We start from the raw sequence: 72,089 nt of genomic DNA on the forward strand, positions 1-72,089 counted from the left end.
ACTTCAAAACACATCATTCCTACACCCACAAGAAGATCAGTATAAAACACCTGCAAAATCAGTTCATCAAGAACAACCAACAACTGATATAAGCAAAACAGAAGAAATAATCACAAAGATGGTACGACCAGATCGAGAGAAAAATGTTCCTGAAGTATTTTGTTCACCATATTATCTAAGACAAGTAGCAATGAAGGAATCAAGAACAGCACACGAAAACAACATATCGGGATATGCGTTCCATGCAAAAGGAGAAATGATGTAAAAATTCATTTATATACACTAAAACAAAAAAACAAAAATCAAAATATTATAATTTAATTATTATTATTATATTTTTTTGCAGGGATATTCTCTTTGAAATTAAAGAACATGCATTTCTATATAGATATGCTGCTGAAACAATGAGGCCAGGATTGGAAATCACCGGAGAAGTAATCAATTGTTGGTCTTATATTTTGAATGAAGAAGAAAAAAGAAGATCAAAAGACAACAAATCTCCACGATTTTTCTGTACTATTCGAATGCTGGTATGATATTTAAAACGCAATTTTTCTTATTCGTATAATGAAGAATTTTGAAGTTTGATTGAATTATGTTTTATAAAACGCAATAGAATTTTTATTTCTTTAATAAAACGCAATGATTTCTTTGTTTGAATGATGTTTTATAAAACGCAGCTGTATGTTTTATTAACTTCATAAAACGCAGCTCTATGTTTATTTACCTTCATAAAACGCAATAATATGTTAATTTGTTCTATTTTATACAGGCTTTACCAAATTGTGACAAGGAAGAATCTGAAAATAAAGGAAAGATGATAAAAGCATTCACAATGAACATAGAAAAAATTCTTAAAGGTGCAAAGCTAAAAAGCATAAAGGATTTTAAAATTATCCTTGTCCCGATTCTCCATATACAGCATTTCTTTGTTATATCTTTCAATCTTGAAGAGAAACAAATATTCATCATTGACAACAGTGCGAAAGAAGAAACAAATGAATCTAAATATGGAAATGTCCCTGAAAATACAGTAAGTATTCTTAATTATCCTTTTAAAACACAAATATAAACCACCTAATCTTTTTGTTTTGTTTTTTGTTTTTTTTTTCTATAGAGGGATGCTTTGGCAGCTTACCTTAAATCTGTTGGACATGAAAAAGCAGATGATATAAAGGGAATAATCCCTGTTAGAATGCAGATGAAATGGAGGACACAACATAATGGCATTGATTGTGGTATATTCACAATGCGTCATATGGAATGTTATAAAGGAGAACCGGTCGAAAAATGGGATTGTGGGTTTAACGTGGAATATGAAGTACCTGCAAATATCAAGAAGGTTAAAAACAAAAAACCAGTCAACAAGCAGACCGCACAACTTGAAGATTTAAGAAGAAAGTTCATCGCAAAGATATTATTGCACGAAATCAACGAACAAAGAGATTATGTTATTGAAGACTCAAAGACGTTTCGAGACCTCAGTGCGAAACTTAAAAAACAATCTTATGAAACTAGTTTAGATAGGATTAAAGACAGGCTTGCTCTTGCTGGTTTACTTTGATTTTGAAATGATACTTATTATAAAACGCAATGTTTTTTCATTTATCTTGGTTTTTATATAAATCATTATTTTCTTGATCATGCTAGTTACTTTGAGTTAAAAATGCTACTTACTATAAAACGCAATGTTTTTTATTTTAAAATATCAGTTATTTTTTTGTTATCTTAAAACGCAATATGTATCATTTAAAAATATTAAATCATTATTTTGTAAACAATTTATACAATTATATAAAATTTATAAAACGCAACATTTTAATATATGCTATTGTCTTTTTAAATTATTACAATGTATTAAAATGCTAAAAACTATAAAACGCAATATTTTTTCTAATTATTCTTTTCCAAACATATAACGCAATATATTTATAACGCATTGATTTTTTTTTTTAAATTTATAAAATACAAAAAACAAATAAAATAAACTGATATCTTAATGACAAGAAATGATTAGACCAAAAGCCTTAAAAAGCCTTTTAGATTCCTGATATAAATACTGTATATATGATGGAAATATCAATTAAAAGAAAAAAATAAAAAATAATCATTATTATTATTAAGACAAATTGATTCAAATTCCTCTACCAGTAGATTATATAAGAACAGAAACCCTAAACTATTTTCACATTTCTCTCATCATACACCAAAAAACACCAAAATACCCAACACACACAAACCCTAAAATGGATAATCAACAACTATCAGTTTGGTGGGTTAAAAGAGGCAATTTCTTTCTTCAATTCCTTGATGGAAAAAAAATAAAATACCATTCCGTTGCTTCTGTCCTTCAAAACTGCAATGAAAATGTTTTGAAAAGGATGAACGAAATAGGTATACCACCTTCTTGTTACATAGATCAAACAGCCGCACTGTTCAGAATTCTACACAAAAGATATGGTAATCCGAATCAAACAGAAACTGAAGATGCCCAGGTTACATCTTGGGAGTTCATTGAAGAAACTTTCAAAGTTTCAGTGACTTGGGACGATGGTGAGGTGGAGATGTATGACCCAAAGGACATATCTACCAGTGAGGATATAAGTTTTTTGAAGCAGTTATCCGAAATACCAATCATCAACAACTCTGCTAGCAAATTTGCAGAGAAGCTTCAAAACGCAGTACTCTCACAGGTTGAACTTTGGGTTGAATCTGAAAGTGATGAAGAAATCCCTGATGGAAGCTTAGGGTTTTCATCCGATGAAGAAACAAACTTTGATCCATGAAGCTGATCATGCTAGTTATTTTTGTTATTTTTGTTGCTTGAAAAAATCATCTTTGTTTAGAACTATCATTATCTATATAACGCAATGTTTATTATATCTACTTGAATTTCTTGTTTAATTTTATGTTTAATATGTGTTACAATAAAACGCAATAATAAAAAAAAACATATTAAAGTATATTGTTCTATCTATAAAACGGAATAACAATATACTGTTATCATAAAACGCAACTTTCCAAAAAAAGCTGTCATGTGATTTTGAAATCCCTTTTGGAATCTTAGTGTTGTCATCATTTCGTGTTTAATTTGTTCTATGATCTATGTTACAATAAAACGCATTAATCAAAAAATACAATTTAAATTATATTGTTCATGTATAAAACGCAATTACAATATATTGTTGGTATGATAAAACGCAATTAACCAAAACATACTGATAAATATGATGGATATTATAAAACTCAGTAATAAAATGAGATGAAACATATACATCATAAAACGCAATGACAAATTTTTTTTTACTTATTGATATCTGATTTTGTCAGAATTTCTATACATAATTACATTGCATTGCTAGAACCTATAGCATTAGAAGAAACCTTATCTTTACATGTGCGACTGTTATGTCCTTTTTCACCACATACACGGCACGATTTCTGGATCTTTGATGATTTCTGAATTGCAATCTCACGATTTGACTTGATCCTTTTTTGTACACCGCATCCTTTGGTCCTTGTTTTGATCGGCACACGAATAATAGAATCTGATTTTTCTATGTTCCCTCCAATTTCAGCAAATCTTTCTTTGCGACTAGGAGGCGGCGCAGCAACCATAACCTCATCCGCTTTATCAATATAACTTTTAATATGATCCCTGTAACGACACAACTCATCTATATCGCCAACCAGCCTATTAACCACATACTCATTTGCAACAACGATTTCTCTATAAACTTTATCAATTTCACTATTCCTACCAATTTCATCAAACCGAATATTTGAATGATTTGATCCAACAGAAACAACATCTCTCATCCATCTTCTATGAACATATCTTCTAGGAAACTCATTTATATCATCATACCGTAAAACGTAAAATATATGTCGGCATAATATACCAAATTGTTCAAACCGTTTGCAAGAACAACTTATTGTTAATCCATCTTCTTGTTTGCTGTATTGCACCTGTAAATAAGATTAAAAAGCTATATAAAATTAGTGAAATTAAATATAAAACGCAATGAATCTTAATTATAATACAGATAAAACTATATTTTCATATAATGATAAAACGCAATGAATGATGGAATAATAAAACGCAATAGATATTTAAAAATATATAAATTTAAAAAATACCTTCAAAAAAGATGTGCATGGCTGTCTGAAATCCTTTATTTCAAAATATTGAACATCACCCACAATATCAAGAGACTTTGACATACACTTTGTAATGGCAGCATCAATTTCAATCTGAATATCCTTAAAAATTGTTTTGGTGTATATTTCTGATGCTTGTTTCTCCAATACAAAGTCACTCCAGGGCTTAGACTCAATATACCTTGTATCATGATCATTCCTCCTATGCTCATGCCTTTGAATATCCATTGCAGTCTCAAAATGAGTGAAAAATTCAACAAGTGTACATCTTGGATTGCAAATCTGACCAAAGAAGTAATTCTCGCTTTCACATCTCGAAGTAGTACGCATAAGACCAGCCAAATCCTCTCCATGGTAATAAGCAGGAATCCAGTCAAATCGAAGATCGTACATATCTTTTAACCACTCATGATTTTCCAATCCAAAAGTAGACATTATTGAATGCCACTCAGTTTCAAAATCTTCTGGACTAATAGTATCATTCCAAACAACATGAGTCATTCTTGTATTAAAATCAGTGTTTGCAGACAAAACAGGACCAACCTGAATAAAAAAGTAATAATATTATAAAACATAAAACGCAATAATTTAAAAACAATATATTGAAAATGATAAACATAATGAATTGATGGTAAAACGCAATTGTTTTGTAATTCTATTGATAAAAATATTTGGTGATCTTATTGTATAATACATAAAACGCAATAATAAAACAATTAAAATTTCAGTTTGTTATATCATAAAACGCAGTTAATACCTTTGTCTTCAATTTCTCCCATATGTGCCACATACATAACCTATGCCTACTTCTTGAAAGTACATCCTTAATAGCTCTCTTCATTGCAGCATCTTGATCAGTAACAACAACTTTAGGCTCACTTCCAAAAGCATTAACAAAACACCTTAAAAGCCATCTATAAGAATCTGCAGTCTCCGAACCAAGTAATGCACCACCAAATGTGACATTCCTATAATGATTATCAATACCAGTAAATGGAACAAAAACCAAATCATACCTGCATAAAAAACAAATTAAAAAAGCATTAGAAATTAGAACAGAATGTATAACGCAATAGAATATATAACGCAATAAATGAAAAAAAACTTACTTGTTTGATTTATAAGTAGCATCAAAACCAAATATGTCACCAAAAACTGTATAATTTTTTTTTGATTGCTCATCAGCCCAGAAAAGCCCTTTCAATCTTCTATCTTCACCAATAACATAATCACATGTGAAACCCGGACAGCATTCTTTCTTCCTAATAAGACGCCTAACTACCATTTCTGCATCATACTCTCCGATATAAAGATTCAAATCCCTTCTATAATTCTTACAATCAACTTTACTAGCACCAACTTCACCAAAACCACCATACATTGTTTTCATAATATTGAATGCTTTAACAGGTCCAATATTGATTGCTGACAATCCAGATATAAAACTTTCTTTCACATAATCGATACTTCGTGCAGCCGGCAAGAAATGAATATCTTCATCTTCCACAAAGATATGATTATGTTCTTCTTCAAAGTAGTAGATTTTATACATATTATTGTTCTCTAATATTAATTTCACATGAGCATTGCATCCAACTCTTTTTGAACCTCTATTACGTCTAACAATCTTTTTACTATTCTCAACTGAACCAGAATCTATTTCTTTGCTAACATGAAATCCTTCTTTTGAACAGACAATATATCTTATTTTCACTAAACCATCACCATTTTTCCATAGGGTATTTTTTCTTGCAGAAAAACCTGCAGCAAGTGCATATCTCTGATAAAACGCAAAAGCCTCATCAAATGACTTAAAAAACATTCCAACAGCAGGTGTAATGGATCCACTGACTTTAGGTTTGAAAAACTTTCTTCCACTGTTTATGCATACACGTTCCTCCCACTTGGAAATGTTATCTGAAACAATTAAAAAAAACTTTAAAACGCAATTCATCTTACATAATAATGTTTTTATTGATAAACCAAAAAATATATTAATAAAAATTTAAAATTCAAACATTTAAAGTTTATATATAGACTAATATGGATAAAAAGCATAAAAAGCAACAGCTTCAGTAAAACGCATCATATGATCTGAAACACTTAACAAATAATCATAAAACGCAATACATCCTATATAATAATGTGTTTAATATTAAATCATAAAAATAAGTTAAAAATAATATATGAAATACAAACCTTTAAGGTTTGTATATGAACTATTATCTAAAAAATCATAAAACGCAATACATTCAGTAAAACGCATAAAATGATGAATAAACAAAACATTGTACAACAATAACAGTTATAGACAGTTAAAGCTTTATATAACATAAAAATAAAAGTTTTATATTCATACAATTTAATTAATATCATAAAACGCAACTCTTCACTAAAACGCAATAAATGATGAAGAAAAAAAACAAACAAATTATGTTTAATTATACAACAATAACTATTAAACTTATGAAAAATCAAATATTACTTACAGAACCACGAATTATAAAACGTAAAACAAAGAAATTCAGAAAAAATAACAAAATTTTACTCCGAATTGAAGCTAAACATACCAGCAGAGTTTGAAGAAGACATTGAAGTTATCGAATTGACGAACGATACAAGATTAATGTTTGAAAAGAGATGAATTTGCAATCGACGGTGATTTAGGGTTACAGAACCTTCAATTATGTTATGAGAGTGATGAACTAAGAAAAGAAGTAACAGAATCTGTAATTGAATTAGAACGAAGATATGATAATGTAAAAAGACGAAAATGCCACCGCGTACAAAAATTTAAAAAAATATGATGAACGGCTAAGATTACTTCCTATACTTCCTAGCCAAAATAAACTTCCTATTTGATCTTTACCCTAGAGACTCTATGGCAACATGTCTTATTTTGTTAGTGTATAAGACTTTGTTTGTACATTAATGGATATTTAGGGGCTGATTATTTCAGCCCTGGATGAGCTTTTAATAATCTCTATCGGACGTATCCTCATTCAACTCATAAGTTTTACATCATTCGACTCGTATTCTCGTTCTGATCAAAAGCCCTAAACGTCAGTTTGTAAATCGGAAAAAAAAAACTTAACGTAACTCAGGACCAGTGGAGGAAAAATAGTTGAAAGGTGGGACTGTCAGTGGGAATAAAAAAAAGATGGGACTGCCAATGGCCAATGACATTTAGTGGAGATTATTAGAGACCAATATCCCTTAGGCTGGAGGGTGTGGTTGGAGCCTCCTAGGGGCTTTATCAGGCCACGTCAGCGCTACCTAGGATTCATCTCAGCCATGGAGCCCCTTTTAATTTGCATGGTGTAGATGGAGCCTCTATTAAACAAAATAAAAAAAAAAGATTTCATTGGTTTTTAGCAAGTGGGCCCCACCTGAATATCTCCATCTTGGCGCTACCATGGTGGCGGACAACTCCATGGCGCCCCGCTTTAACAGCCACGGTGTGGGTGATGGCGTCGGTGGGGCGCTAATGGTGATGACGTGGGCGAGTGGCGCCCCCACACCCTCTAGTCTTATATCAACTATATATACTTTGTCAAGAAATAGATAAATTATATGTATATTATGCTTGTAGCCAATATCCGTTGGTATGAAAACTATAAATATATATTTTTTGTCATTTTAGACTTATACTCATGATCAAAATCAATAAATATACGTTTAGACTAGATCATTATTTGCTGATATTCTTAATCAATCTTGAAATATATTTATTTATTTTAACAAATGTAATATATTTTTATTGTATCAAACTTGAAGATGTTATACATTTGTTTTTAGAGAAAAATATATAAAATATCTCTTTAGTCGAGATCACACAGCTTCGTCATATTTTTACTATTATATATAAATACGAATTGTATTATTTGTACTTATATATTTTAGTCATTTAAATCGTTTTATCATTTAAACAAGAAATCCCTAGATTATGTGAACCTAGAAATCATCATCTCATCATATTCGTTTATTCATTCGTTTGGTATCTTGTTTATTGCTATTTTTTAGGGTGATTGTGGTTTTAGATATTATTTATTTCTTTTCGTGCGGTAATTCTCTTGGATCATTTCTTCGCAACCAGTGAGTAGATCTATTTCTCTCCCCTTTTCAGTCATTAAATATTTTTGGGGTGTATCATGTGTGTTGTTTTTCTAATGTTTTCTGTTTGATTAAATAACATGCAAAGTCAATGTGTCACTATGTGTATCGCGTTCATTGTTTCTATTATTCTTAGTATCTATCGTTGCCATGGGCAATCATGCAAAGTCAATGTGTCACTATAAGTTTAAATAACATGCAAAGTCAATGTGTCACTATAAGTTTAAATATTTAAACTTATAATTGTGTCATAAGCTATGGGCAATCATCATGCCCCGTACCATTCCGTTGCGGGTCGGGGTGTGACAGGGCAGGTTTGGGACGGGTTTAGATAATCCCAACCCCAAACTCAATTAGCTAAGCTTGTCCTAAACCCGTCCCAAACCCACCGGGTTTCGCCCGGGTATCAGACTATCAGGTATACCGGCGGGTTTCGGGTAAACCCGCTACATTAAAAATAATTACCCGTTTGGTATAACTGAAGAAACACGGAACTAATTATGAGGCTAATCAGTTGGGTTTATGTTTCTGATGCGTGTTAGTGTGTATATAATTTTAGATATATATTTAAGCCCTTTTTACACTTTTAGCCAAGTTTTAAATTTATAAAACACGATATTTACTAACACTAAACACACATATGGGCAAGTGCACCCATCGTGGACGTAGTATAGTGTTGGTAAGATACCGAGGTCGTCCAAGGACACAAGAGCTTTTAATACCGGTTTATCCTCAACGTCTAATCAAATCAAAAAAGTTAGAAAAATGTTTTAAACTAAGAAAAATAAAAACTAACTAAATGCTGAAAAATAAAATAAAATAAAAAACAGATAGACAAGATGAATCACTTGGATCCGACACGTGTATTAGTATAACCTTTGATTATTTTCGCACTTTTGCACTTGTTTAAGAGATTATCTTAGTTATTGTAGTAGGCCCCTTTTTCGGAGGTGACGTTACCCTCAACCCAGTAGTTTGAGTCAGCAAGGATACAATCCTAAAGGGTTGGATTATTGAAAGATAATGAATTAAGTTATTAATGCAAATTATGGTAGGCCCCGCTTTTGGCGGTGACGTTACCCTCGGCTAAGTAGTCTGAGTCAGCAGGGATACAGTCCTAAATAGCCGGGTTATAGTATTAATAGTAGTTAGCTTATGAGGGGGTCAAAGAGTTTGGATCCCCGCCATCCAATACCTATGGGCATTGAAGGAGATCCTACTAAATTTGACCCAGGTCCCAAGCAGGACCTCTAAACGCTGAACAAGGGCAAGACCTTTACCAAACCGTTCCCTTAACCCCCGACCAGGTAGCCAACATACCTCCATATAGACCGTGGAGATATGAATGATGAAAATCTTTTATTTTATATAGACAGTAAAATAACGCCAAGACACCACGGACAAACGATAAGGAAAGATCACCTTCAACATAAGTAACTAGTTATTAAAGTCATTAATACAAAACCAAATAAAAAGTGCAAAAGATTAAAAATAAAAGGTATTATACTAAACACTTGTCTTCACCAAGTGATGTAAGAGACTTAGGCAAACATGGCCTTGATTGTCAAGAACTCTTACGATCAATCTTGGATCCCGAGACGACTCACACACTCTATGATGGACAATGGATGATGGTGGTGGATGATGGTGTTATGGTGGTGGTGGGTGGTGGATGAAGTGTGAGAGAGGTGGTGTGCCAAGGGATGAGAGAGAATGAAGCCAAGCTCCTCTATTTATAGGCTGAACAGAACGCTGGACACGGCCCCGTGTTCGCTGAACACGGCCCCGTGCCCGTCTGACATTCTCTCTCTTCATTAATTGTAATTGCGAATTACAATTAATGCGCCTGCTGTACTTTCAACACGCCCCCGTGTCCGCTGGGCACGGCCCCGTGGTGAGCAATGGAAGCTTCTACTGGTTTGTCTTTTCTGCTGCTTCCTGGGCACGCCCCCGTGTTCACTGGACACGGGGCGTGTTCAGACTCTGTTTCTCTTCTCTTTGTCTTGGGAGGTGCCGTTGAGGGTCCGGGCAGTTCACTTTTGTTCCTTTTCTTGTATTTATGGTAGATTTAGTAATCTTTTTGCTTCTTTTGTGATTTTGAGCTCATTTCATCCTGAAAATACAAAAGGAAGACAAAAACACTCTTTTTCCAACATTAGTACTTAAAAAGGGTTAGTTTTATGCCTTAAATGATGTGTTTTATATGTTGCATTTTACACACATCAAATACCCCCACACTTGAACTTTTGCTTGTCCTCAAGCAAAACTCTTTTAATGTGGCTTACACTCCCAAATGGAATAGGTAGAAGAGAAGTTTTTTTTTTTTTTTTTTTTTTTTTTTTTTTTTTTTTTTTTTAACTTGTCCTAGATAAACTACTTAATTTGGCATAGCATGCCTTATTAAAATTCCATTTATATACAAGTTCACATACCTCACGGGAGATCACTCAATCACTCGGCCGAAGGTGTATATTTAAGTGAATCGCTCGAGAGCGGCACGGATTTACATTTTCCATATGCTTGCCAAGCGATCAATCCTCCTCCTTTTTAACTTTTTACCTTTGTAAATATCAAGAGGTCTTTTGGGGTGAAGGCTTGGGTTTAAAGGTGGGTGGTTGGTTAGTGGTTAGTAAAAAGGGCGAAAATCGTAACAAGTGTCGGTTTTCGTAAAATACCTTATTTTTGGTGATATTTATTTTTGAAGTATTTCTCCAAACAAGCTTTTTGTAGCTTATGTTTGTTTTTGACTTCAACATTTTTTTTTTTTTTTTTTTTTTTTTGATCACGTAAAGGTATGTTTATGAAAAACCGAGTTTGTCACTAAAATAAAGGTGAAAAAAAATGAAAAAGGTTTTTTTTTTTTTTTTTTTTTTTTTTTGGTGGGTAGAAAATTGTTTTGGGGGTAATGAAATGAAAGGTTTAGGCTCAAAGGGGTTTTCTAGGGGGATTTTGGGTAGGTAAAAAAAAATGAAAAATAATGGTTTTGAAAGAAAAAATAGTTAGTCCTAATGCCTCCGTCATTTACTTACTTGGGTTTAAGTTGGTAAGGACCGGGAATGTATCGTCGTGGCAAGTTCTAGATTTGTAAAGACCGAGCGGCTATTCACACAAGAAACGAAAAATGAGCATTTAATCTAAGTATGTGTATTTTTATGCTCAATATAGGCTCAAAACTCACTTTTTGTGGGAATGGGTTTTTAATGTGAACAAGCATATATAATCGAATTTTAGCTAGACTTGTTATACCGTTTCATAATTTTCTTATGTTAGTTCTTTTTATCACGACGCTATCGGTTGTAAGTTTGTAAAAATATAACCTTTTTATAACTTGTTATTCCCAACTTAAACTAAGACAAGTAAATAAATAAAAAAAATGAAAAAGTTTTTGAAAAAAATTTGGGGTGTTTAGCGGTTCCAATAGAGTTTTGTGTAAGGCTTGTTTTAGGATTTTGCAAAAATTTCAAGGTTTTAGCATCCCCCCCACACTTAAATTACACATTGTCCTCAATGTGTCCAAAAATAGAGTTTTTGGTTGATTAGAATATGTAAAAGTGTGTTTAAAAACAAAGATTTGTGTTACTGGCACTCTGGACACGGCCCCGTGTTGACCGGGCACGGCCCCGTGGTCAAGTGCCAGTAACAAAAATTATAGAATTGAAACAGAAGCCTGGACACGGGGGCGTGTTCGCTGAACACGGCCCGTGTCCAGTTACCTGAACTGGGTGATTTCTTGCAGGGGGCTCAGCACGGGGCCGTGTTGGTTGGGCACGGCCCGTGTGGAGCCTTCTGTTATGGAGATTTTTGTCGGTTTGTTCTGTTCTTCTGCATGGTTCCATTTTTTTCTCGTTCCCTTTTTCATCCATTACCACCATGAGTCCATAAATCATAAAAACCATCATAACATTGCTAATAGAGAGATTACATAATATAGTTAATTAACTAAGGGGGTTCATAAGGTTATCATAAAGGTTCTACTTATTTAGGAAAATTTCGGAAATAGCTTCCCGATGCAGAAACATTCTTCAGCCCATGGCTCCTAGGTTCTCACTCAAAGCCATTCTTCTATCTCCCTTGGGAGGTAGAAGGTAGCTTCATTCTCGTCGGTATCTTGAGGAGGAGCGCTTACCGGGACTCCTTGCACTACCCTTGGTTGCGATACTTGGTGCAAGGTGTGCCATTCTGCTGGAATGATAACCTCGGGTACCACATTCCACGCCCTGTGTGTAATCACCGGAACCAAAGGCGGGGAAGCAAGAAGGTTTATCCTTTGGTGCAGAAGGTTTACTTCTTGCAGGCAGCCCTCCAAACTTATCGTCAGATGATTAACGCGATCCACCAAAGCTTCTTCTACACTTGTCAATTCGTCCACGGCTTCCCTTAAAGCGTAAACGTAGTTTACTAGGGAATCCTCTGCGGTGGATGATCTCCTTCCATTTCGGTTATTCCTTGAAGATGCTCCGCTGTTCCGGCTGGCCATTTTCTGCGAAATAAGCCGAAGAACTAAATTTTTACAAAACAGTACCTCGAACACGGCCCCGTGCTCAGTGAGCACGGCCCCGTGTTCACTGTCTGCAGGAATTTTTTGTCTATTGGTTCTAGGTTTTTAAATTATTTCTATATACTTTCGTCGTGTTATGAGCTTAGATAATTTAAAAACACAGTTATGGAACTAACTTAGACAAGAATCCATAGCGAAAATTCCTACAAACCTTGCATAGAAGGTTGGAATCATGGGTTTCCAAGCTTCCATGGAGGTAGGGTTTGAAAAATTTTTGGAAGAAGAGGAAATGAACAAAAGTGGAAAAGATAAGATGGTCCTTAGGAACCTTCTTTTGGTACTTACCTAGGATGGTATATGTGAAGATTCCAGGGATCTCTGCTTGGTGGAGTGGTAAAAAATGAGCAGGATTCAGGCTGCATTTAAAGAAAACGACAGCACACTGAACACGGCCCCGTGTCCGCCGGACACGGCCCCGTGTGCAGAGAAAATCCTGACACATTTTGTCCGTATTCTGACAGAATCAGCAGAAAATCTTCTGAGCGAACACGGGGTCGTGGTGACCGGACACGGCCCCGTGTCGGAGGGCTGTCTCGTGGAGTTTTGTCTTTTCTAAGGCGCTTACTTATATCGGGTGGCTCCTGACTTGTTGGAACAACCCCAAAGTGCCTAAGATACCTTAATTGTCCTATACTAAGGCGAGAACGCAAGAGGTTGTCGGTGAGGGTAATTCCTATTTTCATTCTAGGTGGACAAGTCCAACCCTTTCCCGGACTCTCGTTAAAGAAGGTGTATGCCGAATCGCTCAGGTCTATGTATGCACCGAACGAGGTCGATGGGGAGTCCTTCACGGCACAATCGGCACAGGGACGACTATCGTCCATGTCTTGTCTAGGAAGAAAGGTATTTTCGGGAGCAACGAGGTTGTCAGAATGCGGTTCCAACATTTCCTCATGGTCATCGTCTAGGGATGGATCTAAGAAATCCTTCCTAAGTTCTTTTGACCAATTTAGAAGTAGTTTTTCTAGTTGAAATAGCTCGTCAAGGAGCATATCTCCTAGAATATCCGGTTGGGCGCATTCGAGGGAGAAATAGTGTTTATTTTTACTTTCGCCCCTCTTAAGGCTACAAGGAATCGGTGGGTCTATATAGTGTGGCCTATAAGTGAGGAAGAAACATTTTAATTCCTCGTGTTCGCCTCCACATATTTGACACCACAAACCATAAGAGTGCCGAAAGTAAAAAGAATCACTATTACTCATGTTTGTATCAGAAGTTACCAACCGCCGGGATCAAACGGTTCTGTTTTCAGCAACTGAATCTTGGGCACGGGGGCGTGTTGAGTGGACACGGCCCCGTGTTCAGCCTACTGTCTGATATAAAACAGGATTGCCAGTTCCAATGATTGGGCACGGGGGCGTGTTCAGCGGGCACGGCCCCGTGCTGAGCTCTGCAGAAGCTGAAAAATCTAAAAAAAATCCTAAAAATTAAAGAAAAATAAAAAGATGATTAGGCCGTTGATTCCTAACTTTCTTAAAATCCTTGTGTCCCCGGCAACGGCGCCAAAAACTTGATGCGTGTTAGTGTGTATATAATTTTAGATATATATTTAAGCCCTTTTTACACTTTTAGCCAAGTTTTAAATTTATAAAACACGATATTTACTAACACTAAACACACATATGGGCAAGTGCACCCATCGTGGACGTAGTATAGTGTTGGTAAGATACCGAGGTCGTCCAAGGACACAAGAGCTTTTAATACCGGTTTATCCTCAACGTCTAATCAAATCAAAAAAGTTAGAAAAATGTTTTAAACTAAGAAAAATAAAAACTAACTAAATGCTGAAAAATAAAATAAAATAAAAAACAGATAGACAAGATGAATCACTTGGATCCGACACGTGTATTAGTATAACCTTTGATTATTTTCGCACTTTTGCACTTGTTTAAGAGATTATCTTAGTTATTGTAGTAGGCCCCTTTTTCGGAGGTGACGTTACCCTCAACCCAGTAGTTTGAGTCAGCAAGGATACAATCCTAAAGGGTTGGATTATTGAAAGATAATGAATTAAGTTATTAATGCAAATTATGGTAGGCCCCGCTTTTGGCGGTGACGTTACCCTCGGCTAAGTAGTCTGAGTCAGCAGGGATACAGTCCTAAATAGCCGGGTTATAGTATTAATAGTAGTTAGCTTATGAGGGGGTCAAAGAGTTTGGATCCCCGCCATCCAATACCTATGGGCATTGAAGGAGATCCTACTAAATTTGACCCAGGTCCCAAGCAGGACCTCTAAACGCTGAACAAGGGCAAGACCTTTACCAAACCGTTCCCTTAACCCCCGACCAGGTAGCCAACATACCTCCATATAGACCGTGGAGATATGAATGATGAAAATCTTTTATTTTATATAGACAGTAAAATAACGCCAAGACACCACGGACAAACGATAAGGAAAGATCACCTTCAACATAAGTAACTAGTTATTAAAGTCATTAATACAAAACCAAATAAAAAGTGCAAAAGATTAAAAATAAAAAGTATTATACTAAACACTTGTCTTCACCAAGTGATGTAAGAGACTTAGGCAAACATGGCCTTGATTGTCAAGAACTCTTACGATCAATCTTGGATCCCGAGACGACTCACACACTCTATGATGGACAATGGATGATGGTGGTGGATGATGGTGTTATGGTGGTGGTGGGTGGTGGATGAAGTGTGAGAGAGGTGGTGTGCCAAGGGATGAGAGAGAATGAAGCCAAGCTCCTCTATTTATAGGCTGAACAGAACGCTGGACACGGCCCCGTGTTCGCTGAACACGGCCCCGTGCCCGTCTGACATTCTCTCTCTTCATTAATTGTAATTGCGAATTACAATTAATGCGCCTGCTGTACTTTCAACACGCCCCCGTGTCCGCTGGGCACGGCCCCGTGGTGAGCAATGGAAGCTTCTACTGGTTTGTCTTTTCTGCTGCTTCCTGGGCACGCCCCCGTGTTCACTGGACACGGGGCGTGTTCAGACTCTGTTTCTCTTCTCTTTGTCTTGGGAGGTGCCGTTGAGGGTCCGGGCAGTTCACTTTTGTTCCTTTTCTTGTATTTATGGTAGATTTAGTAGTCTTTTTGCTTCTTTTGTGATTTTGAGCTCATTTCATCCTGAAAATACAAAAGGAAGACAAAAACACTCTTTTTCCAACATTAGTACTTAAAAAGGGTTAGTTTTATGCCTTAAATGATGTGTTTTATATGTTGCATTTTACACACATCAGTTTCTACCATGAGGGTTAATCTTCTAATGATTATCTAAGCTTCGTCTTGAACGTCTAATCCTGCAAAACAGAACACCGTTACTCGTTAAGAGGGGAATATGGGGGTTTCCCTCTTAACCGGGCTCTGGCGTGAGAATAAGCAACCGCTTTGGGGAAGGTAATTAAGTATTAAGAGTGAGAGTAGAGGGAATGGAATGTTTCACCTGTGAAGTGAGGTCTCTATTTATAGCCGGAGAGGTGTAAGAGGATGTGGGCTGATGGGCCTTGGGCCGGAAGGCGACAACATAGCGGATCTGCTCCTTGTCTCACTGGTGTCGACCGTTAGTGGCTTCTAGAAGTTCTCCGGCGTTGGCGCGCCTTGATTGGAGCCACGTGTCACTGTTGTCGGCCTTGTTGTCCTTCTGCCATCAGCAGACAAGTGGAGATCGTGGGACAGATGTCTCTGTCCCCTGATTGGTGCCACGTAGGCGTCCTTATGTACTTTGTGTCTTCTGCACGTCAGACGATCGTGGCGCATGATTGAACAGAGCCTGCAAGATGTTCATTGGCTCCTCTTTCCTGCCACTTGTACCTTTTTGTACCTTCCTACTCTGGACTTGCGCTTCAACCTTCATGTGATTCTTGCTGGGTATGAAACCAGGTTGCGCAGTTTTACAGGTAGTGAAGACTCTTATCAGATTGCTAAGTGTCGAAATTGTAGTTCTCTTCTGGCTGGGCCTTGCGCCTCTTCGTGGGATGTGGTTTTACCCGCGCTAGGTTGCCAGTAAAAGAATTATTGAATAAGGAGTATGGCCCTGCGCGCAGCCTTGATGAAGGCTTGCGCGGCTTTTTTGGGGCCATACCCCTTCAAGTCCCCCCAGTCCAGTGCTGCACCATGCGCAAGGCAAGTGGTTGGAGCTCTGGACTTAGGAAAAGAAAGTTTCAGAGATTGCTCGCTTTTTGATCTGTTAGCTGATGTTTTGCCTTTTAGAGCTGATAGCGCGCGAATATCCTGGGTACCAGGTATACTGCGCGCCCCTTGGTAACTTCTTTGTTAAGTGTTAGGGAATTTGGGCGGGAAATTCCTCGAAATTTGAATTATGACGGTTTGGTGAGATCGTCTCTGATTTTGACGTTTGAGTTGACTCCTGGCACGGATGTCATCATGCTGGCTCTGACGGTTCCACTTTCCGTCAGGAGAGTGAGGCCCACGCGCGCGTGGTAACCATCACTCCGGGTTTTACGCCTTACGTGGCATCGTCTCGTTGGCCATGTGTGCGGCAAATGCAGCACGTTTACCCATCGCAATAAATGCGATGGGTATATATATTCGACGAGATAAGGAGGACTTACTCGTCTTATACTCTTTCCACCCTTTTCTCTCTAATCATCTTCATCTAGTCTTCAAATCTTCAAACTTTTATAGCAGTTCTTCAAGTTCTCCTTCATATCTTCAAGTTTGTTCTTGAATATTCAAAGTTTATCCAAGAACACCGATGGCTGAAGAACATGCTGAAGAAAATACCGGAGAGGAGGGGCCTGTCCCGGTTCTCCGGTGGGATTTAGGGTTGTTTGAGCAGATCGTACGGAGCTTCCGGTTTCCACCGGAATGGGATGCTAGGTATCCTGGCCAGAACCAGACGGCCGCCGATGCGCCGCCGGGCTATATTACTTTGTTCGAAGATTTCTTCCACCAGGGTAATTTTTGCTTGCCGGCAACCAACTTCATGGCTCATGTGTTGCAGTTTTATGGCTTTCATATTTCCCAGATGAGCCCTCCTGGGATGGTTAGGGTTCGACACTTCGAGTTCTTGTGTCGAGCCCATGGTGTTGAACCTACTGTGGAAAGGTTCCGTGCCTTTTATCAGCTTATCAGGAATGTGGGCTTCTTCTCATTTGCTAGCCGTGGAGCTGCTAAGAAGATATTGCTAAATCCTCCTAAGAGTTTCCACGACTGGAAACCGAAATTTTTCTATATTCGCGAAGAAGTGATCCCGATTGCTATGACCTTCCGCGCTTGGTCCGAGCCGATATTGAAAGAAGATCTGCCAATTCCCAAGCATGAAAGGTGGTATCAACAGCTTACTCCCACCCCTAACCGAGTATTTGGGGAGAATGTTCTTGTTGCCGCGTGCATGAGTGATCAATGGTTGCCCGACAGCCAAGAAGTCCCGATTTTGATGATCGACGATAGAGGTTAGTAATTTCCTTAGTTTCCTGAATTTCTTCCTTCGTAACTTTGTGTTTATTCATGCAATTCGACGTGTAGAGGCGCACTTGTATCAAGCTGCCTTCTCTACTTTTAGTGGTTCTATGGGCGTGCGCCCACTCCAGGCTGGAGAAGAATACTAGTATGCCCAGATTAAGGGTAATTTCATGTACCCAGTTGCTGATGCCTTCGCCGATCCGCCTACCGCAACTGAAGGTGCGCATATGCCTAACCCTCGACCCTTGCGCTCCGTGACTTCTGCTGGGAAAGAGATTGTCTATCTTTCCAGCGAGGAGTCTGTGGGATCGTCAAATGGAGAGGTAAGCCCGTGGTCTCAAATCTTTGCAGGTGTGTTGCGCGACTTGGGGATAGACCCTGAAGACAAGAAGAAAAAGCCTGTGAAAAGGAAGAAAGTTATCACCTTGGATCCTGAGGTGACCAGCAAGGGAGCTGGGAGTAGTCGCGCAACCGCTCCTGCTGCTGACAAAGGTACTCTCCGCCTTCGTCAAAGTAACTTAGAGGATTATGTTCTTATAAGTGACTCACTTGAGGGTTTGGCGCGCATAGGCGAGAAAAAGGCTGGAGCTGGAGGTTCCAAGAGCTCAGGGAGCACTAGTTCTCGCAACCCGGATGCTGGGACTACTTCGTCCTCTGCTGCGCAGGAAGAATGTGATGAAGAGGAAGTGCTGGAAGAGCCTGTAGTGAAGCTGATAAGGAAAAGGAGCCGGGAGGCTGCGCTTGGAGCCACCGTGTTGTCGAAACCGGGTGGTGCTCCTTTGATTGGAAAGAAAAGCAACTTGCGCTCGCTTTACAAATTCTCTCCTGGTTAGTATTTTGTTTTCTTGTACTTGTTGTTATTCTCCTTTCTAATATTCTCTTTGCAGAGGCTGAGAAGAAGAAACCTGAGAAGGGCGTCACAATCACAGAGCCCTTGGAGCCGACGCTGAAAAGGCCCAAGGCTACCAAGGTCACTATTAAACTGTTCACTGCTCCTCAATCTGCTGAGAAGGGGAAACAAAAGGGTCCTGAGAAACCTGTGCGGGAAAAAGAGGTTGAGAGAAAGGAAGCTGCTGACAAGCCTCCTACTGGGCCTAAGGAGCCCGAGATTACCGCCCCCATTCCCACTGAGACGGCGCAAGGTTCGGGGCAAACTCCTATCACTGGGCTTGACCAGCCCACTGTTGAGAAGGGAAAAGGCGTGGAGGTGGAAAGACCTGTTGAGCCCTCGCCTACCGACGCCCCTGTTCAAACTGCGCAGGTAACTTCTGCTGGAGAAACTGGTCCAGCGACTAAGGAGCAGACTGCTGCTGCTGGTTTTGCTGCTGGTCAAACTGGCGCATGGAGGTCCGGTGCGACGTCTCACTCTCCTATAGGTCCTATGGACACTTTAGGAGACATTTATTACAAGTCCTATACTGAGGAAAGTCGAGGGGAAGCGCTGCATCAACCGCCATGGGGCCTGAAACAGAAGGATACTTTCCTGGAGTTCGCTCCCTGCCGTGATTGGCTTCTTAACTCCATTCCTCCTGGTGAGGTGAACCGTCAAAGGGAGCGAACCCACAGCGCGCTCTATCATGCTTATGTGGTTGGTGAAGCCAACACTCGCGCTGCTAACCATCAGATTGTTCGCGAGTGGCGGACTATGGTTAGGGAAAGGGAAGAGTGGGAGAAGTACCGTGAGCGGTTGCTGAAGCAAATGAAAACTTTTGAGAGATCGAAGGCCGCCTTTGACGAGGAGAAAGCGAAGTTTGAAACAGATAAAAAGGCTGAGGAGTGGGGCCGTGAAGGCCTTAAAGGTAAACTCCGTGCTGCTGAAGAACTCCTCTCAAAGGAACGTGCCGATTGGAAGGCTATTTGTGCAAAGGATAACGAGCGCATGTATGCGGCTCGCTCCAAGATCGCCGAACTTGAAGGTCAAGTTGCGGACCTGAAGAAGAAGGTGGGGGATGCGCAAGCTGTGAAGGAACAGGCTGAGGTATGTTAACTGTCCCTTCTTGCTTATGCTTCAGCTTGTAAAAAATTCTCTAAGTCTTGTTTACTATAGGCTGAGCTTAAGGCGCAAATTTCTGGCAAGGATAGAGATCTGTCTGCCAAGGACGTTGAAATCGCTGAATTGAAGCGTCGTCTGCACGAGCAGATTGAGAGGAGCGAGTCCTTGGAGATTGATCTTGAAGCTGAGAAGTCAAAAGCTGCCACTGCCGAGGAAGCCAAGCATAAGGCCGAGGAGGCGCGAGACATTAGTACAACAGCTCTCAATGTGGCGCAGAACAACTATTCTGAGGCTCAAGGTATTGTTGATACTTTGGTCTCTGAAGCTGAGTGGCTGCGCAGCCGAGGAATAGCTCTGGTATGATTTCTCCTGACTTGGGTCAATTTATTAAAACTTGTTGTCTTATATGTTGCGTTTGTTGTAGATGGCCAACTCCGTCTTGAATGCTGGGGAGCTAGATAAAGCTGTTGCTACTTTAATAGATGCTTCGCGCGCAGCTGGTCATCGGGGTGGTTACTTGGAGTGCGCGCAACATGCGTCAGAGATGTTTGGTCAAGAATTTGACACTAGTCACTGCTCAGTGACTGATCAAGCTAAGGCCGAGCTGACTCGCGCTGAACATGGTTATGATAACTTGTCTCTACCGGTGATGGATTTGGTTACTGAAGCGCTGAAGCATGACGACTGGTGTCATCGGTTAAAGACCATCCTTGATCCACCACAGATGGTTGAAGTATCTGATGAGGAGGAGCTGGCAGGCGACGACGGAGAAGGTGATGATGACGACGGAGATGGTGATCAACCTGAATAGGAATTGAAGGCTTTGTGCCTTGTTTTGCTTAGTTTTTTGAATGTACAGTGTTGCGTGGTCGCGCTTCACCTAGATCGAATGGATGTTAGGTTTATGTAACCATTGCGCGTTTGCGCTTGTTTGAATATGACGTTTATGTTCATTTTTATTGTCCTGTTACAATTATTGCACTGTTGTTTGAAACTTTGGTTAAGTTAGCTCGAATAAATGTAAGTGTAGCTCAAGAGCTAATAATTCACTGAAGTGTTTTTGTGCTAATCAAAGGTTTAACATGCATTTGTAACTCGTGAAGTAATATGGTAGTAGGAAAACATATCGTATGCTTTCATTAACTTGGAAACAGGCGCTTAGGCCAATCGTACATTGTGGATAAATAACATATAAGGCGCTTAGCCGACATAGGAAAACAAGTAGATGCGCGCCCCTCATCAGAGGAATAGCTCATGGCCTAAAGCAGTTACATATAGCATTTGCGCAGTTGTTGCGCGTTCCATGTGCGCGGGACGATATGGCCATCCAATGTTCGCAATTTGAATGCCCCTTTTCCTAGCACTTCATAGACCAAGTATGGGCCTTCCCATTTGGGTGCTAATTTTCCAGGGCGCTCGGCGTTCGAAGCTTCGTTGTCACGGAAAACGTATTCTCCTGGAGTGAAGGTACAAACGCGGACTCTCGCATTGTAGTACCTTTCCAGTTATGTCTTGTATTTCGCCTCCTTAATACGCACAATCTCGCGTCGTTCTTCCAAGAGGTCCAGATCGAGACGGCGCTCTGCTTCATTATCAACCGTGTTGACTGCTGTCAAGCGCGGCGAGGGGAGACCAACTTCCGCCGGGATGACTGCTTCCGAGCCGTATACTAGGCTGAAAGGAGTTTCGCCGGTGCTTGTCTTCGGCATGGTTCGATGAGCCCATAGGATACTTGGGAGCTCATCTACCCAGTCTCTTTGCTTTGTGCCCAGCCGGGCTTTTATCCCCTCTACGATGCTTTTTTTACGCTTTCCACTTGACCGTTACCTTGAGGATGCGCAACGGACGAGAAGGTATGTTCGATCTTCATTTCCTTCATCCAGTTTTGAAGATCCTCTGAAGCAAAATTGGTGCCGTTGTCTGTGACGATTTTGTGTGGAAGACCAAATCTGCAGATGATGTGCTCCCAGATAAACTTGCGCACCATCATCCCAGTGGTTGATGCGAGGGCTTTGGCTTCCACCCACTTGGTGAAATAATCAACAGCCACGATTATAAACTTTACGGCTCTCGGGGCATCTGGGAAATGTCCCACCATATCAATCCCCCACTGTTGGAAAGGCCAAGCAGTGGACACTGGGATAAGATCATTTTTGGGGCACAGGGTCTTTGGAGAATGCCGCTGACAAGAGTCGCATTTGCGCAGCTCCTTCAGGGCGTCGACATGCATCCCTGGCCAATAATATCCGGCGTTCATGATCTTCGCAACGACCATGCGTGGTCCTGCATGGATACCACAGATCCCTTCGTGGATTTCTCTGATTAAGTAAGTCGCGTCTTGGGGGTCCACGCAGCGCAATAAGGGCCCCAAGAAGGACTTCCGATATAAAATACCATCATTCATTTCATAATGCATGGCTTTGTGTTGGATTTTCCTTGCCTCTGCTTTGTTTTCGGGGAGTATACCTTCCTGCAGACACTGGATTATAGGGGTCATCCAGGATGGCTGCCCTATTTCGATCACATTCACCTGGCGCAACAGGACTGATGGGTTTTTGAGTACTTCAATCCTTACCTCTTTCGCGAGATGCTGAAAGGAAGTGGACGCAAGCTTGCTTAGAGCGTCTGCTTGTTTGTTTTCAGAGCGATTGATGTGTATCACCCTGTATGACGTGAATTTCTGAAGCAGCTCTTTCGCTTGATCCAGATATAAGGCCATAACGTCGCCTTTTGCATCATAGAACTCGTTGACTTGACTGGCGATCAAGAGTGAATCAACGTGCGCTTGTAGATTTTTAGCTCCCATTTTAATGGCGAGGCGCAAACCTGCCAGAAATGCCTCGTACTCTGCCTCATTGTTGGTATTTTTAAAATCCAACCTGATAGCGTATGTAAATTCATGCTTTTCAGGGCTCACTAGGCACAATCCGGCTCCTGAGCCGTCCTCGTTTGAGGCCCCATCTGTGTATAGGAACCATAACCCATCTGATGTATCTTTTGTGGGAGCTTCGACGATTTCACAATCTTTTACCTTTTCCGCTGGGACTTCTGTGATAAAGTCTGAAAGGACTTGACCCTTGATGGCTGGGCGCGGCCTATACAGAATGTTGTGGCCCCCCAGCTCGATCGCCCACTTCGCTAATCGCCTGGATGTCTCCGGTTTTTGTAATATCGTCCCAATCTGGAAATTGGTCAATACGGTGATGAGGTGGCCTGTGAAGTATCGACGCAGCCTTCTAGAGGCATGTAGCAGCGCTAGTACCAGTTTCTCCATCGTTGAATATCTTGTTTCTGGATCTGTGAGCATTCTACTGACATAGTAGATTGGAGTCTGAACCCAGTTTCTTTCTACAAGTAATACCGAACCCACTGCCTTGTCTGACGATGACAAGTACAAGATGAGCGGCTCCTTTTCGAACGGTGCAGTCAACGTTGGGAGTTCGATCAAACACTCCTTCATTTGCTGAAAAGCGATTTCTGCTTCAGGCGTCCATCTGAACTCTTGCTTCTTTACACAGTTGTGCAAGGTACTTATGAAAGGGTACGACTTTGCGGCGTGATTTGACAGGAAGCGGTTAAGCGCGGCTAGGCGGCCAGCTAACCTTTGCATCTCTTTGATTGTTTTGGGTGATGGCATGTGCTCAGTTGCTTGGACCTTTTCTGGATTCACCTTAAATCCGCCATTGGTGACTATGAAGCCCAAGAATTTCCCTTCCTCCATGCCAAAGGAACATTTGGGTGGATTTAATTTCATGTTCACGCTTCTCAGTGAGTTAAAGGTTTTCTCGATGTCCTTCAACATTTGGTCCTCTTTAGGACTTTTTACTACCAAGTCATCGATGTAAACTTCAATGTGCTTCCCAATATCCCCAGCGAAGGTCTTGTCCATCAGGCGCTGGTACGTGGCGCCAACATTTTTTAGACCGAATGGCATCTTTGTATAACAGAAGATCCCGAGATCGGTTCTGAAAGCTGTCTTGTCTTCGTCTTCGAGCTTCATCTGAACCTGATGGTACCCCTTGTAACAATCCAAGAAGCACTTCCATCTGTATGGCACGAGGGAGTCTATTTTTTTGTCGATCTCCGGCAAAGAATAACAATCTTTAGGGCATGCCTTGTTGATATCAGTATAATCAACGCACATTCGCCATCCTCCGCTCGACTTTTCCACCATTACTGGGTTCGCGACCCAACTTTGATAACGTACTTCTCGCAAGATTCCAGCTTTGAGTAGTTCACATACTTACTCATTCATTGCTTTTGTTTTGTCTGGCCCTAAGCTGCGCCTTCTTTGGACCTTAGGTTCAACAGAGGGGTAGGTGTTTAAGCAATGCTCGGTAATGTCACGCGGGACACCGGTCATGTCTGCCGGGGTCCAGGCGAAGATATCCATATTCCTGAACAGCAGTTGCTTCAGATGCGTTCTGATATCTGACGAAGTGGCGTGACCTATTGTTACCGCTTGCTCTGGGTACTTACGGTTTAACACCCACTTCTCTGGCTCGGTTGTTGAAACTTTCGCCACTTTTGTTGGACGCAACTCTTCTGTTGACATTACTTATTTTTTGGCATAGATGATCGCCACCCCCGTCTTGGTTGGAAACCCTATCGCTGAGTGGGGGGTGGAAGTTACCATGTTTAGCTCGCCCTGGGTTTCTCTCCCAATCAACACATCATGCCTCGATTTGACAGGCATCACCATGAAGTTTACGTTTGTTGTTCTTGAATGCTTCCCGTCAGAGAGCATGACGGGGAAGCTGATTTGGCCTAATGGGAAAACCATTTCATTGCAAAATCCAGACAACGGATAATCGACTGGCTCGAGTCTTGCTTTGTCATCTTCGTCAAACTGGTTAAAACACTGTTCATAGATGATATCAGCTGTACTTCCTGGGTCAATGAAGACATACTCCGTTTCGTAATGGCCGATAATAGCGTTAATGACGACGGGTCGAGTGGCGCGAGGGCCGCCGAGCACTACCGGAAAATGACCTGTTGCTCTTGCCATAAAGGTTCGTGAGGGCGCTTGCTTTTCTCTTTTGCACTGTATCTTGGTCCGTTGACCATATGGGTTTCTAGGCGCCGGACTTTCTTGTGATTTCCTTCATCCTGGCGTTGAAGCTGTCGAGTTTCTTTTCGCACATTCTTCACCAGGTGACTTAGCTTCCCGCTTTTTAGCGCTTTCTCAATCTCTTGACATAGACTATAGCAATCGTCTGTCAGGTGCCCTGTATCTTTGTGGAAGTCACAGTACAGGTTGGGGTCCTGCCCCTTCTTGTTTGTCATAGGCCTTGGAGCCTTGAAATCATGATTCTCCGTCATCAACAACTCTTTTGGTGTTTTTATGAGCGGAGTCCAGTGCTTCTCTCTGTTATCATCCCTGACTGCTTTTCGGTAACCGATTCTATCAATTGTGTCACGCGCATCTTCTCTATAGCGCGACCTCTCGTCATGGCCCCTTGATCTTCCAGATTTCCAATCATTACCTTTGTACTTGTTGCGCTTGTTGTGATCGCGCGCGTTCCCTTTGGAAAATCGGTCTTCAGAATAATAATTCTTGTTTCCAGCGAGTGATTCTTCAGTTTGCGCAACTATCTTTGCGGCTTCCATGAGTTTATCCCATTCTTTGGGCATTCCGTCTTTGTCAGTGATAGTTCTGATGAGACTATCACAGCGAATGGCTTTCTTGAAATGGCAGCACATGAGTTGTTCACTTACGCCACTGATTTCCAGACACTCCTTGTTAAAGCGAGTGATGAAATCTTCCAAACCCTCACCATCTCTTCGCCAGATGTCTTCTACCTCAGCTGTGTCGCGCTGGTAGCGTCGTTGTTGGTTGAAGTAACTCAAGAACTGCTTCTTGAAATCTACCCATGACTTAATCTTTCCCGGAGGAAGGCTGTCGAACCAGGCGCGAGCAGCCTCGGTAAGAGTTTGAATAAACAGATGGGACCACATAGGCATATTCCATCCTCCCATGCAACCTACGCTTGTGAAAATTCTGACGTGATCATCAGGATCAGTCAATCCGTTAAACTTTCCAACCGTCGGAGGTAACTTCTCTCTTGAAAGTGGCGCAAGCGCAATTTTTGGGATGAACTTTGAATGTTCCGCAGCTTCAGCTGGTCGATAGGCGAGTCGAAAGTCTCTTTCCGCTTCCTCAGTGTACCCGACGTGTTGTCTTGGTTTATAGTACTCATGATTTTTCTGCAAGCGATTGAAGACTGACGAGCCCTCGTCATCTTCCCAAGTTGGATCGTTCGGGTCAGTCTCCTCCCATTCATTGTTCATGTTGCGCGACGTGAGCCGGCTATGAACAGGACCTCTTTGAAGGTGTGATGGATGGTTATGTGTGACAAATTTAATTTGGTGACTTTAAATATTTAAACTTATAATTGTGTCATAAGCTATGGGCAATCATCATGCCCCGTACCATTCCGTTACGGGTCGGGGTGTGACAGGGCAGGTTTGGGACGGGTTTAGATAATCCCAACCCCAAACTCAATTAGCTAAGCTTGTCTTAAACCCGTCCCAAACCCACCGGGTTTCTACCGGGTATCAGACTATCAGGTATACCGGCGGGTTTCGGGTAAACCCGCTACATTAAAAATAATTACCCGTTTGGTATAACTGAAGAAACACGGAACTAATTATGAGGCTAATCAGTTGGGTTTATGTTTCTACCATGAGGGTTAATCTTCTAATGATTATCTAAGCTTCGTCTTGAACGTCTAATCCTGCAAAACAGAACACCGTTACTCGTTAAGAGGGGAATATGGGGGTTTCCCTCTTAACCGGGCTCCGGCGTGAGAATAAGCAACCGCTTTGGGGAAGGTAATTAAGTATTAAGAGTGAGAGTAGAGGGAATGGAATGTTTCACCTGTGAAGTGAGGTCTCTATTTATAGCCGGAGAGGTGTAAAAGGATGTGGGCTGATGGGCCTTGGGCCGAGAAGGCGACAACATAGCGGATCTGCTCCTTGTCTCACTGGTGTCGACCGTTAGTGGTTTCTAGAAGTTCTCCGGCGTTGGCGCGCCTTGATTGGAGCCACGTGTCACTGTTGTCGGCCTTGTTGTCCTTCTGCCATCTGCAGTTATGTTTGTGGTTTAATTTCGAAACTGGGTCTTGAATGTGGGCCTTTTTTCCTAAACAGTTATATGTGTAACTTTATTAAAAAAACATGGTTTAGTTTTGTTTTTTATTTGAGCCTGATACATATACAATATATAAAACTTTACTAAAAATTGGAGGCCCTTGATTTTTGATGGTCCTAGGCCCGTGCCTAGATTGGTAAGCCTAACGGGCCAGCCCTGGTTAGTGGTTAAGTAAACAAGCTAAACAGGTTAACCAGAACACGGTTGTTTAATTAAACAAATCAAAACACAACCCTTTTAATTAAACAAGTCAACCCAAACATGGCATGTCTAATTAAACATGAAAACTTAAATGTGACCCATTTATTAAATCGGTTAGATATAACAACCTAAAACCTGATTATTTTTATATCGTGTAAGATTTTTTTTAATAACTATAAAATATATTAGAAACACACACAAAGGCTAAGATCAAACGTAGTGGGGCGGTATGGATGGGCATAGCGCCCCATCGCGCTGCCGAACACCACCACAAGGGGCAGTATGAAGGAGAAAATGGGGTGAGGCGCGACCTCCATAGCGGCGCCATTTGTTTGATTTTTTATTTTATTTTCTGGTTTTCCCCTCCATTGCTCTGTTTCTCTTTTGTTGCAGGTATAGAAGAATAAAGAAGGAAGAACCTTGGAAACGGCTGGAAAAAAAATAGATTTTCAGTTTGTATTGGGCTGGGCTCAAAAGGTTTTATGGTTTTATTGGGCTGGGCTCAAAAGGTTTTATGGTTTTTTATTTTACTGTAATGTTTTTTTTTTAATTTAATGAAATGGTTTTTAATTTTATAAAGTTAGAAATTAATTAAAAAACAAAAATTAATTAATTGAGTATTGATGAGGTAGGGGCTTTATGACTACGGGTTATAGTAACATAACGCCCCATAAAGCCTCTGTATAACGTGGCACGACACGTGTCGCATAACGCCCACAAGTGGCTTTATATATAAAAAAACTTCTGTATATCGTGTCAGAAACTATCATTCCTAGTTTATACCAACATTGATTACACCTTTCTCCCACAAGCACATATATTAACAACATGCAAAATGTCAGATAATTTATCAATGAAACGCACATCCATAAGCATTTAATATTCATGGAGCAGTTTCATTAACTTTTGTATTAAAACAGTTATTAATTGTCTTTTGACATATATCAAGTTTTAGATTGTGGGGTGTGGGGTGTGAGTTGGAGCGACGGTTTGGGTTTAATGTCGGCTGCTCCCCTTCAGGCAAGCGTTGGGTATGACATTGCCTCTTTGGCGTGGAGATTGAGCCTGGCGTGGGACCGGGGTGGGGAGTGGGGAGGGGCTGGGTGACATGTCTGACTTTGGTTGGCTGGTTCGATCTAGTCATTGGGGGGTAGCTGTTGCCACACAAAAAACAAAAAAAAACCACATGGCTGGTCACGCCAAGCTAAGCCACGCCACGCCACGCCACGCCACACCACACCCCTAGTTTTTGAGTATTGATTTGTGGATCCCACTCTCGCCACGTGTCGAGCAATGCCCCCAACCCAAGCCCCTCCACACCCCATAGTCTTAGGTTCTATCACTTGTCTAACTATCTTTTTTTTTAAATAAACTTTACTAAAATACATCCTCGACCTAAATGGGTAAAAGGCCATAATACATGCCAACGACCCAAACGGTCAATTGACCAACAATTACAACATGTACTGATGTACACATGATATTTACACCAATCTTTCCAACGTATGGACTTAAATAAAGACCTAGTTTTTAACCAGACGAAACCTCTGGACTTGACTTCTCCCAAAACCTCTTGTGGACTACATTTTTTTTGTTTTGAAAAATAAACTCATTCCTTTCTTTCCAAATACACCACTTTGTCTAACTATCTAAACAAATTTTGTTGTGTACATCCTCACTCTAATATTGGTTCATCTTCTCTATCTAGCCTTTTCTTAATCGTAATGTTCTTGATGATATTTACACCAATCTTTCCAACGTATGGACTTAAATAAAGACCATTTTTTAACCAGATGAAACCTCTGAACTTGACTTCTCCCAAAACCTCTTGCGAACTACATTTTTTGTTTTGAAAAATAAACTCATTCCTCTCTTTCCAAATGCACCATTTGTTTAACTATCTAAACAAATTTTGTTGTGTACATCCTCACTCTAATATCGAGTCATCTTCTCTATCTAGCCTTTTATTAATCTTAATGTTCATGATGATGGTGGTGGTGGTTGTTACATGAGACAAAGAAGAACCGGAATCACGAGCTTGCGCTGTTGAAGAAATAAACGAATGTAGACCGCTCGCCAACCCCAAAATGTGTGACGAGTTAAAACAAAACATAGATTGTTTTGGTGATAGTCGTCAAGTTTTTCCTAACTTAGGTTATGTTTATGCAGCTTGTTATATATAACTTTAATTAAATTTGTCTAGAAGACATATAAACCGAAAATATTAGCTATCTTCTTAGTTAATATATTCAAGTGTTATGATATGCTATAACCATCCTCTATATTAAGTTGAACATGTTATAGATTTTAATATAATTTTAACGTGTAGTCGAGTTGATTTTAGGATGGAGCATTTGAGAAATGACATGGATTTATCAAACAGTTTTCAAGTTTGGCTGGACCATAATCTGTCTTAGTGGGCTGCTCGATGAGCTCATTTTACCTTTCATGTTATGGGCTTCAGACGGTTTGGTGTGGGCCGGTGAATTCAACCTTTTGAGATGATTTTAATTTAATTTTTACTATGTATCTTTTTTATAATTTCTAAAAGAGAAAAATGTCTCGATAGTCTTGTGGTTTGCTTTATTTTTATCTATAGTTTCTATATTTCTAAAATTACAGCTATAGTCTCTAACTTTTGCACATTCATACTCGAATAATCCCTAGCATGGATGAGGGTTAGTTTTTATTGTTAAGTGAGTGTGAAATAACCTAAATATCCTTATTGTTAAATTAATAACTAAAATGTTAAAAAGAAAATAATTAATAATTAATATTTAAATATTTATATGGGTCTCACCACCCACCCCATCTTACCCACTCTTCACCACCATGCCACCACCATATTCCCACTCAAATAGAGCATCGGCTTTCTACAACACACATCTCAACCCTCTCTCGTCTCTCTCTCTGTTTCTTTTGTAAACTTTCCGACAAGTAACGATAATTCAACTACCTATCATTTTTCTTTTATTTTTTTTAAAATAAATCACAAATATGATAGATGATTGGGTAGGTGAATTTTGAGGGCATACTTCCATATCTCTCTCCCCTCTTCCTCCAACGGTGACTACTACCCTCAATTCACTACTCTCTATGGGCACCCTATGAACCGCAACACTCGCAAACCACTACCCCCTTACCTAAGAGCACTGAAGCAGAAGGTTTACTATTTTGACTAAGTAACTTTTTTCCATGTTTAATGTCATGTTTTTCTAGTAGGGCCCGCCATGAATCACAAATAACATGTGATGATACCATAACTAACCAAACCAATATCAACTGAATTCCCGTCACACCAGGGGCGGACCTAGTGTTAAATGAGGCGTAGCCCGGGCTACGGCTCAACTTTTAACCGGTAGTGTAAAAAAAAAAAAATTCCCGATTTTTATACTAAGGATACCCCTCAACAACTACTATGACACCCCTAAAAAAAAAAAAATTATAAACTGGTATTAAGCCCAAGTAATTCTGATTATATTGGCCCAAATAACCAAATGATAGCCCAATATTAGTTAGCCCAAATAACCAAAATAATAAGTTAATAACCCAATAGTGTTATGGTGCGGCAGATTGAATTCAAGGAATATCAAAGGTCGATCGAACAGAAATCACAGAACAGGTCCAACCGGAGGTTTTGTTTCAGTTCGAACTTCGGAGGTTTGTGGCTGTGCGGGCGTGCGGCATTCACAGAATCACAGAACAGAAGGTTTGATACTATGGAATTCATTAGTTTTATGAATATTTATTAGTTGGTTTAATTGTTGTTTTACGAACAGGAGAGGTTTGATACTTTGATTGTTGTTTTTACTTATTGTTTTACACTTTTACGAACAGGAGGTTTGTTACTTGTTTCACTTTGATAAGTTTTTTTTTATTGTTTCAGTTTGAATGTTTGATATTATATTATTATTAGTTAGTTTAGTTGTTGTTGTTACTTATTTTTAATGACAGTTGATTAGTTGTTAGTTTGATATAATTGATTGTTTGATTCTTTGAAGTTATGACGAAACCAAAATTTAAAAAACAAGCTAGCTTTGCTTTTACCGGAGGCAACCGCAACCTTTGAAAGATGTTTTCGAAATTGAAGCTTGTGAAGACGGATTTACGCAATCGGATCGGCCCGGAATTCTTGAACAATGCTATGGTTTGTGCGGTCGAAAAGGATTTTTTAAGTGAAGCAAAAGACGGCGATGTGATGGAACGATTTAAAGCTATGAAAAAAAGAAGAGGACAAATCTATTAGGTATTTGTTTTACTTTATTTATGTATTGTTTTTTTTAATATTGTATGATTGCACGGTAAAAAATTTTTTTTAGGGATACCCCTGAATTAATGTTCTAGTTCCGTCACTGCGTCACACTCTCAAAACAACAAACAAGTTTTATCTCTTTTTTTCTTTTAGAAACTAATAGTGCTTTAAAATATGTTTATTGTAGCAAATGATTCACTTTCCCATAGGATATTTTTCTAGATTTATTTATATATCTACTCGTGGGACCCCTTTAAGCCTTATCCAAAGGCCTTCCTTGATGGGAGAGAGAGAGAATCATCAAACTCCAAACCTCCACGTTTCTTTCATCTGCCGGTTCGATCACTCATACTCCTCCACCTATACATACACCTTCACACATATACATACACGCTTTACCTTCTCAAACCTTCCTTCTTCTTCACAAACCCTATCTATTCAATCGTCGTCATGATCGCCATCACTTTCTCTCACCTTATTACTTAAAATTCTATATTCAATCGTCTCCGTTTCATCTTCTGCAGGTTCGATCATCATTTCTCTCTTCAATTTCATTTTCAATTTCTGTTTCCGTTATTGTTTATTGTTTTCGATGATCGATTTAGGTTTTATATTATTCATGATCGTGTTATGATGTTTGATGATTGATTGTTATCATGATCGTGTTATTATGATGATTGTTGTGGTTGAGTGATTATGTAACTGGTGTTAATTGTTTGTGTTTTGATGATTGTTTTGTGAAATTAGGGTTTCGTTGTTTGTTGTGGTTGATTGGTGAGTGATAGTGAAGGTGAGTGAGTGGTGAATGTTATTGGATGATTGATGAATTATTATTTTGATGTTTAGAAGTTTGAATTGTTTGGAAAATGAGTTATTATGTATACATATGTGTTTATATATATAATAGATATAAATTATCATACAGTTGTTGATAGCTTGATATGGTTATTTGATCACAGATAGTTATATTTATGTTGTATACATATGAATTATCATACAGTTGTTATTAAGGGTGTGCACGGTTCGGTTGTTAGCATTATCCGTAACCGTAACCGAAGTCATCGGTTAATCGGTTCGGTTAATTCGGTTAATTTGTCGGTTTTCGGTTCGGTTAATTTTCGGTTAATAACCAATTCAAACAACGGCAAATTTTTTTGCTTAGAAACAAATCAAATGTAATGGAGGTATAAATACATGAAATAGATGTATAAATACATGAAATGGATATATAAATAAATGAAATAGAGGTATAAATGCATGAATAGATGTTTAAATAAATGAAATGAAGGTATAAATAATGAATAGATGTTTAAATAAATGAAATGAAGGTATAAATAAATGAAATGAAGGCATAAATAAATGAAATAGAGGTATTATTACATGAAATGAAAGTATAAAACATGAAATACATGAAATAGAGGTATAAAAGCCAGAAATATATAAAGAAATAAATGATTCGGTTCGGTTAATTTCGGTTAACCGATGGTAAAAAATATCCGTTAACCAACTTTCAGTTAATTCGGTTTTGGTTAATTTCGGTTCGGTTTTGTCGGTTTTCCGTTCGGTTTTGGTTAACGGTTCGGTTATTGCACACCCCTAGTAGTTACTTGTTAATATGGTTATTTGATCACAGTTTGTTATATTTATGTCACAGTGATCACTTTGCACTCTGTGGTTTTGAAAATTTTCATTGGACACTTTGGAAACTTTTTGGAAAGAGTAAAATGTCATTTTCGTCCATGAGGTTTTGTCACTTTTGCAACTTTCGTCCCTGAGGTGCCATTTTCATCAAAAAAAAGTTTGAAATCTTGCCATTTTCATTCGTGAGGGTCATTTTTCGAGGGATGAAAGTTGCAGCAAATTGCCAAGCTCAAGGATGAAAATGGCAAGAAAGCCAAAGGTGAAGGACTGCAATGCACGAAAAAGTCGTTTTGGATGAAACAAGCAAATATGCCCAAACCTCGGGGACAATTTTGGCAATTTACTCTTTTAGAGACTTTTAAGAAGTTTGTTTAGTTGCATTACAATGTTTACATGTTAAAAATCATTTGAACTTACAGGTTAAGGACATGAACCTCGAAAGCTGAGTAAATTACTTAATTTTTAGCACCTTTTAAGGTTAAATTCCCATGGGAGGAGCTTGTTCTAGGAAGCGGGACCCACAATCCGACGAGGAGAATGCACACAGAGTAATTACTAGAAGGTATTCGAAGAGCGGAAGCTCGAAATGGCTGGGGACGTCATTCTCTCGAGCAAGTGTAGATAATAAAGAAGGACTCGCGTTATGCCCGTCTCTCATGGAATTATGTATCCATAAAATATCTGAAGTATGTTAGTTTTCGGTATATTAATCCTATAATCAGCTGTAATAAAGATTAAAGAATGTATTCTTTATGGTCTCTTAACAGGAAATTGATCAGTATGGGACCTTTTCAACGCTTCCAAGAGATATTAGTCAGCAAATTTTTAACGAATTAGTTGATTCTCAACGCCTTACTGAAGCATATCTTGAAGCTTTTCATGACTGTGATCTGCAGGTATCTTTTCTAATAAGGAAAAAAGTAGCTGATCTGTTGTCCACATCGTCAAAATAAGTTGATGACGTGAGTGTGGATGCCACGTCATCAATGTTACGCGAATTGGATGCTATGTCAGCTATTTTAACATAATTGGTATCAGGGACGGCTCAACCATTTTGGTGGCCTAAAGCGAATTAAAAACTCGAGGCCTCTTTTATACAAAAAGAAAAAAAAACACTATTTGAGAAAAACCCTCCTTTACCCGGCTTGGGACCTGCAAAATAAACTTGAAGGTTTATTATTGGCAAAGTTAATTTGAATTTTTTGTATTTTTATATATTTTTTATATGTATGAAGAAAAGTTCAGCCAAATTCAAATATCATATATAATTTTTTTTAGTTAGAGGCCCTGTTGATTTGGAGGCCTAAAGCCCAAGCCTCAAAATACTTGGGCTTGGGCCGGCCCTGACTGGCATGCTATATCATCCTATGTAGCATGATGGTATAGGGCTGCAAACGAACCGAACGAACACCATTTGTTAAGAAATATATGTGTTCACGAACTGTTCATGAACACTTACCGAACGAGATTTTATGTTCGTGTTTGTTGTTTGTTAAGGAACTGAACTTGTTCGTGTTCATTTGTGTTTGTTAATTTTAGGCAAGGAACGAAAATGAACGTTGATGAACACAAATGAGCACGAACTAATGTTCATGAACACAAATGGAAACAAACGAACACAATCAAGCGTTCATGAACAAAATATATAATACACTTAACACTTATTAAATATTTTATTATTTGTCGGAATTTTGAACTATTTAAATAAAATATAAAAGCTAAAAACATTAGTGAACTTTCGAACACTAACGAACACGTTACCGAACGTTCACAAACATAAATGAACGAGCGCGGCCTCCGTTCATGTTCGTTCATTCAACTAAATGAAATTTCTTGTTCGTATTTGTTTGTTTATTAAACAAAGAGTGAATTTCAAGGATTATCCTTTATCTTTATACCCATTTTCAAACGATGTCCTTTATATTTAAAATTGACGAGTTTTGTCCTTTATGTTTTCATATCATACACGTTTTGTCCTTTAGGCCTAACCCAGTTAGTTTTTTCAGTTAAATTTGGTCATGTGCTTTGCACATGAGGGCATTTTTGTCAATTCAAAGGTTGCAGAAGCTTTGAGCTGTAAATCTGCGGTTGAACTTACCTTTGAATTGACAAAAATGCCCCATGTGCAAAGCACATGACCAAATTTAACTGAAAAAACTAACTGGGTTAGGCCTAAAGGACAAAACGTGTATAATATGAAAACATAAAGGACAAAACTCGTCAATTTTGAACATAAAGGACAACGCCTGAAAATGGGTATAAAGATAAAGGACAGTCCTTGAAATTCACTCTTAAACAAAAGAACACACACGAACTTCCCTTCGAACGGTTCACGAACTATTTGCCAAACGTTTGGTTCGTTTGCAGCCCTAGGTATATGTAATATATAATTTTGTTACAATAAGCTCGTTTTGTTTTTGGCAGGATATAAATTTAGGCGAATATCCCGGTGTTGATGATGCATGGATGGATGTTATTTGTTCTCAGGGGTCATCCTTACTCTCTGCAGATATTTCTGGTTCAGATGTTACAGATTCTGGTTTATTTAGTATCAAAGACTGCACAAACATCGAGGCCTTAAATTTGAATTTCTGTGAAAAGATATCAGATGTTGGGCTCGGCTGCATTAGTGGTACTTCTTTTCTCCAAGATTTTAAACGCTAACTATTATTATTATTTTCCTTGATCAAAGTTGACATGGTTTGAAGGATAACATTAAAAGAAACAGATCAGTTTAATCTTAAAAAGCTTCTAATAATTGTTATATTTCAGGTTTTTCAAACTTGACGAATTTGAGTTTCAAGAGGAACAACAATATTACCGCTAAAGGAATGAGTTCGCTTTCGGGTTTGGTCAATTTGTCAAAGCTGGACTTGGAAAGATGTACAGGGATACACGGTGGTCTTGTTCATTTAAGAGGTATATTTATGTGTTAAAAACTCATAATTATTATTTTATTTAGGGAAATTGGCCTGTAATAATTCCACCTAGACCTTATTGGCCATTAATAATGCCACCTCAGAATATTCCCCCTACCAGTCCCACCTTTCACCTATTTTTCCTACAATGGTCCCCCGTTAAAAAAACTTAACGGAGTTAAGCTTTTTTTCCAAATTAGAAACAGATTTTTTAGGGCTTTTGATTAGAACGACGATACGAGTCCATTGATGTAAAACTTGCCTTGAAACGTTGCCCCAAACGATGAAAACGACGCTTCAATTCGGGTGTTTAAATTTTCAATTAACCAAAATCAAGTCACTTGGAGCACCATTTCGAAGTAAGTTTTACATCAATGGACTCGTATCATCGTTCTGATCAAAAGCCCTAAGAAATTTGTTTGTAATTTGGAAAAAAGCTTAACTCCGTTAAGTTTTTTTAACGGGGGACCATTGTAGGAAAAATAGGTGAAAGGTGGGACTGGTGGGGGGAATATTCTGAGGTGGGATTATTAATGGCCAATAAGGTCTAGATGGGATTATTACAAGCCAATTCCCCTTTTATTTATCGTAACACATTTTTTGGTTTTTTTGGCTGCCTGTGAGTTTGAAAGTGAATTTGCGATCTTGAATAATTACTTGTATTGCTGATTCCTATCAGATATGGAAAAAGCATACTTGTTTTGTTAAATTTTGCTGTATATAATGTGTAACAAGGGTATTTTGGGCATTACAATGGCAGGCTTAAAAAAACTCGAATCACTTAATCTTAACTGCTGTAATTGCATTACCGATGCGGATATGAAGCCTCTGTCAGGTAATTGTTCTTAACAATTTACATCATTGATATTTACATGATTAGGGGGACGGGGCGCCCCGTGGTCACCACCCCGTCACGCGGGGAACCATCACCCACACCACCGCCACCCTTTTGAAAACGCGTGGAACTGAAAACACGTGGCCGCTATCACGCGTGAAAAGTTGTAGAGAACGAGGGAAATTGTTGGGTTGTGAGGAAAATTGTTGGGTGTGGTGAGTGATGGGCATTTCCACTAAAATCCACCACTAGTGATGGAATAAAGCTCGATGACGTGGCCGAAATTGATTGGATGTTGTGAGTGATGAGTGAGTGGTGAGTGATGGGCGCCCCTACCCCTAGCTCTAATCAGTGTTCTAAACGTGATTTAATGCTATAAGCCATAACATATACGATCAAGAAAAAAATAATTTCTTTTAATAATTTGAATTTTTATTACACTTTGTAATTTGTAATGATTAATGAACTTGAAATGAATATGAATATCATTCACTGTACTAATAATTTTTTATGTTTCAGAGCTTACAAACTTGAAAGAATTACAAATTTCGTGCAGCAAGGTGACAGATCATGGTGTCACATTCTTGAAAGGTCACAAGTTTTTATTTTTTAACCACATATTTTTCTTTTTCCATTATATAATTATGAATGTAAAATATTGTGTATTCTTTTTGTTTTTCAGGCTTGCACAAGCTTTCATTGCTGAATATGGAACGCTGCCCTATAACTGCAGCATGCTTGGATTCACTTTCAGGTCAATTATATTATTATTTAGAGTTAATTACTGTTTTCGTCCCTGTGGTTTGTCAAAAATCACTATTTCAGTCCATTAGTTTAAAAATTGCGATTTCAGTCCCTGTGGTTTCACTTTCGTAACCATTTCAGTCCCTGTGGTTTCACTTTCATAACCATTTCAATCCATTATTCTGTTAAACTAATGGACTGAAATAGTGATTTTTGACAAACCACAGGGACGAAAACAGTAATTAACTCTATTATTTATTTTTGTTCAATTCATAATTCCGCTGGATAGTTGAAATTTCAATCGAGTATTTTTTATTTATTTGATAATTATTATCCAGATCTTGTTGCTCTGCTTTATCTGAATGTAAGCAGATCTAGTTTCACTGATGACGGTTGTGAAAAATTTTCAAGTAAGCCTTTTTATTGTTGTGTTGTGCCTTTTAGAATATTCGAGTTTTTCTAGTTACTAAATTATAAAAAATAATAATATATTTTGCAGAGCTCAAGTCTTTGAAGGTGCTTAATTTGGGATTCAATGATATATCAGATGCTGTTTTGTCTCACTTGAAAGGTGAATTATTAACCTTGACATATACTCAGAAATTGGAAATTATTAGCATCTGGAATCATTTATACACATGCATATATGTATACATATAATATAGAGTAAATTGCCATTTTTGTCCCCGAGGTTTGACTAGTTTTGCGACTTCCGTCTAAAGGTTTGTTCTTCCGCATCTGGATCCAAAAGGTTTGAAATCTTGCCATTTACATCCAGCTCGTTAGCTCCATCCATTTCAAACCTTTTGGATCCATATGCGAAAAAACGAACTTTTGGACGAAAGTCGCAAAACTGCTTAGACCTCAGGGACGAAAATGACATTTTACACTATAGTATATATTTAATTCTATTTTATGGCATGCAGTTTTAAAAGATTTGGAGAGCTTGAATCTTGACTCATGTAGAATTGGAGATGAAGGATTGGTTCATTTAGCAGGTTATTCCTTTGTCTAATTTTTTTTAGAGTTGATTACTGTTTTCATCCCTGTGGTTTGTCAAAAATCACTCTTTCAGTCCATTAGTTTAAAATTTTTTTTTTTTTTTTTTTTTTCATTGGTCAATTAAAATAGTAACATTACCATTAGAAGGTTAGAGCAAATTACAAATCATGGGTTGGTAGACGGGCAACAAGCTGCGCCGCCACCCCCTTTTGAATTGCAAATCCTACTCGGCTAAACACATAACTATGGCCTACAGACACTGTCGCATGTGCAAGTGCTGCCTTTTGAACCCGCTTCAAGAAACCGGACGCCACAGGGGCCAGACAACCAAAGGTTTAAAAATTGAGATTTCAGTCCCTGTGGTTTCACTTTTGTAACCATTTCAGTCCCTGTGGTTTTACTTTCTTAACCATTTCAATCCATTTATTCTGCAAGTACAGGGACTGAAATGGTTACGAGGTGTGGACTGAAATGGTTACGAAAGTGAAACCACAGGGACTGAAATCGCAATTTTTAAACTAATGGAGTGAAATAGTGATTTTTGACAAACCACAGGGACGAAAACAGTAATTAACTCTTCTTTTTATCATGTTGGATAAGTTAATAAATTATTAGTATTCTAATAAATATTTGTGGTTTTCAGGTCTTAGTCGTTTAAAGTGTTTGGAGTTATCTGATACAGAAGTTGGAAACAACGGGCTTCGTCATATATCTGGTCAAGCCATTTTTTTGTGCTGAATTGTTCATATATAATCTTATTCGACTAATCAAAACTAAGATTAACGCTTTTTTTAAATTTTGCAGGTTTGGTGAATCTGGAAAGCTTGAATCTTTCATTCACTGTAATTACAGATGGCGGTTTAAGAAACTTGGCTAAACTAGCGTGTCTTAAATCACTTAATTTGGATGTTCGTCAAATCACAGATGCTGGTCTTGCAGCTCTAGCAGGTATGCGTACATTGACCTGTTTGAATCTTGCAGTTTGTTCATATGGATCGGGTTCAACACAGGTTTGTGTCGTGTATCGGTGGTTTTTATCACTTTTGACCTGTTTGACTCGTTTGATAGGTTTGATTTAGAGTAAAATACCATTTTCGTCCCTGACGTTTGGCCGGTTTTGTGACTTTCGTTCAAAGGTTTGTTTTTCCGCATCTGGATCCAAAAGGTTTGAAGTCTTGTCATTTTCATCCGGCTCGTTAACTCCATTCATTTTCTCCGTTAAGTCGGGGGTATTTTTTTTTGTTAACTTAAAGGGCAACTTGATTTAACGGATTCGGTCAGGGGAATTTTATATGCTTGTACATAAAGTGAAGAAGACCTAATTGTCCTTCAAGTTAACGAAAAAGACAAAAATACCCCTGACCTAACGGAGAAATATGGATCGAGTTAACGAGCCGGATGAAAAATGGCAAGATTTCAAAAATTTTGGATCCAAATGCGAAAAAAACAAACTTTTGGACGAAAGTCCCAAAACTGGCCAAACCTTAGGGACGAAAATGACATTTTACTCTTTGATTTATTAGATAATGTCACAACGTGAATAAATTGCAAGATTTTTTAAATGCTAAAATAATGACTTTCAGATATTCCAATTGGTTATATATGCAGGTTTGACCGGGTTGACCCATCTGGATCTATTCTGTGCAAAAATAACAGATGCTGGAACGAAATACTTGCGCAGTATGCTGCTACATTTTCATCTATAATAATTTGTTCTTGTAGAATTAATTTCTGATTTTGGTTTGTTCTTATAGAATTTTTATTAATTTCTGATTTTGGTTTGACGTGTAGATTTTAAAAACTTAAAATCGCTCGAAATTTGTGGTGGGGGATTAACTGATGCTGGTGTGAAGAACATTAAAGATCTTCAATCTCTGATGCTTTTGAATCTTTCACAGAACCACCATCTCACTGATAAATCTCTAGAATTTATTTCTGGTAATTTTTCTTCAATTTTACTATTTATGGGCTACTGCAAGATGTTAAATGAATAAAGACAATGAGCAACCTTCATCTGAACGGGTTTTACGCGTGTTAGTTTCAGGTGTGGTACGGTTAATTCCACACCAGCCGCCACATTACATTAGATCCGACATTCGCAAAGAAGGCTTAAAAACACGAGTAAAATGCCATTTTCGTCCCCGAGTTTTGGCCAGTTTTACGATTTTTATCCAAAGCTTTTTTTTTTTTTTTTTTTTTTTGCATCTAGATCCAAAAGGTTTGAAATCTTGCCATTTTCATCTGGCTCGTTAACTCCATCCATATTTCTCCGTTAAGTAAGGGGTATTTCCGGTTTTTTTGTTAACTTAAAAGGGCAATTCGGTCCTTTTCAGAGGTATCTAGTCTTTTTACATAAAGTGAAAAAGACTGAATTGCCCTTTTAAGTTAACACAAAAGACGGAAACATCTCTGACTTAACAGAGAAAAATGGATGGAGTTAACAAGCACGATGAAAATGACAAATATTTCATACCTTTTGGATTCTGATGCGAAAAAACAAACCTAAACTGGCCAAACTTCGTGGACGAAAATGGCATTTTACTCGAAACACAACAAAAGGTTATTTTATGATTTTTTAACAAGGTCTTTTTATTCATGTATAAAAATAATTATTAATCAATCACTCATGTGGCAGATGCATATCCAATATATTAACTTACTATTTTTTAATTAATAAAACATGTGCACGAGCTAACTAACCACCGGTCGATCTGAAACTGCAGAATTGTCACAACTGGTGTCTTTAAACGTTTCGAGTTCTCGGGTAACTAGTGGAGGATTACAGCATTTAACAAAACTGAAGAAGTTGAAATCACTCAGTTTGGAATCAACTAAAGTGACTGCAAATGATATAAAGAAGCTTCATGAAGCTCATCTCCCAGATTTGGTGACGTTCCGGCCCGAGTAGAAGACGGGTTTCCGGTGAATGAATGATTTGTTGAAGTGTAAATAATGTTCGTGTTATGGGTTTGAATGCATGATGAGATGGTTGGTGAATGTGAATGTGAAGTTTCTTCTTGCTATGAAATGGTGGAAGTTGTAATGTAAATAAAAGGCATCCAGGCCTACATCTCTTCAATGTTACTTTGAATTAAAATCTGCTATTCAAGACAATTTTGATGGACCATAAGATAAATACTTTGAATTAAAAATCGTTATTTAAGACATGATGGGCCTAGGCAAGCCCACTTTAGGTGTTTCATAGGTTTGAATGTTTGATTATTAAAAGTTTGATCTCTGAAAATATGTTAGAAGGAACTTAAAACCGAAAATCTGTTATCCGAGTTCTATGATAGGCGTCGGCCCAAGAACAGTTTCTAGACAAGCCGACCGTTGGTTTTTTTTCATAATACGAAGATAATCTGTAGACGCAAGAAACCCAAAACAAATAGATTCAACGTTAACCTACATTTTTATGTGTTAAAAACACATTTACCTAAGCGAGTCAAATGGGCTGGCAGACAATGATCAATTTGTTTAATTAGACACGACCTGTTTATTTAACTGTTTAGATATGACGTGTCATGTCAAAATTTGCCACCCCTAATTTCGCCATCGAGGCGATCTCATAACGCAAAACTAGCAGGTCTTATCCTTGGCCGGTTGGCCCGCTTATGTTTATGACAAAGGCCTGGGCAAAAGTTGTATCAAAGTCAAAACCGAATATATAATTAGATAAATAACATCACACTAAGTAACGAAACTAGGGTTGTAAACGATCGTTCGATAAGGAAATAAATGTGTTCACGAACGTTCAAATAAAATCGGGGAAAGCGACATAGTCTAGACGTGGATGGCAGAGGAAGCAACGCCGGAACTTGAAGCCATAATAGCGGAACGGAGGATGAGAGCGTTCGCCAATGTGAATATTGAGGAAAGAAAGGGGAACAATGCATAAGCACAATGAGAATAAGGGTTTTCTATTTTAATTTTTAGGATAATAAAATAAATAAAGTTAAAGAATATAAAAAGTTCAGATAAAATAAATAAAAGTGCAAAAAAACTCATAACATAAACGAATGTTCACGAACACAATTGAACAACCGATGCCTCTGTTCATGTTCGTTCATTTAACTAATCGAACGAAATTTCCTGTTCATGTTGATAAATGAACGAACGTAAACGAACTTCCCGTCGAACGGTTCACGAACTATTCGCTAAAAATTCGATTCGTTTACAACATTAAACGAAATCAATATATATGACCCCCACTTGTGGTTTTTCCATATATTAGTTTCACAGCTGTATTTGTAGTTTGGGTTCAAGTAGCCGCACTTGAGATGATTATTACAATCTATGTAAGTGTAATATTTTGTTTTTATTTTGCTTATTGTAATTTTTATGAAATATGACAAATACATGTTAACACTATTTATGGTTTTATAAATCGTAAGAACTACTATTTATGGATAAAAGCACACATCAATCCTTGAGAGGTTGTCGTCGGCTTAAGTCCCTCTGCTAAATCCGCTTTTCACTGGTTTTATGTCATTCCATGAAAACCATTTGTACAACGCATGTTACGTTTTACCATTTTGCTTATTGGCATGGTTCCGTAACAGGTTCTCACGGTTACCAAGAAAAAAAACCGTCTAAAAGCTAGAATTTACATTGTCGATAAAGAAAAATCAAAGAGTTTGCGTCTGTCGTAACGAATTCAAACCTTCTTGATCTTGTTGCTAGAAATGTTTTTCACAACGGACCTTCGAGAAGCTGCTTATATTCTACGAATAGAGATCTCTATTAACAGTATAAGAAAGAACGCCAAACGCTACCACCTTCGTTTTCTATTTATAGAAAGTTCCATAAGCAAGATTAAGGAAGAAGTCACTAATTCATATGTCGAAATTCACTAGAAAACTGTCAAGGAACTTTCTTATCAAGTCTATATGCAAATATGGCAACCGTCACACCACCTTTTTCACGTAAAATACCTACACAGAATACAAAAATGTTATACTAGTACCATATTAGAGTTGATGCACCATGCACGGGTTTGCAAACGACGTTTTTCAACTTCAAATTGACGAATAAGACAAACGGTAAAGAATACTTGCCAAATTTGAAGTTCTAAATTGGTTTGTTATGTTGGCATGCTTAGAATCCTAGATTGTAGCAGCTTATGGAACTTTTGTACTTTGTGTGAATAACCATTTGATGGTATACTTTTACTGACTTTTTTCCGGCCCTTGCGCACCATAGAGTCTTCTGTATCCAAAACGTAGGATATCTGCCACAACGGTACACAAGTAAAAAAATAAATAAATATTTTCGGAGGTAAGAGCGTTAAAGTCACATTATTTTTAGTAACGGCGCACTAAGCGTGTAATTTTCTTGGGAAAAATACACGAGACCGAAACAAGATTTGACATTTTCTTCTCATGATTTTAGCCGGTGGCGAAGCTTGAGATTTCCAACCGGGGGGGTCGAAAATGTATATACCCAAAAATTTCTATAAAACGGGGGGTCAAAAACGTATATACCCAAAAATTTCTATACGAAAACTACATACTCTCCACTACTGAGCGAAAAGTTCGGGGGGTCGGCCGCCCCCACTATGTTGTGCCCCTGATTTTAGCGAAAGAATTGTCGCATTGGATACCAAATATTCAAAAATAAATGAACTATTTACATGTTTGAGAAATGATCTTTTAAGATAGATAAAAATTGATTGTCAAATGTCACATACGTGGTGACGTATATACACAATAAAATGACAAATAAGACGCCACCATTTCTACAATCAGTAATAAAATGCAACTCGGTTGTTAAAAGTTAAAACTATTATTGAACCCTTTTATTTTTATATTATACGTTATAACGAAAGGAAGACAAACTTGTGTTTAGTGAAAGAAAAAAGAAAATCCTTTTATTATCAGCAACGAAATATAAGTTGGTCTTCTATATTACGCATGACTAAAAATTATTTTCTAAAATCGAGAGAAAGCGTAAGATTCACTATCATTTCAGGTCGTTTGTCCAATTTCTTTGTTGGTCGAAAAGGACAGACGCTGAAGTCGAAAATTGGTGTAAATTAATCAAATAAATAGAGGTTTCATATACAACATGATAAGTAAGATTGATACCTTATATGTAATGCAATTTATCTTGCATTCCATCCTATTTAAAATTCGAACTTCCTCCATGGCTTGCATCATTGCCAAATCTTCATCTTCACAAGCATATTTTCTTTTATTTCTACATAGATAACAAGTTAAAGCAAGTTAGTAATAAGGCTTTCATTTAGGGGTGAGCAAGTGTAGGTCCGGACCGAAAATAATCGAGAACCGAACCGAAAATATACCCAACCGACCCGAACCAAAGTACCTAGGTATTTAGGCCGGTTCCAATTTTTCATATAAAATAGGGTCGGGTCGGGTCGGTTCTCGGTTCTTTTCATGGTGAAACCCGACTTGGACCTATGGACCGGAACCGACCCTATATTTAGGGTAGTGAATCGGTTCTGTATTTTATGTTTGATCGGTTCTCGGGTCGGGTCGGGTTTTTCCTTTTGCTCACCCCTAGCTTTCATCTTCATAGTAAGAAATAAAAAACTCATGAATATTGCGATTTGCACACTTTTTTCTACACAACTTAAGAGAATGTATATCTTTTTTTTTTGTCAAAATGTTTATACTTATAAACACATAAAATAAACCAATATGAAACTTGGCTACTATAAAGTGACTTTATTAGAAGTATAACCTAAAGTAACAACCATTTTAAAGAAAAAGTCATTAAACAGTAACCAAGTTTCATAATTATTCCGCCAGTGGTCTCGTGTTCTAATCCAAACTTCCACTGGTTTCTGCCTTTAAAGCCCTTGAAGGCCACCCGCCTGTTGGTCAACAAAGTATTGGTGGGGTGCGTAAGTCTTCAGGTGACGGGTTCTCACAAGTATAATAAGAAAAGTTTCATAATGGTTTTATTTAGGTCACTCTGTTTTAAACAATTATGGAAATTTTCACAATAGGACCAGCTAGTGTTTTTACCCGCCGGCGGCGCCATACACGGCGTGATAAATTATAGACTACAATCAACCCAACTCGTTTCCGAACTAAATTTACGTAGAAACGTAAAGTATACCGTCGAACGAAAATGTATTATATTTGACCCAACTTGTTTCCAAACAAAATTTACGGTGAAACGTAGACCAACTCAAAACGTACATAAAATAAACATGTGCGTTGGCGTTGTACGCGGTGTGATAAAGTATAGACTACAATCGACCCGACTCGTTTCCGAACTAAAATTTACATTGGAACGTATAGTAACTCAAATTTATACAGCTGAATCTAAACGTACCATATTTCAGTGGATTTGTTTCCAAACAAAATTTACGTCAAAACGTAGTCTAACTCAAAACGTACAAAAAAAACATTATATAACTGACCTGACTCGTTTCCAAACAAAAATAACATTAAAGCGTAGACGGACTTGAATTTATACAGACATGTACAAAAAAACGTAAGAAAACAGTTTTAGGGTAAACTCGAAACTTTAGAAACTTGAAAGGGTCAAAGTGTCATTTACAAAGCTAGAGGGGTAGAAAGAGACGGTGGCTTTGCTTTGCCACCGACCTTTCTTTTTAAGGTATATACAAATATGAAATTTGAGTGAACTCTCTTTTTAAGGTATTTATAAAATATGAAATTTGAGTGACTTAAATGTACAAATATTTACACTTTTGCAAGTGTGAATAAGACTAGTGGGTATGGGGGCCGGCTGAGGCCCGGCTTGGCCCGGCGCCGGTCCCCCACACCACCCCCCATAGGGTCGGCTCGGCAAGTTCGACTCCCACCAGCCGGTGTAGCCGTGCCTCTCTCCTCTCTCCTAACACACACACACATCTATACATACATATATATATATATAAAGGGGTTCATCCCCCACCCCTCTAGGTCCATCCCCTCCAAGCCGAGCCTACGTGGCGCCGACGTGGCGGCCCATCCCCTTGGGGATGAGGCTCTCCATACCCACTAGTCTAACATGACCAAAAAAGTACACATTTTCCTAAACCATGCAAAAAAGAGTGTGCAAATCACGTAGTAACCTAGTTTTTTTTTTCAAGAATTAAATACCTTTTTAAGAAGAGACGGGCCTTCGTTTTCCCAGGAACAACGGGAACTAACTGATTGGTTGGATAGGCTTCAAAATTTGGGTCTATCGATAAGGAGGGTGCTTCTGACATGTCACATCCGGGGTCCATAAGTCGAATAATCAACCAGGTTTGACTTTGACCAACGGTTTTGGATATAGGTGACTATCATGACACGAAAAAAACTAATTAGCCATTGATATTTGCACTACAATCAGAAAAAAAAAAAAGGTATGGTACTACTTACACTTTCAAATCTATAGATGTTATTATCATTAGCAATCACTCTCGCATTTGCGTAATAGAGTTCATCTACAAAACTCCCGGGGTTTCTCATGCGTTCATATGTATAGAGATGTAGAAGTTTGTTATCAACCTCATCCATAGCAATCGCTAGCAGCTGTCGAAGGGTATTATGGTCACAAAATTTAGTCATTAGAGATCTTGATAGTCTTTTGCTGAAAAAAGTAGAGGTGGAAAAAAGGACGGGCGGGTAGCGAGGTTGGGTTTACATGGCAAAATGGGTCGGGTCAAGCCTGGAAAAAATTGGTCTAGAATTAAACATTTTTGAGTAAAATGCCATTTTCGTCCCCTGAGGTTTGGCCAGTTTTGCGACTTTCGTCCAAAGGTTTGTTTTTCCACATCTTTTTTGTTAGCAAAAAAGACAGAAATACCCCTGACTTAACGAGTTAACGAGCCGGATGAAAATGGCAAGATTTCAAACCTTTTGGATCCAGATGCGGAAAAACAAACATTTGGACGGAAGTCGTAAAATTGGCCAAAAGTTAGGGACGATAATGGCATTTTACTCTTTTATATGTAAACAATTACAGAGTCACAAATGATATTAAAAATTATATTATTCAATTCTAATATGTTTTCTATATATAAAATGATTTAGGAGTTTTATATTAGAAATACAATTTGGGTGAGTTTCGACCCATTTGACCCGTTTCCTTTTGATCCATTTTCTTCATATAACCCATTTAACACATTAGGGATAAAAAGATAACCCACATGCAAAATTGCCACCTATACAAGAAAAAATCACTCTAGTGGAAATGCAAAAAGGGCACCCCTGTTTCTTTTCTTATTCTACAAGAACGACGGTTTATTTTTGACAAATAAACGATAGAGTGAATTTCAAGGATTGTCCTTTATCTTTATACCCATTTTCAGGCGTTGTCCTTTATGTTCAAAATTGACGAGTTTTGTCCTTTATGTTTTCATATCATACACGTTTTGTCCTTTAGGCCTAACCCAGTTAGTTTTTTCAGTTAAATTTGGTCATGTGCACATGAGAGCATTTTTGTCAATTCAAAGGTTGCAAAAGCTTTGGGCTGTAAATTTGCCGTCGAACTTACCTTTGAATTGATAAAAATGCCCTCATGTGCAAAGCATACGACCAAATTTAACTGAAAAAATTAACTGGGTTAGGCTTAAAGGACAAAACGTGTATGATATGAAAACATAAAGGACAAAACTCGTCAATTTTGAACATAAAGGACAGCGCCTGAAAATGGGTATAAAGATAAAGGACAATCCATGAAATTCACTCTAAACGATAGAAAATGAGCATGTCACCTGTTTAGACAGCTTGTAAATGAGCTTGTCTAATGTAAATAGAGGAAATGACCAAGTTCCAAGAACCGTTCGACAGTCATCTTCGTATTTTGCACTATCAGCATCACCACCAAGAAACGTGTAGAGCAAATCCAAGAATCTGAACCGACAAAAAACCAAAATCAGGATAGTTATCGAAACAACTATCCATTAATCAATCTGAAAGACAGTCAAAGTCAAACCTAGCATATGAGTTATTAGGTGTTGTGTCATTCGAACACCTCCATTTATCATTAGTAGACTTTTCCTTTGCATCCTTTAATCTTGAATATAGCGTCTGGTGATTATAAGTAAAAATATATAAATATTAATAAAACTGAAGCTAAGTGCATAAAAAATATAAATTTTTGGTCAAACTTCTGTTCCTGAGTAACCAACTAATTTAGGCCAAAAGAGAACCGATTTTTGAAGAACACCATATCATGAAAAGGTCAACATTACAAAAGTTTTTTACCAACACATCAGTTGCCATGTCATCACATGAGTCCGATTCTTAAATCAAAGAGTAAATTACACGAATGGTCCCTGTAGTTTACCAAAATTTTGGATTTGGTCCCTAACTTTCCAAAAGTACATGGGTGGTCCATGTAGTTTGCAATTTGTAACGCATTTAGTCCCCAGACTTTTCCAAAAGTACATGGATGGTTCCTGTGGTTTGTACTTTGTAACGCATTTGGTCCCTAACTTGGACCTGCTAAAACCTTTAGATTTGTTGGCTGGGGACTAAAAGCGTTACAAAGTGCAAACCACAAGGACCATCCGGGTACTACTGAAAAGCTAGGGACCGTCCCTGTAGTTTACCAAAATTTTGGATTTGGTGCCTAACTTTCCAAAAGTACATGGGTGGTCCATGTAGTTTGCAATTTGTAACGTATTTAGTCCCCAGACTTTTCCAAAAGTACATGGATGGTTCCTGTGGTTTGTACTTTGTAACGCATTTAGTCCCTAACTTGGACCTGCTAAAACCTTTAGATTTGTTGGCTGGGGACTAAATGCGTTACAAAGTGCAAACCACAAGGACCATCCGGGTACTATTGAAAAGCTAGGGACCAAATCCAAAATTTTGGTAAACCACAAAGACCATCCGTGTACTTTACTCCAAATCAAAATTTGCAACATTTGTAATACAGTGAGCCTTACTTGATGGAGTCTGAAGAAAACATAAAAGGTGTCGTTTCCATAGAAAACCCGAGGGCCGTTTTCGTCATTATGTGATACTACAGGTGCGTATTTCGTAACCGGCTTTACTGTTTCTAACAATCGTTCTTCAACTTCTCCTTCACTCCCAGCCTTGTTATCATGAACCCCGTCATGTTCTTCAGGGTAGTGATCCTCTACATCAGCAGTTTCACTACCCGAAGTATCACTAGATGACCGATGTGCGCTTTCTTCACCTTCCTCGTCTGCTTCATTTTCATGATACCCATTTTGGTAATTTTCCTTCGTACCACTTTCTCTATATGATGCGAATTTATCTTCTTCAGAATCTCCATTATTATCCCTTGAAATACTTAACATGGGTTCCACAAAATTAGTCCAGATTTTCATGACTTTGTCGGATTGTTCGGTGGTACAATTTTGTGGAATATAGTATTTCATGAGTTGATATATGTCATCATGAACATCAAAATTCCAATACTTAAATTCTTGATGTGGTGTGTTGTTTTGTCTTTCGCCAGAAACAAAGTTCTGAATAACGTTTTCGTCTTTAGATTTTTCTTCACGGATTTCCTTGATTTCCAATAATAATGCTGCATTATAAAAGAACATGTGTTAACTTTTATAAACTTACATGTCTAGTTATAGTGTCTGTAGGGCTGCAAATGAACCGAACAAACACGAACAAGACCTTGTTCGTGTTCGTTTGTTAAGATATATATGTGTTCACGAACTGTTCATGGACACTTGCCGAAAGAGATTTTATGTTCGTGTTCGTTTGTTAAGGAAATGAACGTGTTCGTGTTCGTTTGTTAATTTAGGCAATGAACGTTCATGAACACAATCTAACGTTCATGAACACAAATGGAAACAAATGAACACAAATGGAACCAAATGAACACAAACGGAAAAAACGAACACAAACAAGCGTTCATGAACAGAATATATAATACACTGACATTATTAAATAGAGTTAATAGCCAAAATGGTCCCTAAGGTTTGCTCACTTTTGCCACTTTAGTCCAAAATCCAAAATTTTTAAATCTGGGTCCCTGAGGTTTGCATTTTGTTGCCATTTTAGTCCAAATTTCAAAAACTCTCTTTTTTGACGGTTGCAACCAGCCTATTTTGTCCTTTTGTGCAGGGGTATTTTGGTCATTTTTATGAGTTATTATAACAAACTCAGATCAAGAACCCAGAATACCCATGCGCAAAAGGACAAAATAGGCTGGTTGCAACAGTCAAAAAAGGGGTTTTTTGAAATTTGGACTAAAATGGCAACAAAATGCAAACCTCAGGGACCCAGATTTAAAAATTTTGGATTTTGGACTAAAGTGGCAAAAGTGAGCAAACCTCAGGGACCATTTTGGCTATTAACTCTTATTAAATATTTTATTTGTTGGAATTTTGAAGTATTTAAATAAAATATAAAAACTAAAAACACTAATGAACCATTGAACACAACCGAACATAAATGAACACGTTACCGAATTTTTACGAACATAAATGTATGAACGCGGCCTATGTTCATGTTCGTTCATTTAACTACACGAACTTCCCGCCGAACGGTTCACGAATTGTTCGCTGAACGGTTGGTTCGTTTGCAGCCCTAAGTGAAAACAATAAAATTATATGAACTTACATTTTTAATTACCTTTAGCACTCAAGCTCTTTGCGTCCTGCTGTTTGAAATAGAAGCTGCGATGATCAAGAGATTTGTGATAATTTTTCGCGTAAACTTCTGCCCAAATTTTATTAAAATCGAAACGACATCTTGCCCATTCCTCTTGTTTTTGCTTCAAACGAGTTAATATTACTGGTAGAGCAAGAGACGCGTTCTTTTTTAATACATCCATCACATCAAGCCGGTTATCTCCGTATAAACGTTCAATGCACCTCAAATTTATAGCTGAATAACAAGCAGAATATAAAAATGGTCAAAACATCTGCAAAAATATAAAAAGATGGATGATTTATCAATTTATTAGTTTATTATCACTTTCTCACCTGTAAAATGATCTTCAACTCGAACCACACAGTCTGTCTTGATTGAATTATTATTTATCTTATCTAAAAGTTCTTCCACTCGTCTGGTTGTCACGTTAACGGATTCTAATAACATGTCCAGTTCAAACCTGACATAAAAGTCAACATGGTTGAAGTTACCAATACGTAAGGCTGCAAACGAACCGAGTTTGTTAAGGAAATATATGTATTCACAAACTGTTCATGAACACTTACCGAACGAGATTTTCTGTTCGTGTTCGTTAGTTAAGAATGAACGTGTTCGTTTGTTAATTTTAGGTAACGAACGCAAACGAACGTTCATGAGCACAAATGAACACAAACTGATGTTCACGAACACAAACTAATGTTCATGAACAAAAATGAAACTAAAGGAACACAAACAAGCGTCAATGAACAGAATATATAATGCACTGATACTTATTAAATATTTTATTTGTCGGAATTAAAAAACATAAAAAATCAAAAAACTAATAAACTATCCAACACAAACGAACACGACATAAATGCATGAACGTGGCCTTCTATTCATGTTCGTTCATTTAAGTAAACGAACTAAATTTCTTGTTTGTGTTCGTTTGTTTAATAAATGAACGAACGCAAACTAACTTCCCGCCGAACGGTTCACAGATTGTTCGTTGTGGTTCGTTTGCAGCCCTATAACCGGGTCAGATTACTCAAAATCCAAACTTTTAAAGTTGGCAAAGGACATTATATTTTATGCAATTTGCAGATGAGTAAAACCTGAATATAACAATTGCAGCATACCTGTCATCTTCACATCTAAATAAGCTCTCTTCATACTGGTTTTTACGCATGTGCTTGAAAGAGTAATCCTCACTACCGGAGGTAACAGATACCCAATGATCATTCAACACCTCAGCACCAATTATTGTTCTATGACTTACTGAAGGAATCGGATACTGTATCAAAAATAAAAACCAACTAATAAGCGCATAAGGTATGATATAACTCATTATATCTACATAAATGTACGAACTGAATCATTGATTACATTCTTCGGTAAAAGACGGTAACTTGGCGTGCACTGTTCACAGTCAGAAAGGTCAAGTTCATGAATTGGTTTTGCTTGATACTCATTATTGACGTCATGACAACTGTTTGTTTCATCTTTGTCGTGATCTTTATCGTTATCGCGATCTTGATCGTGCAAAGATCCAGGTAAATGATCACTCCACAAAGAACCTAGCGAAAGATAGAATTAGAGATTATTTGACTTTTACAACAGACAAAGTCCTGACAGATATGCCTTCATCTCAGTTAAGAAAATTTGACTTTTACATAAGTCAAAGGATAATTAGATTCTCATTTTGCAGATATTAGATTTTCATTTTGCAGATCAAATCTATGTAGTTAATATCGGTGATGTATCGGTTATCGCTCCCCATGTAAAATATCGGCTTCAAAGACCGGTAGCGACATGGCCGGCCCTGAGAATTCATGTGCCCTGTTCGAGCTCGAAAAAACGTGCCCTTAACGAAGGCCTGTTCCTGTGCGACGTTTCATTACCCAGTCCCGGATGAAAGAGTTGCCGCCCAGAATTGCTTTTTTTATTAGTTTTTAGAAAAAAAATTGGGTATTGGGCTTACTAACCTAATGGGCTAAATAGTTTAAACAATATGATTTTTATAAGTGGGCCTATGTTAATATTTTTTTGGTTATACCCTATTAACCTTTTTTTTTACATATATAATATCGATTTTTTTTTAAAAATTACGTGCCCTACGAAATCACGGGCCCTGTTCGGTTGTCCTCCCCGCCCTCCTTCAGGGCCGGCTCTGGGTAGCGATATTATCGGCGATATTGACCGATATATCACCGATTTTCCCGCTATCGGTACCTTTCTTCTTAGTTCTACCAGTCGTCTTTCTTCTTATTGCTGCTATTAGTGTTTAAAGTCTTAATTGTTAATTTTAGTGTTTTAAGTCTTAATGAGTTCCTACTTGCTACAATTGTTAGTGTTTTGCAAGTTGCAAAAGGTTAATTTGTCAATGGTAGGAGAGCATACTGACTTGTTAGTGTTAAATTGCTATATATATATATAAATTTTGCACGATATTAAAATTACCGATATCCCACCGCGATAACCTATATCTCAAATATTGGCCCTTGACCGATATAAGATTTTTTACCGCATTAACTTCATAGGATCAAATTACAGTGTTAAAGATGCTTACCGTTTCTCTCACCGTGATCGATGAACTCACTGACTTCTTCCATAAGATCTGGATTAGCTTCAAGTAAATCATTCACCTAACGACAATAATTGTTTTTGCTTTACGATTACAGAACCCAATAAAAACGTTCAAATTGACATAGCACAATAGTTACAAGTAAGTTTTAGAAAAAAGTATTTTGTGGACTGATAATCTGATAGTGTCATAGTGATAAAGTTACTGGCTAATATACAAGTTGTAAATATATAATATTAGAAATTAATTAGTAAATATTAATGATGATATAAAGTGTACATGAGTATACCAACGATTGCAATTGTGGTCGAGTAATATTCTCTGTGCGGTAATGCATAATGCACTTTAAAAATGCCTGGTAATCATCTGAGTTTTGTAGTTTTTCTTTCACCTTCGTACGGAGACTAATCACTTGTTCACGCATATCTGCCGAATAATATTTAAAAATAAAGGCAAATTGGAAAATAATAATCCCATCTTTCTGAAATTGGCCGATAATAATCCCAAGTCAGTTATTAGCCAATAATAATCCGACCTCGTCCAATTTTTTTGTAAAATAGTCTGCCGTTAAAATAAGTTTAACGGAGTTAAGTGTTTTTCCGAATTACAAACCGATGTTTTAGGGCTTTTGATCAGAATGAGGATACGAGTCGATTGATGTAAAACTTACCTCGAAATTGTGTTCGAAATGGCTTGAATTTTGTTAATTGGAAGTTAAACACCCAAATTGAAGCACCGTTTTCGTGGGTTGGGGGCAGTATTTCGAGGTAAGTTTTACATCAATCGACTCGTATCCTCGTTCTGATCAAAAACCCTAAAACATCGGTTTGTAATTCGGAAAAACACTTAACTCCGTTACGTTATTATAACGGCGGACTATTTTCCAAAAAAATTGGACGAGGTCGGATTATTATTGGCTAATAACTGACTTGAGATTATTATCGGCCAATTTCAGAAAGATGGGATTATTATTTTCCAATTTGCCAAAAATAAGAGACTTAAACCCAATACAATAATAGGCAATAGCTATTATGAATTATGAGATACCTTTATGAAATAGCTCTGTGACAGTATCCTCAAGTGTACTAGCAGATTTATGTTTGTGGGTTACACTGTTCATCTCGTGATTATCTTGTGAATGCCGTACTTTGTCATGATAAGTTTCCGCTGTGTCAGCGCTGACATCATGGTTCGCACTATGACAGTCATCATGACTAGCAATATCTTTCTGCCAATGAGCAGGAATCGGTTCACAAAGTCGCAAACAATATGAGTAAAGATTTAGCAAGTGAAAAATGATTAACTGAAGATTACATTTTCGGAATGCAGAGGTTTTATTGTGCCAACGGGCGAGCTCCTATCTCCAAGGTGCGGTTTGTGGGTCCTACTGGAATGAACATAACGATCGGATGCTGCTGAAGAATCAGGTAAAAAGTTTGTGAAATCGTTAAGCAGGTCTGGTTGGTTATGAAGAAGAGCAGCAACCTGAAAAAATAGTAAATTCTTGAACAATTTAAGATCCACCACTAGGGCTGCAAACGAACTGAACGTTCAGCGAACAGTTTGTGCATCGTTCGGCGGGAAATTCGTCTATGTTCGTTCGTTTAATAAATGAATGAACACAAACAAGAAATTTCGCTCGTTTAGTTAAATGAACGGACATGAACAGAGGCCGTGTTCGTTCATTTATGTTTGTGAACGCTCGGTCACATCTTCGTTTATATTCGTTTGTGTTTGATAGCTCGTTAGTGTTTTCAATTTTTATATTTTATTTAAATACTTCAAAATTCCGACAAAAAAAATATTCAAAAAGTATCAATGTATTATATTATCGGTTTAAACTGTTCTCATAAGTGTTCATGAATATTAGTTTGTGTTTATTTGTGTCCATGAGCGTCCTCTTGCGTTCGTTACCTAAAATTAACAAACAAACACAAACATGTTCATTTCCTTAACGAACGGACACGAACAGAAAATCTCGTTCGGTAAGGGTTCATGAACAGCAGTGGCGAAGCTTGAAAAAAAAGTTCGGGGGGTCGGAAAGTAGCGGACCTAAAAAAAATTTTCTATCGCGTAGTTTCGAGGTGTATGTTCGGGTCGGACGTCGGTGATTCGATTCGGGTCAGGTCGGGTCAAACATTAATATCAAATAAAAAAACGTTCTCAAACATTAAAAAAGAAGTTATCATTTTATTCTTCTGGTCGATGTCCCAAAGTAAACGAATTTGGGTTTTTTTTTATAGGGTGGGCTTTTAAGTTGGGTTATATAATATACATTCTAGTATTCTATCAAATATAATGATTTGGGCTATAATATTTGGACTAATTAAATATTTTATTTAGGCTATATAAATAAAAAAAATTAAAACCGGGGGGGGGGGGGGGGGGGGGGCGAAAACGTATAAACCTAAATTTTTTATAAAACCGGGGGGTTGAAAACGTATATACCTACAAAATCCTATACGAAACGTACATATATAACACTACTGACCGAAAAGTTCGAGGGGGCGGGCGCCCCTCCCCGCCCCTTAAATCCTTCGCCAATGATGAACAGTTCGTAAACACATATATTTCCTTAACAAACTTGTTCGTGTTCATTCGGTCCGTTTGTAGCCCTATCCGCCACCTTAAATTTGCGTACATATATATAGCATATTTTCATATAAAAAAACAAACAAACCTCCTGGTGGACCTCACTAACGGTTTTGGTTGCGTTTCTGTACTGATTCAAAATATCAAGAAAAGATTTGTAAATGTGATCATCACCTTGAAATCTCATCTGCAAGCATTAAAATTTCCAAAAGTTAGTCGTTAGCGTTAATAGGACAATATATATCATGTGATGTTATTAGTTATTACTCTCATTTTGTGTACAAATTGCATGGCCTCATCAAAATCCACAACTCTCTTAGCTTGTGGTGCATCCTCTTGCGAGAGAACGATTTCATATCCCTTTGGTAGAAAGGCATTGAAACCCGATATTAGTTCTCGGTGCCCTTCAAATAGTTCTTTAACCTTTGCTACGACACCTGTGGTATCAACTCTATAACAGAAAACGCCATTGTAAATCGGTCATTACAAGCGTTAACAAAATTACAGCATGAAAGTTGAACAACGGGCAACAATTTAGCCGAACCTTTGAGCTCTATAACCTTTCATAACGTCAAGAAACTCCTCGTATTTCTCGTTGTCATCACGAAACGTGTCTTTCACTTTCTTAAGATAGGCGAGTGCATCATCGTTTGTCAACTTATGTGCCCTCACTCCGCCCGCAACTTGAGGTCTCCCGGAGCTTCATTCCATAAGATGAGATAAACAAATTAAACAATTAATTCAGCATTCAAAAACGCTAAACTTATAGAATTAAACGTCACTCACTAACACAAATCTTAACTTTATGTACACTACTAACCCTAAGTGATTAATTCACTTGTGCATCAAAATTAGAACATAAGCATACATTACTGATTACACAAACAAATCACATAACAAAAAGATGAATAAATTAAAAAATCAGTTCAACCTTTAAAATTTTAACATACCACTCATATTGTAAAACAAGGTTTCCAAGGCCGAGTAGTCGCTACAAGGTAGGCTGCCGAGGCGACTTTCTTCGACTCCGCCTAATTACTCGGAGTCGGTCAAGCGTGGTCAACCTCGGCCAGTATTGGATCTAGTAGGTTAACTCGGGTCTAGTTTGACTTAAATAATAATAAAACATAATTTCTAATTTTCTATGCCTATCATATTAAAGAATGAATATCATTTTCACATATTTTGTTATAAATATTAGTAAATTTATGCTATTTGACATATATTTAATCTCCAAAAAGTAATTTCTTTACAATTTAACATGTCCGAGTACTCTCCGCCTAGACCGACTACTCTCAACTCCCCGGTCGACCGACTAGGGAGCGCCTAGCGACTTTTGCAAGTCATATCTAACCCTAAACTTATAGAACTAGATGTCACTCATTAACACAAATCTTACCTTATGTTTTAGCCCTCACATTAAACCCCAAACTAAGTTATTAATTCACTTGTTCATCAAAATTAGAATATAAACATACATTATACAAACAAATCACATAACAATAACCTACAAACTATAAAATTAACTTTCAAAAACAAACTATAGATCACAATTTCGCTTCATAATCAAGAATTCACCAACAGAATGAACTCAACTACATCCAAATTAAAAACTCACCGTTCGGTTTCGATCGGATGCGCAACTGGACCACCACAAGCGGAAACGTCGTCGTTTCTAGACCTCTTCATCTCTGCAAAAAAAAAAAAAAAAAAAAAAAAAAAAAAAAAAAAACCTCATCATCATCAAATTAACAACTAAAAACCTAAATTGCCGATATAAAACAACGCAAATTAACAACTGATTAAACTATAACCGTCAACAATTCGTCGTTATTTCAAACAAATTCCAGCATTAAACCTTGAATTCGAAGAAAAGTATCTAACAGTAAACAATGCAAACACGAAAAATCAACGGAAGATGACGTAATCTTACTGTTTAACTAACCGTAAGAGATCGCCTAATTCTGCAACTCTGCTGCAAATTCACCTCGAAATTTGAAAAACTATACGTACAAATGTGTGTATGTATAGAGTATACGTACGAATTTTGATTGTGTGTAGTTGAATGCAGAGCAGAGGTTGAGGCTATGTGTTGTGGAGAGAATTTAGAGAGAGATTGATTGTGTTTGTGTGTGTAGGTTATACGTATAAGGAAGTTGTATTGTATGTATATACTAACACGCAGTTGAAGGTGTGTTGCGTGCGTGTACCGGAGAAGAAAAAGGGTGAAGAGAGATGGTCCTGTTGACGTCTTTTTGTTTCGAGTGGACTCGGAATCTTATTAATTAGAAAATAACTTATTGTTTCCTTAATTACAAAACTTAGTTACAATTAGGGTAGGACTCAACTTCCTAACTAGATAATAATTGAATGCACCTCCATGTTTATCTAACTAGGACTTAAGTTGGTGAGAACATGTGTTCAAGTTTTACAAAAGGAAAATAAAAAATAAAAGTGAGTCACTATTAATGCGTTCTCGGTTCTTTAATGCGTTCTCAGTTCTTTTCGTCTGAAAAGAAATAAAGACAGATGAATTCAGTTTGAACTCATGTAAGATCATATAAATAGGAAGTTTGTTTAATGTGAGAAGCCTAAGAAGCGATATAGTATTGAGATATGTCTTTTTTAAAGTTTAAGATGGATGGACATTTTAGTCTATCTAATTTTTATCTAAGAAAACCCTAGATCTAGATCTGAACGACACTTCATCATCTCCATAGCCACTCTTGCTCCACCACAACCACTACCATCGGAACACCATATCCATCGCCATAACGACGGCCACAACTCTCACCTCCATAACCACCACCGACGTACTACATCCCTCCGACCGGCCAAAACCATTGTTTACACAACTTACCTCCGTTAGACAAACATAACCCAACACCACTCCAATGTTAACAAGGGCGGATCTACATTGATTGATACGGGTTCACACGAACCCACGGCGTTTCGAAATTTTTATAGAGATTATACGTAAGAAACATGAGTGAACCCATAAATATTATTGGATATGAACCCATAAGCAAAAGCTATTCACAGTTCAGCGGGTAAGTCAGTTCATAACCATACAAAGGATCCTGAGTTCTAGTCCTACCCCTGTCATTTTTGGGCAATGTTTTTAACTTCTTATGTTCTTTCTGTACTCTTTAGTAGGGCTGTAAACGAACCGAACGTTCAGCGAACAGTTCGTGAACCGTTCGGCGGGAAGTTCGTTTATGTTCGTTCGTTTAATAAACGAACGAACATGAACAAGAAATTTCGTTCGATTAGTTAAATGAACGAACATGAACAGAGGTCTCGTTCGTTCGATTGTGTTCGTGAACGTTCGGTAAGGTGTTCGTGAACGTGTTTGTGAACATGAACATTCGTTGATTTGCGTTCGTTTGTGTTCGTATGTTTGTGTTTTAATTGAAGATCTTTGTACTTTCTTATATTTTATTTGTACTTTTTATATTATTAAACTTTTATTTTATTTATTTTATTTCCCTAACAATTAAACTAGGAAAATCACTTTCACCTTGTTTATGTATCATTTCCCTTTCATTTCTCATTATTTACATCCACGAATACGATCGACCTCCGTTCCACAATAAGGGATTCAAGTTCGAGTGCTACTCTCTGGGACATCTATCTTTATCCTTCGTTGCGTTCGCCAAATTTATTTGTGTTCGTTTGTGTTCGTGAACCGTTCGCGAACACGCTCATTTCCTTAATGAACGAACACGAACATAAAATCTCGTTCGGTAAATGTTCATGAACCGTTCATGAACACATTTGTTTCCTTAACGAACGAACACGATGTCACACCCCGATTTCCACGTGTCTCACCGGTGGGCCCGGTGGGGGATTACCGTGACGTAGTTTGCAACAATATAGTCAAACCACACAATTATATGAATGCACAGCGGAAGCAATAAAGATAAATATATTTCAACTTTATTTGTAATATCAAAGTATCACCGTTGTTGAAACAAAATCCACAGGGGATCAATAATAATAACAAAAGTATTGTTCAACAGACTTCATGCATCTTAAGCTTGCGAGACTTCTAATGATGCTAAGGAGAAATCCCAGCCAATTACGCGTAGTACCTGCATTTAGTCTTTTTGGGAAAATACGTCAGTTTACACTGGTAAATACATTCAACTGACACTTTTGTAAAATTTTTAATAAAATTGGTTTAAATGCACAAGGCACAAACTCTTTATAACTTGGGATAATTTATAATTAAATCTTGTAAAGAATTACATGTCTGCTATACGTTCGGTCGCCCGGGTCGTGCCGGGTTAAAGGTTAATAGACACGCCACTAAGCATAAAGCCGTGGCGGGTAACCAACGGTTATACCTTTAATTAAATATAGACACAATGTCGGGTGTACGCCTACACCCGGATGTCGAGGTCGTGGCCATTTCGTAAAATGATGCCAAGGATATCCGGGACATGGTCATTAAGCTCCCAAAGGCTTAAAGCCAACAAAACAAGTTTTTAAACGGGTCACATTGATAATACCCAACTACTAATGAGTTGGGGTCAATTGCCCAACCAAGCGGTATTTTAAATACCGTAACCCAAGCCCGTATAACGGAAAATAAGTTAAAAGTATTTACCTTTGCAAGTATAATCCTTAATTGAATAAATCACAGATAGCTTTTACTGGTCTCCTATTCTGGAACGAAGGTTTTAAAATAACCTATTAGAATCCTAACGGGTCTTTATATTGGCAGTAGCCTAGACCGGTCAGTTTCAAAGGATAGATACGGTTTAATCGCGTGAAAGGCGAAAACCGGGAATGGAATGTGATTTTGACCCAACAAGTTTGAAGACTTGTTTTATAGGGGTATAATAATCACACTCTGTATTTTGGGGTCAAAACAATATGGTTTGACCCGTATCGGCTAATTTATGTAACTAGTTACATAAGCCGAACCGTGCGCGCAAAAGGCGCAACGGGTAACCGTAAGAGTCCTACACTGTTTTCCTAAGTCAACATTCTTTAAAGAGGTTGTGGTATCAGTAGGATACCTTCCATAATGCCCGTAACGAGTTTAAGTTTATATTACGCCCCGTAGGGGTATTTCGGTCTTTTTAAAGATTATAAAAGAGGTTTCGGAGTTCTACAGGAAATCTGAGTTTCCCGAACAGTTTATAAAGTCTTAAATACTTCATTTATTATTTAAAATCAGTAGCAACTGGAATCGGGTCAAAAGACCTTGTAGAACTCAAGTTATGGCCGAAAAGGGGTATATTCGGTATTTACCGAACCGTTGCCATAACCGCAGGTTATGAGCAGGTTAAAAATAATTAAAAATCTTTAAAAATCCCAAAATATTATTTTACATCAGTGAGTAAAAGGTTTGGTGTCGAAATCCGGGTTTAGATAGGCGTTATGCTAATTGCGCTATTAAATTACTAAAGTGTCGTAATTTGCGCTATTTAGCATAACTCTTATTCTGGACCGCGGATTGACGTGAAATTTTAGGGACATGCTTAGAAATCAGTAACCAAGGTTATGATCCATTCACGTGTCCTAAATACTCGTTTTAATTTAAAAAGGGCGTTACGGTCAACTTTTAAGCATTTAACGGAAAGGTGTAAAAGACTCGGACAAACAACGAACCGGTCACAGAGAGTTATACCGTCATGTAACCTGGTCCTAAGAGAGTCCTAAGGCATATCTAAATCAAACTTTAACGGGTCAGAACTGAAGTCAATGCAAAAGTCAAACTTTTGCGACTTTCGGCTCTGAACCGGGTCTAAACAGAAAATGGTCGGCTCAAACAAGCTTAGACTAGTTTATATACTTATTATCATGTTTTATGAGTGTTCAAACATGTTACATATCATCTACATTACAGATTATGCAAGAAATCGCAAAATGACATTTCTGTTGACTTTTTCTAAGCACGTTTGACTCGACATTTGGACTAGTTAGAGTGGGAATCAGAGGGTGCCCTTTTAGGGGTTTAATGCCCACATGATTACCATCATATAAATATCTTTGATTCGACAAACCACTGGACCATTCGTGATTTAACGCAAAGTCAATCGTTAATTACGACGGATTGACTTTTAGGCTAAAACTATGGAAAAACGAAACCACAAAGGGTTAGGCAACTTAGAAGCTTGGTGCACGACTAACAATGATAGAGGAAAGCTTGAGAGCTCCAGGATTGATCAGAAGGCAGGTTTTGAGGTGTGTTTCACTTATGCACAATGCATGGCCTTTTATAGTGAAAGAATAGACCTAAGATCATTACACATCAACCTACAATGGAGCATGGATGTTCAGCAGGTGGCCCTGGGTGCTAGGGGTCATGTAGAGGGCGCCCATGCTTCATTTATTGCTCATATGATCGTTCACAACTTCAAACAGCAAGTCTGTCCAAGAATTCTGCATCTGGGACTTGTACGCGGCCCGCATTAGATTCAGGCAACTTGTACGCGGGCCGCATGAATCTTCATGTCAAAACGCGTATCTGCAGGTGGCTCGTGGCCCGCGTTAACTTACCCATATCTTTAACGCGGCCCGCATTAGGTCTGTTTTCAAAGATTTTCAAATCTTTTGTAATGATTATCCGAATCTTTCTTATCATTAACCTGACCTTTCGGGCTCGAAGGGGTAACTTTGCGATTTGGCCCTCGGTTAATTACAATTAAGGGCCTCGTGACTTTTACCCGCATTGTTAAGTCCCCGGTTAGTTTAATTACTATCCGAAAAGCCTTAACTTTTATTGTTGACGCTTTTAACCCCTCTCATACGAATTTGATCATGACTTTCTCGTTTTAAAACGGAACTTCGCGAAATTTATATAGTATATTCTAGTGAGTGTATTTTATTGTTACAAAGCCTCGGGTTCGTCAAAGGGTCACTCAGAGGTATAAATTAAACATGTTGACACAATTAACCCCTGTAGTTTGTAATCTCTCATCTTCTCGCTCCGTACGATCCATGATTTATTCGTTTGAAGGTACGAGCATCATTTAGGGTTACTATACAGTATATTTACCCTTCGTTGACATTTATAACCCTCGAATTTACATACTTTCAAGGTTTGTCAACTTTAGTCCTTTATTTAATATTTAATGCCACGTGTAAACTTATGACACGTGTTAACACATCATTGGACACAAAATTTCGAGGTGTTACATCCTCACCCCCTTAAAATAAATCTCGACCCGAGATTTACTCAAACAAATAAGGGTATTTTTCCTTCATTGTGGCTTCAACCTCCCACGTGAATTCGGGACCTCTTCGGGCATCCCATTTGACCTTAACAATAGGTACATGCTTCCTTCGAAGCTTCTTTACCTGTCGATCTTCAATCGACAAAGGTTTTTCCACAAATTTCAAGCTCTCATCTATATGCACATCTGTATGAGGTATCACCAATGATTCATCAGCGAAGCATTTCTTTAGATTGCAGATGTGGAACACATTGTGAATTCCATTGAGCTCCTCCGGTAAGTTTAACTTACAGGCAACTGACCCGACACGTTCGATAACCTCGAAAGGTCCTATGTATCTCGGGCTTAGTTTGTCTTTCTTACCGAAACGCATCACCCCTTTCCAGGGTGATACTTTAAGTAACACTTTTTCACCTACTTCGAAGTGAAAGTCCTTACACTTTGGATCCGCGTAACTCTTCTGCCTATCTCGGGCAGCTTTGAGACGGTCTCGAATCTGGACAATCTTGTCCGTCGTTTCGAAGATTATCTCTGGTCCTGATAATTGGACATCTCCAACTTCCGCCCAACAAACAGGCGATCTACACTTTCTACCGTATAATGCCTCGAAAGGCGCAGCCTTTATGCTGGTATGGTAGCTATTGTTGTAGAAGAATTCGATTAGTGGTAGGTTCTTATCCCAACTACCACCCAAATCGATAGCACATGCACGCAGCATGTCTTCCAACGTTTGAATAGTACGCTCACGCTAACCGTCTGTCTGAGGATGGTAAGCCGTACTAAAATTCAAACGTGTGCCCAAAGATTGCTGGAAGCTTTTCCAGAAATGAGACGTGTATCTAGTATCTCTGTCAGAGATAATAGACACACGTATGCCATGTAAGGCTACAATCTTATCAACGTATAACTGGGCTAACATGTCGGAGCTATAAGTCTCCTTGATGGGTAAGAAATGAGCTGACTTAGTCAGTCTATTGACTATAACCCATATTGTGTCATTTCCTTTCCTCGTCTTGGGTAACTTGGTAATAAAATCCATAGTTACACATTCCCACTTCCATTCCGGAAGTTCAGGCTGTTGTAGCAAGCCAGACGGCTTCTGATGCTCAGCCTTGACTTGCGCACAAGTTAAGCATTTGGCTACATAAGCGGCTACAGACTTTTTCAAGCCTATCCACCAATAATTTGCCTTTAGATCCTGATACATTTTATCTGCTCCAGGATGGACAGAATATTTGGAACTATGGGCTTCCTGGAGGATAACATCCCGTAGTCCTCCATAGATAGGAACCCATATTCGCCCATTCAATCGTAAAATTCCGTCTTTGCTAAGAGTTAACTGCTCCTCAGTTACTCCCAGCTTCTCTTTAGGATAGTTAGCTTCCAACACAGCTTCTCGCTGTGCAGCTAACAACCTTTCTATCAATTTATTATTCACTTCAATGCTCTTAGCATTGATTCGGATGGGTTTCACCCTTTCTTTCCGACTTAAGGCATCAGCGACTACATTCGCTTTGCCGGGATGATACCTGATCTCACAATCATAATCATTTAAAGTCTCCATCCAACGGCGTTGCCTCATATTTAACTCCTTCTGATTAAACAGATGTTGAAGGCTCTTGTGATCAGAATAGATCACAAACTTGATACCATAAAGATAATGCCTCCACAGCTTTAGTGCGAACACAACGGCACCCAGCTCCAAGTCATGGGTGGTGTAATTCTTCTCGTGCACCCTTAACTGTCTCGAAGCATAGGCAATAACCTTGCCTTTCTGCATGAGCACACATCCCATGCTAGTGTGTGATGCGTCGCAGTAAACTACGAACTCCTCGGTACCTTCCGGTAGTGTCAGCACAGGAGCGTTGCTCAGCTTTTGCTTTAGAATATCAAAGGACTCTTGCTGCTTAGGGCCCCAAACAAATTTTATCTTCTTCTTGGTCAGGGAAGTTAAGGGCGCAGCAATCCTTGAAAATTTTTCAATGAATCGCCTGTAGTATCCTACTAACCCCAGGAAGCTACGAATCTTTGTAGGCGTCTTTGGCTCTTGCCAATTCATGACAGCCTCTACTTTAGCGGGATCCACCTGGATGCCACGCTCGCTGACGACATGTCCAAGAAATTGGACTTCTCGAAGCCAGAATTCGCATTTAGAGAATTTGGCATATAGTTTCTCACGATGCAGCAGTTTGAGAATACAACGAAGGTGTTTCTCATGGTCAGCTTTGTTCTTTGAGTAAATAAGAATATCGTCGATGAAAACGATGACGAATTTGTCTAAGTACGGCTTGCAAACGCGATTCATGAGATCCATGAACGCAGCCGGTGCATTAGTGAGCCCGAAAGGCATCACTAGGAACTCGTAGTGACCATATCGAGTCCTAAATGCGGTTTTATGTACGTCTTCATCTCTGACTTTCAGTTGATGGTAGCCTGACCTTAAGTCAATCTTCGAGAAATAACTTGCCCCTTGTAACTGATCGAACAAATCATCGATCCTTGGCAAGGGATATCTATTCTTTATCGTAACCTTATTAAGCTCGCGATAATCGATGCACAGACGCATCGATCCGTCCTTCTTCTTAACAAACAGGACAGGTGCTCCCCAGGGAGACGAACTAGGTTTGATGAAACCTTTAGCCAGTAGTTCATCCAGCTGGGTCCTTAACTCCTTCATTTCGGTTGGTGCTAGCCTGTAAGGTGCTCTAGCAATAGGTGCTGCTCCAGGGATGATATCGATCCTGAATTCCACTTGCGTATCTGGTAGCAAACCAGGTAGATCTTCAGGGAAAACTTCTGGATATTCCGAAATGACGGGAATGTCTTGTATCTTCGGTTTAGGCTCTTCAAAAATCACCTGTGCCATGTAAATGACACAACCCTTCTTTAGACATTTTGAAGCCTTGAGCATAGTCACTTGCTCAGGCAATCCATGCTGGGTATCTCCTCGAATGGTAAGCGATTCACCAGACGGAGTCTTTATCACCACTTGCTTTCTGTTGCAGATGATTTGGGCCTGGTTGTGAGATAACCAGTCCATACCCAGAACTATGTCAAAACCAGCCAAATTAAAGGGAAGTAGAGATAGAGGAAAATAGTGGTTCTTAACGGATATCACACATCCATCTAACACAGTGGAGACGGTTTCTATGGTGCCATCTGCTAGCTCTACCTCGTAATTCACATTTAAGGTTTTGACAGGCATATTCAGCAATTTGCAAAATTTATGATCTACGAAAGACTTATCAGCACCCGAATCAAAAAGTACTCTTGCAAAGATATCATTTACGAGAAAAGTACCTGTGATCATGTTATCATCTAGCACTGCTTCTTTCGCTTCCATCCTGAAGACTCTTGCATTGTTCTTTTTGGCTTCTTCAGGCTTCTTGGCATACTTAGGGCAGTTGCTTTTAATGTGCCCTTTCTCGCTGCAGTTATAGCAAGTTGCATCCTTTATCTTTTTGCAATCCACGGTCTTGTGGTCCTTGGACTTGCACAACCCGCGAGCATATGACTTCGACTGAGTCTGCGAGTTTGAATCGAGTCTACACTTTCCAAAGTGATGTCTCTTGCAGTTCTTGCACTTGGGCTTCTCACCAGACTGTTGCCCATCCTTCCTTGACTCCGACCCTCTCTTGTTATCACCGTTTCCACGGTGCTTCTTGCCCGACCTCCGTGAAGTATCATCTTCATGCTTTCTCTTTTCAGCTTCTTTGTTCCTCAGCGATCTTTGTCGGACCGCATCCAAAGTGAGGGACAAAGAGATGTCGGCTACAGATCGAAAGGTCGCTGGCCGAGAGGCCTTCACGCTTGCCTTTATTTCGGGGGCTAACCCGCCGATAAAACGAGCGATCCTTTTTGGCTCCGGGGTTACCAGATATGGAACCAACCGGGACATCATGTTGAAGCTCGTTAGGTAAGCTTGACAGTCAAGGTTTGTCATCACCAAGGACAGGAAGTCAGTCTCTATCTTTTCAACCTCATGTTGAGGGCAGTAATTTTCCTTTATGAGAGAAATGAATTCCTCCCATGTCATGCTGTATAGCACAGTCTTTCCCGAGGCCTGAACCAAAGCCCTCCACCAAGCCAGGGCCTCGCCCTTAAACGATTGGGAAACAAACTTTACCACGTCCTTCTCTGCACATCCACTGATGTCCACCACGGTGTCCATCTCGTCAAGCCATGTCATGCAATCAATTGCGCCTTTCTCCCCAGTGAAGTCTCGGGGTTTACAAGACACAAAATACTTGTAGGTGCAGCCCCTGGCGCGAGACGCATCAGTATAAACTTTTTCTTTACGGACACTGTTTTCATTGGACGAGTGATTATCATCGTCCTTTTTAGGCTTGGACAGTGGTTTGCTGTGGGACTTTGAGTGGGTTTTCGGCTTTGAGAGTGGTTTGGATATGGTTCTGCTCCGAGATTCAGTATATTCCTCGTATTGTCGATCTAGGGCTGCCTTAACAGCGTTGTCGACAAGAGCTTTTAATTGAGCGCCCGTCAAATGTACTTGGGCGTTATCGTAATCGTCTTCATTCGTATGACTATCCTCCCTACTAGGATCAGCCATGGTAACTTGTATCTGCTACAGAAGTTAACGAAAAATTTTATTTAGGAGTTTATTATGGAATTGTCTTTTATGGCAATTCATTAACCATGGTAAACAGAGACCATGTCTGGTTAATTTGTTACTCACTTTCATTTAGGATTTGAACATACTTATCCTAATCACAAATAATATTGTTATTGGCATAAAAGCTTAGTCACGAGGACGTTTTTATGATATTAGCCGAGATTACAGAGAATCAAGGTATGAAGGTTTGAACTGTAGTCCTTTTACCCTTTCTGACAGGGAGTCATAGACCACCACTGTCTTTTGTCTTATATGACAATAATTATGGCCCGTAGGCACGACATCACTAATGGATGTTTAATAAGTTTGGCCCGTAGGCACTACATCACTACTGGATGTTTAATACTTGATCGTCTTTATTGACGATTTAACCCATGATTTATAAATCATTAATTTGGGCTTTGGAATCCTTAGAAGGATTCTTATATAAGAATGACGCGTGCGATTTTAACGAATCACATCTGCCATGAACGTTAACACAATTACAGAGGTTAACTGGAATTCTGAATCTTTTAATCAGGTCTTACCATCTTGGCCGGGTCTAAAAGACACCTGGCTAGGTTTCACTCTTAAGATTCTTTATTTAGGCAGATTTAAATTTAAAAGGAATGATTTTGATTTATTTTGTATATAATAACAAAAATGAAATTCATAACATAACATTCCATAAACTTCAAGTACGATTACATGCTGCCCTAAGCGGGACTTTTAAATAAATAACTACCTACGTAGAGGTTTATACCAAAGCAAGTCCACGCAGGGACCAAATACGAGATAGACGTCCGCGCAGGGACTAAATACATAGATAGGTGTCCACACAGGGACTAAAAAGATAAGTCCACGTAGGGACTGAAATACGATAAATGTCCACGCAGGGACTAAATTGCAAATACATCATTACATAAGGAGACTAATGGTCTCGCTTCTTCCTCCCTTTTAGTAGGTTGGCTAGGCCCTTGAGAAATCCGCGATTACTCTTGCGTTCTTGTTCGAAGTCTCGTTCCACACGGTTTAAACGGTGGAGTATTTCTTCTTGCTCCGGTGGAGAAAAACGTGGCTGCTGCGACGGTTGCTGAACCGGAGGTTTAGGAGGTATAGGATACCCATGAGCTGAGTAATCTGGTCTCCAAGAGGTTCCATGGAGGGCATTATAATTAGCCGCTACCGCATATGGATCGGCATCATAGTTATAGTTGTAGTGCGTGTGAGTCGGCTGCTCAAACGGATTGTACGCCGTGGAAGCGCCGTACGCTGGTATCGGATTGTCATATCCGAATGGTGGCGGAGGTGGTGCAACTGGTGCAGAATTCACCTCTGCAGGGTGACCAGAAGGTTCCCCTAATTGTGGTTCTTCTTCAGGCACTGACGGAAAGTGACTAGCACTCGAGTGGCGAGGGGTGCTGAAATGAAATTCCCCTCCTCGGGTGGACATCCGTGCTCCTGATCTTCTATGCCTTGGCGGATCTGGAATTACTGGTTGAACCGGTGGCGGTGGCGGTGGCGTAACTGCCACAAACCGCGAATCCTCAGAAGGATCCTGTTGTTGCTGTTGATCATGAGGCGAGTAATGATGTGAAGGTGTAAAGTACCAATTACATTGGTCAAACCTCGCCTGGTAGCTGTCGGGACCTTGATAGGGTGTTCCATGGAAGGATGACCCATCGGAGATCTCGATTAGATGATTGGGAGTACCCCTTGCAGGCTCGACGGGGTCTGTATCCTCGTCCATATCCACTGCATTGTCTTCAGAAAAGTGATCCTCTGGTCCTAAAGGGTTATACCCTATAGGCTCTTGGACATAATCCGCCGGGTTAATCCTATGAAGAAAGGTGAAGGATCGCCATACGATCGGTGTGAAGCAGATCGCTGAAGAGGTATAAAGGATGGTTGAGGGTTATTGGATTATTTTCCGAATCTGGTCCAAATGAATGGCGGTATGAGGGTGTTGAGCTATGCGAGGTAGAATGTCTCGCAGGTTCAAAGAGATTTCTTCTTCGTCTCTGTGGTTCTTCACTCCTTGTACTGGAAGGAGCTCGCGTGTTCGAAGGTCCAGCTTCGTGATCATTGTGAGTAATGATCGTTCCTTTGCCTCTTCCTCCTCTTCCTCGTCTGATTGCAGGTGGCATATTTCCTGCTTTCAAAACTTTAAATAACAATAAACAATAAAAAGACAAACTGGAATTACAATTCGAATTTGTCCTATGTTCTTGTCTAGACTCAAGTATGTGCAATTGTGTAACTGAGATTAAACACAAAGATTGGTGTTTAATTCACTCAGTGTTGGCTCTGATACCAACCTGTCACACCCCGATTTCCACGTGTCTCACCGGTGGGCCCGGTGGGGGATTACCGTGACATAGTTTGCAACAATATAGTCAAACCACACAATTATATGAATGCACAGCGGAAGCAATAAAGATAAATATATTTCAACTTTATTTGTAATATCAAAGTATCACCGTTGTTGAAACAAAATCCACAGGGGATCAATAATAATAACAAAAGTATTGTTCAACAGACTTCATGCATCTTAAGCTTGCGAGACTTCTAATGATGCTAAGGAGAAATCCCAGCCAATTACGCGTAGTACCTGCATTTAGTCTTTTTGGGAAAATACGTCAGTTTACACTGGTAAATACATTCAACTGACACTTTTGTGAAATGTTTAATAAAATTGGTTTAAATGCACAAGGCACAAACTCTTTATAACTTGGGATAATTTATAATTAAATCTTGTAAAGAATTACATGTCTGCTATGCGTTCGGTCGCCCGGGTCGTGCCGGGTTAAAGGTTAATAGACACGCCACTAAGCATAAAGCCGTGGCGGGTAACCAACGGTTATACCTTTAATTAAATATAGACACAATGTCGGGTGTACGCCTACACCCGGATGTCGAGGTCGTGGCCATTTCGTAAAATGATGCCAAGGATATCCGGGACATGGTCATTAAGCTCCGAAAGGCTTAAAGCCAACAAAACAAGTTTTTAAACGGGTCACATTGATAATACCCAACTACTAATGAGTTGGGGTCAATTGCCCGACCAAGCGGTATTTTAAATACCGTAACCCAAGCCCGTATAACGGAAAATAAGTTAAAAGTATTTACCTTTGCAAGTATAATCCTTAACTGAATAAATCACAGATAGCTTTTACTGGTCTCCTATTCTGGAACGAAGGTTTTAAAATAACCTATTAGAATCCTAACGGGTCTTTATATTGGCAGTAGCCTAGACCGGTCAGTTTCAAAGGATGGATACGGTTTAATCGCGTGAAAGGCGAAAACCGGGAATGGAATGTGATTTTGACCCAACAAGTTTGAAGACTTGTTTTATAGGGGTATAATAATCACACTCTGTATTTTGGGGTCAAAACAATATGGTTTGACCCGTATCGGCTAATTTATGTAACTAGTTACATAAGCCGAACCGTGCGCGCAAAAGGCGCAACGGGTAACCGTAAGAGTCCTACACTGTTTTCCTAAGTCAACATGCTTTAAAGAGGTTGTGGTATCAGTAGGATACCTTCCATAATGCCCGTAACGAGTTTAAGTTTATATTACGCCCCGTAGGGGTATTTCGGTATTTTTAAAGA

The 72,089-nt window shown here is 38.6% G+C and overlaps 3 protein-coding genes across 5 annotated transcripts; 1 reads left to right on the plus strand and 2 right to left on the minus strand.

Moving 5' to 3' along the window:
* Window positions 1-3,345: 3,345 nt before the first annotated feature.
* LOC110925462 (protein FAR1-RELATED SEQUENCE 5-like) lies at window positions 3,346-6,753 on the minus strand. Its single transcript, XM_022169416.2, has 5 exons — window positions 6,732-6,753; window positions 5,271-6,078; window positions 4,919-5,177; window positions 4,141-4,704; window positions 3,346-3,969 (listed from the first exon to the last, which is right to left on the minus strand). Exons 1-5 carry the CDS (start codon window positions 6,751-6,753, stop codon window positions 3,346-3,348), a joined length of 2,277 nt encoding a protein of 758 aa, XP_022025108.2.
* Window positions 6,754-32,132: 25,379 nt separating this feature from the next.
* On the plus strand, window positions 32,133-42,094 carry LOC110922554 (F-box/LRR-repeat protein 4). 2 transcript variants are annotated; one of them, XM_022166843.2, is made up of 16 exons: window positions 32,133-32,348; window positions 33,935-34,151; window positions 34,233-34,361; window positions 35,890-36,097; window positions 36,238-36,384; window positions 37,144-37,218; window positions 37,738-37,809; window positions 37,901-37,972; window positions 38,301-38,372; window positions 38,462-38,533; window positions 38,889-38,960; window positions 39,608-39,679; window positions 39,769-39,912; window positions 40,573-40,644; window positions 40,756-40,902; window positions 41,688-42,094. In XM_022166843.2, exons 2-16 carry the CDS (start codon window positions 33,954-33,956, stop codon window positions 41,870-41,872), a joined length of 1,737 nt encoding a protein of 578 aa, XP_022022535.1. In that variant the 5' UTR covers window positions 32,133-32,348; window positions 33,935-33,953; the 3' UTR covers window positions 41,873-42,094. The 2 variants fall into 2 exon arrangements, with proteins under 2 accessions (XP_022022535.1, XP_022022534.1); XM_022166842.2 differs by having other exon boundaries at window positions 32,134-32,348; window positions 33,885-34,151.
* A 1,467-nt stretch (window positions 42,095-43,561) lies between these two features.
* LOC110921203 (paired amphipathic helix protein Sin3-like 4) lies at window positions 43,562-58,915 on the minus strand. 2 transcript variants are annotated; one of them, XM_022165491.2, is made up of 21 exons: window positions 58,619-58,915; window positions 58,292-58,364; window positions 57,218-57,373; window positions 56,941-57,124; window positions 56,762-56,860; window positions 55,396-55,566; window positions 55,129-55,309; window positions 54,371-54,507; window positions 54,067-54,142; window positions 52,884-53,074; window positions 52,637-52,791; window positions 51,851-51,978; window positions 51,498-51,752; window positions 49,826-50,436; window positions 48,868-48,962; window positions 48,647-48,785; window positions 47,310-47,462; window positions 47,046-47,227; window positions 45,051-45,162; window positions 44,022-44,194; window positions 43,562-43,898 (listed from the first exon to the last, which is right to left on the minus strand). In XM_022165491.2, exons 2-20 carry the CDS (start codon window positions 58,360-58,362, stop codon window positions 44,048-44,050), a joined length of 3,243 nt encoding a protein of 1,080 aa, XP_022021183.1. In that variant the 5' UTR covers window positions 58,363-58,364; window positions 58,619-58,915; the 3' UTR covers window positions 43,562-43,898; window positions 44,022-44,047. The 2 variants fall into 2 exon arrangements, with proteins under 2 accessions (XP_022021183.1, XP_022021184.1); XM_022165492.2 differs by having other exon boundaries at window positions 58,607-58,915.
* Between the last annotated feature and the right edge of the window lie 13,174 nt (window positions 58,916-72,089).

The sequence above is a fragment of the Helianthus annuus genome, chromosome 17, assembly GCF_002127325.2.
Source record: "Helianthus annuus cultivar XRQ/B chromosome 17, HanXRQr2.0-SUNRISE, whole genome shotgun sequence".
Classification (NCBI taxonomy): Eukaryota; Viridiplantae; Streptophyta; class Magnoliopsida; order Asterales; family Asteraceae; genus Helianthus; species Helianthus annuus.

Excerpts from the sequence above, each read along its gene's own strand:
- LOC110925462 (XM_022169416.2), bottom strand. The coding sequence starts at position 6,753 with ATGTCTTCTTCAAACTCTGCTG. Across the intron at positions 6,079-6,731 it reads GTCTTCTTCAAACTCTGCTG|ATAACATTTCCAAGTGGGAG; the intron begins GTATGTTTAGCT and ends TAATTGTTTCAG. Across the intron at positions 5,178-5,270 it reads GCTACTTATAAATCAAACAA|GTATGATTTGGTTTTTGTTC; the intron begins GTAAGTTTTTTT and ends TTTTTTATGCAG.
- LOC110922554 (XM_022166843.2), top strand. The coding sequence starts at position 33,954 with ATGGGAGGAGCTTGTTCTAGGAAGCGGGACCCACAATCCGACGAGGAG. Across the intron at positions 36,098-36,237 it reads TGGGCTCGGCTGCATTAGTG|GTTTTTCAAACTTGACGAAT; the intron begins GTACTTCTTTTC and ends GTTATATTTCAG. Across the intron at positions 38,373-38,461 it reads CGGTTGTGAAAAATTTTCAA|AGCTCAAGTCTTTGAAGGTG; the intron begins GTAAGCCTTTTT and ends TATATTTTGCAG.
- LOC110921203 (XM_022165491.2), bottom strand. The coding sequence starts at position 58,362 with ATGAAGAGGTCTAGAAACGACGACGTTTCCGCTTGTGGTGGTCCAGTT. Across the intron at positions 54,508-55,128 it reads CACAGAGCTATTTCATAAAG|ATATGCGTGAACAAGTGATT; the intron begins GTATCTCATAAT and ends ATTATTCGGCAG. Across the intron at positions 48,963-49,825 it reads TTTTCTTCAGACTCCATCAA|ACGCTATATTCAAGATTAAA; the intron begins GTAAGGCTCACT and ends TATAATCACCAG.